This window comes from Malus domestica, chromosome 16, assembly GCF_042453785.1.
Source record: "Malus domestica chromosome 16, GDT2T_hap1".
Classification (NCBI taxonomy): Eukaryota; Viridiplantae; Streptophyta; class Magnoliopsida; order Rosales; family Rosaceae; genus Malus; species Malus domestica.
In genome coordinates this window covers 24,285,558-24,357,646 of record NC_091676.1, presented here as the reverse complement: position 1 = coordinate 24,357,646, position 72,089 = coordinate 24,285,558, and the positions used below count along the sequence as shown (strand labels likewise).

The 72,089-nt window shown below is 38.0% G+C and overlaps 2 protein-coding genes and 1 non-coding gene across 3 annotated transcripts; 1 reads left to right on the top strand and 2 right to left on the bottom strand.

Annotated features, from left to right (window-relative positions):
- The first annotated feature begins 14,318 nt into the window (after positions 1–14,318).
- LOC103404072 (auxin response factor 19-like) lies at positions 14,319–21,269 on the top strand. Its single transcript, XM_008342926.4, has 14 exons — positions 14,319–14,872; positions 15,233–15,351; positions 15,816–15,914; positions 16,013–16,069; positions 16,218–16,373; positions 16,581–16,665; positions 16,762–16,852; positions 16,982–17,146; positions 17,295–17,417; positions 17,661–17,736; positions 17,841–17,979; positions 18,329–20,163; positions 20,268–20,458; positions 20,719–21,269. The coding sequence occupies exons 1-14, from the start codon at positions 14,809–14,811 to the stop codon at positions 20,855–20,857; spliced, it is 3,339 nt and encodes a 1,112-aa protein (XP_008341148.2). The 5' UTR covers positions 14,319–14,808; the 3' UTR covers positions 20,858–21,269.
- Positions 21,270–40,735: 19,466 nt separating this feature from the next.
- On the bottom strand, positions 40,736–45,895 carry LOC103404071 (proteasome subunit beta type-6-like). The gene is made up of 8 exons (XM_008342925.4): positions 45,624–45,895; positions 45,357–45,433; positions 44,487–44,542; positions 43,947–44,019; positions 43,624–43,735; positions 43,142–43,215; positions 41,570–41,644; positions 40,736–41,095 (listed from the first exon to the last, which is right to left on the bottom strand). The coding sequence occupies exons 1-8, from the start codon at positions 45,736–45,738 to the stop codon at positions 40,958–40,960; spliced, it is 720 nt and encodes a 239-aa protein (XP_008341147.2). The 5' UTR covers positions 45,739–45,895; the 3' UTR covers positions 40,736–40,957.
- Positions 45,896–45,928: 33 nt separating this feature from the next.
- TRNAP-AGG (transfer RNA proline (anticodon AGG)) lies at positions 45,929–46,000 on the bottom strand. Its single transcript has one exon. It is a non-coding gene; the product is annotated as a tRNA-Pro (tRNA).
- Between the last annotated feature and the right edge of the window lie 26,089 nt (positions 46,001–72,089).

The following is a 72,089-nucleotide window of genomic DNA, read 5'->3' as shown; positions in this document are numbered from 1 at the left end:
ATCTCGGTCCAGACCAGGTTCTGTCAGAACTTCAAAATTAAGCAAGTTCGTTCGAGAGCAATCCTAAGATGGGTGACCTACTGAGAAATTCTCATGTAAGTTTCCATAAACAAAACCGTGAGGACGTGGTCCGGGCCCAAAGCGGACAATATCGTGCTATGGCGGAGTTGAGCCCATGATGTGGTGGGGGCCCGGGCCAGGATGTGACATACTAGCATATGTGCACACACAAAGTGTGAGAAAAAATTTTATTTTTGTTTTTGAAATAAAAGGAGAGAGGAAGAGAGTGATAGAGAATGTGGAAGTGGAAAATTTTTAATTTTTAATTTTTTTTAATTAGAGATATATTAGAATTACGTGTAAGTGAGACTTTGAAAAAAAAAAACAGTAAAATTTGGTTGTGTGAAATTACATTTTTGCTCTATATTTTTTATTCATGTTTTGTTTTAATTAGAGGGTTAAACTGGTAATTTCATAGGATTTTGGTTGACAATCAGTGTTTTATTAATTAGTAGAGATACAAAGAGAAATCCAATTAGATTGATATTTAGTATTCAACAATTTGTTTGAGTGTATGATGCAAAACGTAAAATGCAAACAATCTGCATCTTGGCACGTCGAATTGTGAGTAGCTGTACATTAATAAAGACAATACTTAATTCAACGTATAATTGATATTAATATTCTGAATAAATTACACGTCAAAATATTTGACAAGAGAACAATATTACGTATGTCACGTATTCTAAACTTTTTGCAATGGTTTTCAGAAACTAGCTAGCAAGGGAACTAAGCACATTCTGTTAATCATATTCCTATACTAGGGTTTAGGATAGAAAAACTATCACTAATTTGTTGTGTATATACGATGTGGTTGTTGATGTGCGGTAGGGTGGGCATATTAGTGGTTTACCGACTAATTCATTCGAAATTGGTTAACTTGGGTTGGGTTTTGATTGTATTTGTCACTCATACTCACATTAAGAATAAAAAAACGAAAATGAATTCCAACCCATGGAACCCGCTCAACCCAACCTGCCTAAGAATGGTTTGAGTGAGTTGGTTTGCCCATTTTCTTGAATGAAATGAGTTTCAACAATATCAATCCGAATCTATTGGATTGGCCAACGAATTGAGGTGCAACCCAACGAACTCACATGATGGCCACTCCTAAAATGTGAAGTTACTAGTTAACTCGCTCAAGTTATAGTGTGCTAGATTTTAGATTTGAACTTTAGAGTTTAATATTTATGATAATACATGTGTTGTAATTCTAATAAATTAGTCAAACCATCTTTGAAAGATTCAATCTCTCATAGTGAAATTTAGCGGATTTATTTGAACCACATTATAGCTGGTCTATTATGATGTTTAGCCACTGTTTTAAAAATCTCCACCTAGCGCCGCCTAGGCCCCACCTAGCGCCGCCTAGGCCCCACCTAGGCGCTAGGCAGCTGGTCACCACCTCAATTAATGTCTAGGCGTTTGAAAATTAAGAAAGGGCACCTAGACCTGTTGAGGCGCCCGTCTTGACCGCATAGACACTCGCCTAGACTCATCTAGACACCTGCTTAGACTGCAACTCACTTAGATAGAAAATAAATAACTTTCCTTTTGCATTTTAATTGTTTCCAATAAATTATAAGAGACTTATTGAATACTTAAATAAACACACATTATATGTTTGCTCCCCATGTTTTCATTATGTTCCAATACTTCATAATACATATGTCATTCTATTTTCTATTTTATGATGAAATTATATATATTTTAAGTATAAACATACACTTATTTACACGAAATACAAAAGATTTACTTAAATCCGCTTAGGCCCCCCTAGGCTCCGCCTACACATTATATGTTTGCTCCCCATGTTTTCATTATGTTCCAATACTTCTGTTTGGACCTGATATTACATCTTCGGCCTGTACAATCAAGGCCGTTGAATAGGCGTAGCTCATAACCGTTGGATGAAAAGAAGTGAAGATAATTTTGTAATTATTGAAGGATAATATTGTGATTGTTATCATAATTATCTTTTAATAGAATGTTTAGGCCCAAAATAGGAGTTTGGGCCGAGTATAGAATCATTCTCGGCCCGGAAATGCCTTGCGACAAGGGTGCTATGGATTGTTCAGTACGTGGGCCTCCAAACCTAGGTCGGCTAGGTCATGACGTAAGACAGGTCGAGTTTCTAGTGCAATAAGGAGTCTCAGCAGGATTAATAACCCGAAAGCGAATCTGGTTCAATAAGGGACTAGGTTCACAGTCATAATGAAAGTAGGATTGGTCGAGTCAGTGTTTGATCAGGAGAAGAAGTCCTAGTCCGAATAAGGTTTTAACTCGACCTTGGGGGATCCGTTGCTATAAATAAAAGAGGCTTTGCATCATTCAAGCCCCTACAATTCAACACACAAAACTGCCCTGCACAAACTCTCTCAACAACTTTGAGATTTTTTTATTTTCTCTTTTCGCTGACACATCTTCTGTTGGCATCAACAACACTGTGGAAGCAACCGGTGATATCTTAAGTCGGCATAGATAGCTCTGTCATCGTAGAATCAGTCGGTCTCGCAGTATCTTCCGTTGGCATCAACAGCACTGCGGCGAGGACGGTTGGTTACCTATCCAAGTCTCGGTCGAGAAGGATTTCGGGATCCTTATTGATTGAGGTCATCTCATTAGCCTCCTCGGCAAAGTGAGGTGTTACAGTATATCGAGCTCGGCGCATTGCACGCCGAGTTATTTTATGATTGGATATTCCCAAGTGGGATTTAGAGTTCGGCATTCGGACGGCCGAACCACGTTCACTATTAAAACTTACATTTGCTTTGAGTATTTGTGCCCTTACACTTTGGTGTCGATTCGGCGTAAGTTTACTCTGACGAATAACATCACTGTGACTGAATCCGACGACGACGACGACTCGTGAACTTCGTAAGAATAATAACCTTGTCTTCAGGTTCGAGAACCCAAGAGGCCGAGACGCGTTCCTTCCTCGGTCGCAATCGCAAGACGCAGGAGTCAGCCGCGCACCTAACGTAACATCAACAAATTTACTCCTCGGCCGAGGTCGGCCGACGAGTTGGCACGCCCCGCATTCACCGAATGACGTAGTTAGCTTATAGATTACTCGGTCTGCGCGCCACGTAGGTTTGGTAGTTTTTAGGGTCAACATTTTGGCACGCCCAGTGGGACCTAGTGCTAAAACTACGAAGTTCACATGATCTATCTTGATCAGGCTTCATGGGAAGAGTGTCATCTCTTATTAAAGAAGCAAAAACAACTCCTCGAGAGTTTGGGAAGAATTTCTGAAAGGCAAGAGGCCGAGGGGCAAATTTCCGCTCCGGCCACAACCAATATTTGGCCTAAGAAAATTGTTAATTTGGCCGAAGAACAAAGGCCACCTATTTTTTCGGTCGAGATGGAAAGTGTGGTAGGCCTAGAAGAAAATGATCAAGTTTCTGAGCCACAAATTGACTCAGAAAATGATTCGTCAGAGGAATGTTCCAATGCTGAACAAGGCCGATGCACGGCTTTAGACGAAAAAACCACATCAATTGATATGGTAATTGGAGACATAGGCCTAGCCGAAAAAACCACTCCAATTGATATGATTATTGGCGATAAAGCCGATATGGAGAAATCTCATTCGGCTAAATTGTTTGAGTTAAAAGCTGAAATTGGCGAAATTATTATGCCCGGGGGGCATAGTAAATGTTCAATACATTCGGCAGCCGATGATAAAAAATATTTCGCCAAGTCAAAAGTATTTGGAGATGATTGTTTATTCGGCCTAGAGCAAAATCAATTTCAAAATTTTGTTATTGCAAGATCTTGGCTTGGAATAAAGCATCGTTGGCCTCCTCCTGACCATGGTTCGGCTACTTTTATTTCCATTTAGAAAAAATAAAAAGAATAAATTATTTTCTTAATCATCTGGCTAATTAAGCCGATGCATAAGAAAATACGGGGGGCAACAAATCCAAATATATATATATATTAGTTGGTCGAAGAAGCAATCTAGCCTTATATATATTAGTTGGCCGAGAAGAAAAAAAAAATTTCGGCTTTAGCCTCGGCCTAGGCCCCATTACAAAACAAAGCCTCGGCCGAAACAGATATACATATATATAAGCAGCTTTTTGGCCGAATTGAAAAAAAATTTAGTCGAGAAGAAGTTGGCCGAGGATGGCTTGTCACGGTATTGCCTAGTTGATTTGGTTTTTCTTTTTGGGTTTTGTGCGCCTCAACTGAGAAGGACAATAGGACCACGTGCCTCTTCATGCTTTTGACCTCAACTCACCTTATATATATATATATATATATATATATATATATATGTATGTATATAGTTAGCTTGCATGAAAAGGTGTTTTAGTGTATTGTGTGCTGTCATAGATTGATGCCGAGGCTGTTGATTCTCCACGTTGCTCTGTATGTTGGGTATTCGGCACAGGGCCCAATCATCTAGTATATGGTTGCTTTTCTTCCTTGGCAAGTGGTTTACTCGGCAAGGTTGTATTTAGAACAACTTTCTGCCGAGTGATTTTTTATGCGACGGTGGATGCTCATTTCTCTTCGACCATATATTTCTTGACTAGTTAATTTCCTTAACTATTCAGCTTACGAGCCGAAAATCAAGGAAATTGGGGGGCAATGTTTGGACCCGAAATTACATCTTCGGCATGTACAATCAAGGCCGTTGAATAGGCGTAGCTAATAACCGTTGGATGAAAAGAAGTGAAGATAATTTTGTAATTATTGAAGGATAATATTGTGATTGTTATCATAATTATCTTTTAATAGAATGTTTAGGCCCAAAATAGGAGTTTGGGCCGAGTATAGAATCATTCTCGGCCCGGAAAGGCCTTGCGACAAGGGTGCTATGGATTGTTCAGTACGTGGGCCTCCAAACCTAGGTTGGCTAGGTCATGACGTAAGACAGGTCGAGTTTCTAGTGCAATAAGGAGTCTCAGCAGGATTAATAACCCGAAAGCGAATTCGGTTCAATAAGGGACTAGGTTCACAGTCATAATGAAAGTAGGATTGGTCGAGTCAGTGTTTGATCAGGAGAAGAAGTCCTAGTCCGAATAAGGTTTTAACTCGACCTTGGGGGATCCGTTGCTATAAATAAAAGAGGCTGTGCATCATTCAAGCCTCTACAATTCAACATACAAAATTGCCCTGCACAAACTCTCTCAACAACTTTGAGATTTTTTTATTTTCTCTTTTCGCTGACACATCTTCCGTTGGCATCAACAGCACTGTGGAAGCAACCGGTGATATCTTAAGTCGGCATAGATAGCTCTGTCATCGTAGAATCAGTCGGTCTCGCAGTATCTTCCGTTGGCATCAACAGCACTGCGGCGAGGACGGTTGGTTACCTATCCAAGTCTCGGTCGAGAAAGATTTCGGGATCCTTATTGATTGAGGTCATCTCATTAGCCTCATCGGCGAGTGAGGTGTTAAAGTATATCGAGCTCGGCGCATTGCACGCCGAGTTATTTTATGATTGGATATTTCCAAGTGGGATTTAGAGTTCGGCATTCGGACGGCTGAACCACGTTCACCATTAAAACTTACATTTGCTTTGAGTATTTGTGCCCTTACACTTTGGTGTCGATTCGGCGTGAGTTTACTCTAACGAATAACATCACTGTGACTGAATCTGACGACGACGACTCGTGAACTTCGTAAGAATAGTAACCTTGTCTTCAGGTTCGAGAACCCAAGAGGCCGAGACGCGTTCCTTCCTCGGTCGCAATCGCAAGACGCAGGAGTCAGCCGCGCACCCAACGCAACATCAACAAATTTACTCCTCGGCCGAGCTCGGCCGACGAGTTGGCACACCCCGCATTCACCGAAGGACGTAGTTAGCTTATAGATTACTCGGCCTGCGCGCCACGTAGGTTTGGTAGTTTTTAGGGTCAACAACTTCATAATACATATGTCATTCTATTTTCTATTTTATGATGAAATTATATATATTTTAAGTATAAACATACACTTATTTACACGAAATACAATAGATTTACTTAAATCCGCTTAGGCCCCCCTAGGCTCCGCCTAGCCACCTAGGCGCTAGGCCCTAACCCACCGCCCGACTAGCGCCTAACGTCTTTTAAACCTTGTGTTTAGCCCACTTGTAAGTTCCCTCTTACATTAACTTCGATCGATATGATGGAAAATCACTCTTCATGCATCAAATTCATTTTAATATTAGTTTAAGATAAACAATCACATTTAAATGGTTGTAATGAAATTGCAAGTGTAAGTGGTGAATTGTCCTAGTGGATAGGGTCTTCTTCTTTCATCATTGCGTCTTGAGTTTAAATTCCCCTCCCTCTTCTTGATGTTGGACTTAGTTCAAACTAGTTGTATGATGCTGAATTTTTTTATTTTTTTCTTCTACTTATACATTTGGCACTAGTATAGTTTCTTAACACACAAGATATATAATGATCTCTAAAAAGTTTGAAATGTTTGGCATATTTTCTCTTTGGAGTATATTTTTCGTTGTGATAATTCGTCCATGTTGCTGATGATCCTTCTAAGATGATTTTTTCATCGTTAAATTTGCTTTCGTTTTTTTTTTTTCTTTTTAGGGTGAATTTCTTCAATGTTTATTAAACAAACTAGAACATTTAAAAGTTTCTTTTGGGTGAGAAGGGAATATATATAAGCGAAAATAGACTAACATCCATCAATCATTGGTGCAATGGTGTTGCGTTGGCCACTTGTTTGTCATTCCATAACCCTATTCATTCTGTGGCCATGATTGATATGATGACAACATATCTACGGTATTAGGATGATCATGGAACCACCATTACATTTTATAAGGAATTATATTATATAGAATCTTTAATTTTAAAGTTTTTTTCGTCTCTTAAATAACGAGAAAAATCATCACAACTAATCATCACCACAATCACTTGTAGGAAATTATAGGTCGTCGAGATGCCACTCCGACTCCGGCTAAGGTTTTCTGACGAAGCTTGCAGTTCATGATATATATGGATTAGGCTTAAAGCCAAACCAGCAGACCCTACCACCCACCTCTCCAGGAAACATGCATGCATGGTATATGGACCCACACCATGACCCAAATCGCATTTGCTTGTTGGAATTAAGAAAATAAATAAAAATTAGGGACACTTTGGATGCAGTCCCTAACTATCAATATTCTTTGATTGAAACCTTGTTAGTTTTTAGTTTTTGATTGAGGTCCCTGACATTAATCTAATAATGTAAGTTACTATATTTTTTAAATTAAAAATAAAAAATTGAAATTTGTAATTGTTTATATTAATGAGATTTTAAATAAAACCCATAATTTATGGGATTAAAAATAATAAAATATAAATTATACTCTCTATTATATTGTGTGTGTGTGTGTGCATATATGTATGAGTACATTAACCAAAATTAACAAAAAAAAGTTATTGTACCAAAACATGGATACATTCTCAAATCAACGAAAAAGAATGTATCCATATAAGTTTAAACATGGATTAAAAAATTTAAAAGGATTTTATATTAAAAAAAAAAAGGGTACATTTTAAATATAACAAATTGAGAATGGGTACATTTAAGTTAAAAAAATTGAAAAATTATATGAATGGGTACATTTAAGATTAAAAAATTGAGAATCTTTTTATATATATTTAAAAAAAACTAATAGGTACAAACTTAATTTAATTTAATTTAGTATTATTTTGGAAATGTTTGAATTGAAAATTAATTAGAAGTTTAATAGTGGTGTGAGTATTAAACCCTAAATTAATTACTAATTTTTATATTAAAAAATTATATAATAAACATGTAAATTCATTATCACATTAATGCTAGGGACTTGAATCAAAATTTGAGAACTAATAAGGTCTTAGTCAATGAACAATAAGAATTAGGGACCGGATACTAATTTTTCCTAAAAATTAACAAATTAACAAATAACTATTATTTTTTTTAGTATATCGGTATTTTTATACTATGAAGAGGGAAAGTTCGACTAAGCCATACAATTGATAGCCTAATTTGGTATTCAATTCTCCATCCATGAGATTCAAGCTTAAAACCTCTTATTTCTAAGCGAAAATGAATATCACTAGACTGTAATACTGAGTGACACAAATAACTATTACTTGAATTCATTTATTGTAATATTTCCCCGGGAAAAAAAAGAGAAGTAATTGCAATATAACTATTTCTTTGAGCGATATTATAGCTATATAGTTGAGTAGGTTAAATTAGTCAAGTGAACATTTAAATTTGTAGTGTAGTGTCTCCACTCTTTATATAAGCTTATTTAAGGGTTTTTTTAATTCTCTGATTAAGACTTTAATTTCACGTCTCCATTATATCTGTAGGAGCATCAACGACATGTCACTTATATGTATACGTTTGTATCTGTTATATATATTGAGTTCTTTTCTATTAAGGGATATCTCGAATAACTTTATTTGAAAGAGTGTTTCACGCGCTAGTTGAGCCTCTGATCTGCGTAGATCAGTCACGAGCAACATCGGTTGTCATATATGACAATCTCAGAGTTTTCATTAATCACGGCTTATAGAAACCAGGCTATCTACATTTTTTGACCCTGTTTGCATAGCCTCATGCACAGATTTACGTTCAATAATTCTAAGGTTTTTCATTTCGACACATCTTTTGTTAGGAGTAGATGCTTGCCCTTTGTTGACTTTGGGTTGGGAGAAGAGGGTGTTTCCATCGCGAAGGATAAAGACACTAAGACAACATTTTTGGGTATTTCTTGTCCTTAATGCGTCTAATTGCGACAAAAAAAAAAAAAAAAAAAAACCAACAAACAAACAAACAGACGATTACAGTGACTTCCAGAAAACACTAAAACGGCCACCATCAAATTCAATTTCCAAAAACACATAGCATCACCAAAAAAGCTTCAATGCAAGCGACCTTTCTAATTTCTGTAGTGGAGAAAAAGAAAACCATAAAGGTGAGGTGCTACAAATTTTTATTTACAAAATAGGAAGCAAATCACAAGAAGATGTTCAACCAGACGTCATGTTTGGTTCAAATTCGTCATTGATAAGAATCGAACCTAAGATCTCTTACTTACAAGTGAAGAGAAATATCATTAGATCGTATTACTAAATGACTAGACATCCTGTTACTTAGTATAGTTGATTAGAGCAAGGTTTTTTTTCAGAACCCTCCTAGTTTAGAACGGACACGGCTTTATCCATCTGCACGTGGCAGATCTCATTCAACCATCTCCCCAATTATGCAATTCGTTTTTACTTTTCATAAAGAAAATCAATCGAATAAAATATATCAATTAAGAAATTAATAAAATTAAAATGATGGGGTAATTAAACTCATATTGTGTGTACTATTTGAACCAAAATTAATATCTGAAAATAGGCTAAATTTCTTTTTGTTAGAGGAAAAGCATGAGGGCAATGAACTGCATGCTAATTTCTTGAGCTGTCAAATGATAGAAAATTTAATTTTACAATTGATGCTCTAATAAAAAATTCTTACCTAACTAAAAAAAATGGGATGAGAAAATAATTTAGACTAGCTTTGCGACTTCATTAAGTAGTTATCAGGACAAGTAAAATACTTGTTACTTCAAGTAGTTGTTAGGACAAGTAGAGGAAAATGTTTGCAAATTTAATAAAATATGTTTTTTGTTTTTTTTACAAATTTGTATTGGTGGCGTTCGTACGTTTGTACTTGTGTATAGTATTGGGTTGTCTGTAGAGGTGTAAATGAGTTGAATCAAGCCGAATATATACCATTTTCATTTGGGTTGTTACAGTTTTGTCGAGTTTTTTTGTCTAATTTTTTGTTTGTTTGAACCTTTGGTTTGGCTTGCCTTGTTTCTTTTTATTCTATTCTTTTATTTTTCAAATACAAAATGATATTTGTGGGATCATGATTTTTCCAAATAAGGTGATATGAATATTGCTACCTCAGAAGTCCAATCATGGACTCATCAGCTCCAAGTGGAGTTGGATCAAACGGAGTAGCGGTGCTACAATTACCTTGTTCCAGGGCAATGGGTGAAGTTCAAACAACTTTGCTAGAATGACCATGCTTGTTCCGTAAGACAAGGGATCTGATCCGGTATGAAATCAGCCAAATCTCAATATGTCTTGGAGTTCCTACAATTTAGAAATTGACATGCGCCGCAAATAATCACAACTCCTAAGAGAATGCAATATCTACTTCTATATATCCTCTAGGATTTTCCCAGTTTAGAATAACGATTCTATCCTAAAAGAGTATCTCTCCCGACAAGTATAAATACACCTGTCTATAGTTCGTCTCTGATAACGTAATCTCTGCACTATAATTCCCTTGCCCACTACTTAAGTCTTAGACTTACTTACTAACTTGACTGTCAGAGTGCCTTTGGCTGGCACACCTCCCCCCCCCCCCCCCCCAAACGGGCAAAAAAAAAAGTCTAAGGCTTGCTAATGATTGTTTGCATTCTATCCTAAAAGAGTATCTCTCCTGACAAGTATAAATACACCCGTCTATAGTTCGTCTCTAGTAACGTAATCTCTGCATCATAATTCTCTTGCCCACTACTTAAGTCTTAGACTTACTTACTAACTTGACCATCGAAGTGTCTTTGGCTGGCACACCTCCCCCCCCCCCCCCCCCCGTCTAAGGCTTGCTCATGATTGTTTGCTCCCCTAAATGCCCATCACTGGCCCTTCTCCTTTCAGGGTTAGGATTTTTTGAGTGGTTTCAGTCAATTTATATATTTTTGAATATGAATATAGAAGAGAGGACAGGCTCATTACATTTTTTTTACAGGTTACTCGAATTTGTGTTTTCTCCACCACCAACGACAGTGCGCGAATTTGGTTCCAACAACATTACTACTTTAATTTATACTAGGCGGGGAGCGAATTTGAATCCAAAATGTAGTAGGTCGAAGAGAAAGATCCTAATCAACAAGGCAATTTACCACTTGCAGCTATCTCGTTTCTTATACTAGCCAAGCTTCAGCTGTATTAACCAGTTTAAAGTTGGTATTCAAAACTTACATTAAATTCAGGCTATATAAGTCTAAAAATCAATAACTAAAGAATTAATAGCAAAAAAAAATAAAAGTAATGCTATCTAGATACCCATTTTTACTTCTCACACACCCTTAATAATTTTTGTTTCTTGATCTTCTTCATTTGATTTGATCCGACGACAAGAAATTGAGAAGAGTGTGTGAGAGGTAAAAATGGGTGTGTGGGCATCACTACCCAAAAAATTTGGTATTCACCATTTAAAAAGTATTTTAAACTTTAAATTTAAAACACAAAAACCTTTCTGTTTAAGACTTTTGGGGTGCGTTTGTTGCACCGAACTATCTCGGACTAGACTAGCTTCAAAGACTAAGTTGGATTGGCTTGGCATGGACTAAGCAATACTAGAATTGTGAAATGTTTGGTGCTGTGTTGGATTAGCTTAGATTAAATTTTTATTATTTATTTTTAATTATAAAAACTTACATTTTTTTTGTCCGATTCTCTCTCCTTTCTATCGCTTATTTCCTTTCATTTCTTGCAAATTCAAAACTTCCAAGATTTGCAGTTAGCAACCTAGAAACCAAATCAAAACCAAACTTCAAAACTCTAAGACTCACTCAAACCCTTGGAGTAAGTCTCAAAATTTGGCTTCGAAACCCACCCCATTTCTCTTGAACCTTTGGCCCAAAATTTGGTTTCGGGTTAAAAGTTAAAACTCAAAATTGGGGCAAATTTTGGCCAGCGTTTGAGTTTGGGTTATTAGTTTTGCCCACTTCTGCGAATGGAGGACCAGAGTTGAAGGCCAAACGCCAAATTTTCACTCGAGTATATAATGGAACGCGCACATGCGCTGTAGGTGGAAACCCCACCCATGTGAGCTTGTTGTCCGCTTGTCCATTCAATTAATGAGTTTTGTTTAATCCAAGGGCAAACATTCAAATGGGTTGTTGGATCCAACGGTCCACATTTAAGTGTTTTAATGTTTTGTTTTAAGTTTATTCAATCCAAACGGCTGGAATCTAATATGATTCATGTGTTTTGTGTTTTATAAATCTCTATCATGCATTTCATATTCTTTCATAGAATTTAACCCATAAAGGTTGGAGCATAAAAGCTATTTCTGTGTTGAAACCTAAATTTTCTGGGTTAAAAATTATAGGTTTTAACCTAAGGTTTAGAGATGGTCTAATACCCACAAAACTCAGATACTCATCAGACGGGTCATCAATATCCATACTTTCCACATCGAGAATCACTTGGGTCTCCGAATTCAAACCTCTAGACCTATGTTCTTCAACAATTGAGTCGCCCATAACTGCCTCTTTGTCAATTAGGGTTTTGGAGTTCAGGAAATTTAAACATTAGGGCTCAATTCGATTTGGGAATTTGCGGACGAATAGAAAAGTGGATGGAGAGGTAAAGCTAGGGCTTGGGAGGAAGGGTCAAGGGTGTATAAGATAAGGTCATCGAAGGTGATGCTGAGGGAGTCGTAAGGCGATGGCATGTGGAGCTCGTTGAAACGGTTGAAGGAGAGGTGGACAAGGGGAGGGTGTGGAGGAGATTAGTTGGGAGACAGTTGTTTGAGGTGGTAGAGAGAGCAAAGATCAGGGACCTTCACTTGAATGGTGTTTTTAGTTTCCATCGATCACACTCTCTAGTGAAGGAGTTAGTCCAAGCTAATCTCATTAAACTTAGTCCTAGCACAGAACAAACACAATACTACAATAATAACTAGTCTAGTCCATTCCAGTGAAAGACAATGAGCTCAAAAACACCCTTTATGAATGAGTTGTTGAAAAACTTTACAAGCTGAATATAGTATATCTCAAGTCTGACTTGTTTCTATCATGACCTGATAGGACGAGCCAAATCCAAGCCTCGAAATCGAACTGATTTATAACCCTATTTATATGATGGATCTTACATCAATATATGGTGAAATCGTCCATTTTTCACTTGTGTGTGTTACAAATTTTATTTTGTTTTGGTTGTGTAAATAAGTTTAATTTAGTTTTCTAGGTTTTTTAGACAATGAACAAAAATTTATAATTAAAACCAGAAATTTAACACAGCCAACCAGTAAACATGATGTTGAAAATGACAAGAACAGGGGAAACACAAAGAAGCAACATACTGTAACTTTCATCATGTGGTGCACAAGAAAGTGACGGGGATGGTCAACAAAATAGTCAATTACTGAATCATGTTTGGTTTTGTGTAGCCTTATGCTTTAATTGGTTTGTTTACTTGTAGTGGGCTAGTTGATATTGTGAATGGGTCAAAAGGGTACATTTGGGAACAAAAATAATAATTGTAAGAACAAATTGTAAGAACAATTTAAGATGTGGAGTGATTTTAGAAGCATGAAAACAAAGCAAAATCCTTGACAAACCAAAAGCTCTTATGAACTGGTTTAGACAAGTAAGACTCCGGTAGGCAATTTTTAACCGAAATGGTTAAATATAGTCTCGTTTAGAATTATAACCCTTCAAAAAATTATTTTTATATAAACAATGTCAGACCATATTTATATACCATCTCAAATCGAATAGACTAAACACAGGCCCCTCTATAATATTAGTTTTTAAGTTTATATACTAAATTTATTTGTTAACTTAATTAAACTATCGTTTGATATTTTCAAATTAGGGGTTAAATTTGAATCGTATATTACAAGTAAAGAGTTGGGGTCCCAAAAAAAGGCTAAGAGAAGGACTACATTTAGTAGAGACCCCAAGTCTTTCTTGTTGTTGTTGATGTATGTTGTCAAAATGTGAATGAATGACTCGTTAAAGTAAAAAAGCCAAATAGCCTTTTATGTCATTGGCTTTTTTTTTTTTTTTAATTTACTTAAGTCGAATTAATTTATTGACAACATTCACATCATTTAATTTATAAAATTTAATTTAGAAATTTGATATCCCTAACATTATCCTTTGTGTTTAAATCTTTTCAATATAAAACTTGAGTTAAAATTTAAGAAGTGGTGATAATTGTTGTAAATTGTAAGACTAAGTTCAAAACTAACGAAAAGGGATCGTCTTCGAATTCATTTCTTCTAATCCACTAAATTTGGGGATCCAGACTGTTGAAATTTGATCCAATAGTTATAAATAGGAGTCCACTTTAAAAGTTATAATAACTTTAGCCGTTGAATCAAATTTTAACCATCCGGATCTTCAAACTTGATGGATTAGGAGGAAGGGATCCGGAGAGAATCCCTTTCCAAAACTAACTATGGTTGTGAAGAGAAAACCAGAATTAAACCCCAAATTCATAAGGTCAACTAAGAGCCAAAGTCCCATGTTACCTTTTAGTCAGTGCCATTTTCAAGGAGGAGAGAGAGAGAGGAGGAAGAGAGAGAGAGAGAGAGAGAGAGAGGAGGAGGAGAGAGAAGAGAGAAGTGTCTGGTCTGGGTGGTGTAGGGGAAGATAGGGGGCAAAGCTTCAGCATTTGGTCTCTCTTAATCTCAGCAAACCCTCCTTTTTTTCTGCCCCTCTGTTCCCTCCTTTTACTTCGCCGGAAAAGCCCCTAACCTTTCCCGGGAAAGCTACAAACTTTTTCCGGGCAAGTTTTTATTTTTCCATTTTTTCAATTTGTTTGGGAGCTGCAGATTCTGCCGAGCTGATCTGAGCTCCGCTGATAGAGAACTTGATCCGAGTGCGTCCTCCGGGGGCTGAGGCGAGTTCGGAAAGCAGCTCCAATTTCTCGCCGGGGAGATGAGCAAGTGATATTTTCTGCGATTTATACAATTTCGAAAGAACCCAAGTCCCCGGACCAAACAATGAAGCCGCCGGCGAACGGCGCCGGAGCTTCCGATGCCAGCTGCGCATCCAATTCATGCCAAGGTCGGTACTTTTTCTCTCTAGAAACACTCAATCGATTTACTCTCTCTCTCTCTCTAAAGATGATGTTCAAAAAGCAGCGGATGGATCGGTCGATCGATACAATTGTTGTCGGTTTTTTTTTTTTGTCTGTTTCCGACATCGTTTTGTTCGTTACAATTTTTTTTTTGTACGGACTCGATAACTAACTGCCGCTGCTCGGCGGTTAGTTCTGAGATTCCCAGGAATCTGGATTCTTTCTCGTTCAGTTGGTCTTTAATTTTCTTTCCCCTCGATTGCGTTTTCTCGGGAAACAAACGGAAAAAAAACGGGGTTTTGTGCTGTGTGGGGTTTCTGACGAATGGGTGGCTGACACGTGTGCAGGGGCAGCGAATGTAAAGAGCATAAACCCGGAGCTATGGCAAGCGTGCGCCGGGCCGCTGGTGAACTTGCCGCCGGCCGGGACGCACGTGGTGTACTTCCCTCAAGGCCACAGCGAACAGGTGGGTGTTTTTGGTTGCGGATGTTGCTATCATGCGCCGCATCAGCATTTATCATTCACATTCTGCTTTGCCTATTTTATGAATGCTCATCAAGGTTTTTGAGTTCATTTATTAAGCGCCTCTTTCTGTTAATAGCAATATATATATATATCTATACACACACACACACACACATACATACATACAATATGTATATATATTTGAAAAGCATAGAGATATTGTGCCTACTACTAATTTGTTTTCCGAATATAGCAATTGGTGTTGATGGTTTTCAAGAATTTAGGATTTACAGAAAGAAATTTTGGGTGTCTGTCAACAATTACACTGATAGCTCAAGAATTTATTTATATTTAAGTATTACATTTGTTATTTTTGTTTTTTTGAGAATTTCCTCGGTCTTTTCTGTTTCTTGTTCGATTTGGAGGTGGTCTGTGCTGATTTGTGTAAGAAATTTCGGATTTCAGGTTGCGGCATCTATAAAAAAGGATGTGGATGGTCAAATACCAAACTACCCGAACCTTCCATCCAAGCTACTATGTCTCCTTCACAATGTCACCTTGCATGTATGGCTGATTTCATCTGCTTTAAGTATTACTTTGTAAACAGATTTATAGTCGTGATCATTTCTAATTGATTTTCTCACTTATGTTTGATTCACTAGGCGGACCCCGAAACAGACGAAGTTTATGCTCAGATGACGCTTCAGCCTGTGTCGTCAGTAAGTACCATCTTCAAAATGACCGGAAGATCATTACGTTGTGATAGCACTATGGACATCCCCTTGTGTCACTTTTAAGTGATATTCCATTGTTCTTTAAAAGGTAAAAATTTCTGAAACCTGAACTCATCGACTTCTTCTTGTGCAGTTTGACAAGGATGCATTATTGAGATCAGATCTCGCGCTCAAGACAAATAAGCCCCAACCAGAGTTTTTCTGCAAAACATTGACAGCAAGTGATACAAGCACTCATGGAGGTTTCTCAGTGCCCCGCCGTGCAGCGGAAAAGATTTTCCCTCCTCTCGTAAGCAGTTTTACATCATTTCCAAGGTTTACCACACTTTTATTTTTATTATTAGGGGGAGGGGAAGGGAGCGGCTTCGAAACTATTACAATAATTTAGGTGAGGGCTGAGTTTCAAACCCAGGACGCATCAGCAGAAACGCAAAACCCTGTCCACCAGGATATTGGACCACATGCAAAATTTAATAGTGTTTCTGCTTCTACATAGGATTTCTCCATGCAACCACCTGCTCAAGAGCTTGTCGCCAGGGATTTGCATGATGCTGTTTGGACCTTCCGCCATATCTATCGAGGTATGACATCTTTCTAGTCATTTGAATGTCACATCTATGGATCAATAAGGTGCCATCTATTTCTAAACATCTAATGTGATTTCTTGTTTGATTCAGGGCAACCAAAACGTCACTTACTTACAACGGGATGGAGCCTATTTATTAGTGGGAAGAGGCTTTTCGCTGGTGATTCTGTTTTATTCATTAGGTAATTACTATGAATTGAAAATTCGAGGAGTTTCTGTTTCAGAGTTTTGTTTTTTCTTCCCTCTTTTGGACACGAAAATATATAGTGCACAAACAACTTCATATGATGATCCACAATTTTCATGATCAGGGATGAAAAGCAGCAGCTTCTTTTGGGAATTAGACGAGCTAACAGGCAACCCACCAACCTATCATCTTCGGTATTATCAAGTGACAGTATGCATATTGGAATTCTAGCAGCTGCAGCTCATGCTGCTGCTAATAATAGCCCCTTCACGGTGTTCTACAATCCTAGGTATATCTTTCATTTATTTATTCTAAAATATCTTGATTCAACAACTATAGAATCGTAATTGTGGGAGTGAATCACCCTGCTATTACTCTTTAAATGAATTCAATATATTTATCTGAAATTTTACTGGATTTTACTTTTCTATAAGCAGGGCTAGTCCATCAGAGTTTGTTATCCCTTTAGCCAAGTACTACAAGGCAGCATGTGGCAACCAACTATCACTAGGCATGCGCTTTCGTATGATGTTCGAAACTGAAGAGTCAGGGACAAGAAGGTAGTTGTATACTTGTATTTCAGTATATCTACCGTGACGAAATCCAGGAATCCCAGCATCAGTGATCTAGAAATAATGAACAAATAGATGTTACAAATTAGAAATGCTGATGATTTGGTCTAGGGAATGCAATTCTGTATAGCACATTATTTAAAGTAATGGAGTCATCAAGTGTGCTGGATTTTGACAGATAAAAACCTTATGGTAGTTTAGGGATTGAACATAAGAAGTTTTATTGTGCAGGTACATGGGTACCATTACAGGAATTAGTGATCTTGATCCTGTTAGATGGAAGAACTCGCAATGGCGTAATTTGCAGGTAAATGTTATGGCAACTTCTCGTTGCATCTCTTCCCTTGTTACTTCCGGTCATCTTGTCGGTCATGTAAAATAACCCCTAATGCCTCACATTTCTTTGAATAGGTTGGTTGGGATGAGTCAACTGCTGGGGAAAGGCGTAATCGGGTCTCAGTTTGGGAAATCGAGCCTGTTACTGCTCCATTTTTCATTTGTCCACCACCATTCTTCAGATCGAATCGTCCCAGGCAACCAGGAATGCCAGGTAAATGATATAATATAGCAAACGATAAATTAAACTAGTTCTTTGTCGTAAAATGATCAACGTTTGACCTTTGGATTTCAAAGGTAACGATAAATTAAACTAGTTCTTTGTCGTAAAATGATCAACGTTTGACCTTTGGATTTCAAAGGTATCTTTGCTGTGATGTTTTGTATGTTAAAGCAAACATGCTAACTGATGATTTGAATCCTTTGGAGGCTTCATTATTCTTTTACTTGCATGTTTTATACTCTATTTATGAGTCGGTTGACGAACCATTAGAAACGTCACCACATTTTGGATTTGAAATTTTGGAGAAAAGACGTCAACAACTTTGATTTTTCTTTCGCAGATGAGGACTCTGATATGGATAGTCTTTTCAAGAGAACAATGCCTTGGCTTGGTGATGAAATGTCCATGAAGGACCCTCAGGTTCTACCTGGCCTTAGCTTAGTCCAGTGGATGAACTTGCAGCAAAATTCGTCCCTGGGCAACTCCATGCAGCCAAATTATTTGCATTCTTATTCTGGTTCGGCTATGCAAAACCTTAATGGAGCAGATCTTTCTCAGCAGTTGGGCTTGTTGGCTCCTCAAATACCTCAGATGAACAATTTACAATTTAATGGCCAGAGGCTACCTCAGCAAGTGCAACAGCTTGATCAACTCCCAAAGCTGTCATCCTCAACGAGCCCGTTAGCATCCATGATGCAATGTCAGCAACAGTTGGGTGATAATTCTCAACAACCCCGACAAAATTCGGTTAATCAAACTCTGCCCTCGAGCCAAGTTCAGTCCCAGCTTTTGCAACCTCCGACACTTGTCCATAATAACGGTGGTATTCTTCAGCAGCAATCGTCTAGTCAAAACCATCTTCAAAGAAACCTCCCTCAGAACTTGCAGCAGCATCAACAACAATTTGCGGCCCAAAATCAACAGCAGAGTTTTATTCAGTCTCAACCGCCTGATCAAATGAACCAACAGTTGCAACATCTTTCCGATAATCAGCTTCAGTTTCAACTGTTTCAAAAGCTTCAACAGCAACAGCAGTCACTTTTAGCGCAGCAGGCACTGCAACAGCCTGGTCAACTAGTCCAACTCCAGGACCAGCAGAGGCAAATGTTTGATGTGTCCCAGAGCTTCTCGAGGCCTTCTCCCACCCAAATGCTAGATATGCCTCAAATGGCACAAACCTCGCATCCTCAGTCAAGAACAATGCCACAGCAGATGACAAAGAATAATAACAGCCAAGCTAATAGTCGGTTTTCTCATTCACCTCAGCAGCCAAAGCTTCAACAGCAGCAACCTGGTGTGCTGCCTGAAATGTCCGGGCATATGGGACATCTTCCAAACCCAACAACCAATCAGTTCTCTACAGCTGCCAGCAATATGATGACTGGAGTTGCCGGAGCCGGGCAGTCAGGGATTACAGATGAGGTTCCATCTTGTTCAACTTCACCATCCACAAACAACGGACCTAGCGTAATTCAACCATTGATGAACAACAAAGCCCATCGGAACTCATCAATAGGGGAGGACATGGCTCTGTCTGCCACCGCAATATTAAGTTCCGGTGCCATAAACACAATGCCATGGCATGGTAACTTAATGAAAGATTTCCAACATAAGTCTGAAGTTAAGCCTTCAGTGAACATTGCTCGGAATCAAAGTCAAGGAATCCTTACCCCGCAAGCATACATGAGTGGTGCAGCTGCCCACACAGATTACTTGGACACATCATCTTCAACAACTTCGGTTGGCCTCTCGCAGAACGATGTCCATTTACAGCAGAATAACGCACCATTGCCTTTCCATCCACAATCAACGTTATTCAGGGATGCCAGTCAAGAAGTGGAAGTTCTGGCAGATCAGAGAAACGATGTTCTGTATGGTTCCAACATTGATGTCCAATTGGGGATACCCTTGAATCCTGATCCTATGTTGGCAAAAGGTGTGGTGGGGTTAGCAAAGGATTTTTCAAATAATATCTCTTCGGGTGGCATACTTGGCAACTACGAAAATTCAAAAGGTGCTCAGCCGGAGCTTTCATCTTCAATGGTTTCCCAGTCCTTTGGAGTTCCAGATATGACATTCAATTCGATTGACTCAGCAATAAATGATAGCGGCTTCCTGGACAGCGGCCCATGGGCTCCGGCTCCGCCACTTCAGCGGATGAGGACATACACCAAGGTTTGATATTTTAAATTGAAAAATAAAAAGGAATTGTAGTACTATCTATTTGAAGTATTTCGGATAATGTCTTTCGCTCTAAGTTGGTTGGTGTTTATGTATAGGTGTACAAACGAGGAGCTGTTGGGAGGTCCATAGACATGACACGCTATACAAATTATGATGAGCTTAAACAAGATCTGGCTCGACGGTTTGGTATAGAGGGACAGTTAGAGGACCGTGGGAGGGTAGGCTGGAAACTTGTGTATGTAGATCATGAGAAAGATGTTCTGCTAGTTGGAGATGACCCTTGGGAGTAAGTCTTTTAAGTCTCATTTCTGCTTGAGATTTGAAATACATCATGCGCATACACACATCAAAACATCATTTTCCTGTTTGTATAATCGTATACCATAAAGTTCAACATTTAATTGTACCAATTACGATGGCCTGTTTTTGTCCCTCAAAAGTCGAAGGTGTTTTGCATTAAAGATCCATTAACATTGTGGGCCAAAAGAATAGGATCTTGATTTGTCATTTTACTTGTTTCTAAACTGGTTGTTTCGCCTATTCCAGGGAATTTGTGAACTGTGTTCGCTGCATCAAGATCCTTTCCCCGCAAGAAGTCCAGCAGATGAGTTTGGATGGAGATTTTGGTGGCAATGCTGTGCTTCCAAATCAAGCTTGCAGCAGCTCGGATGGCGGGAAGGCCTAATGTAGCGTACCAAAATCTGACAATTTTTCTCCTTCGTAGGAGCTTTAGATGTTTGTAGGTAAATCGTTCATGGTAATCAGCATGGTATAAAGACCAAAGTTTGATCTTTCCGGTGACTTACCCGCTAGCACTTGCTGGAGCAAGCAATTTGAGAAGAAGTCTTTAGTAGTTAAGGTTGGCGTCTAACTTTCTGGCACAGCTCTTACATAAGCACTGGAGAGGATGATGTTTCTTGCAGTCCTAGTTGGTCCGGCTTCTGTTCGAGGGAGGGCAAATTTGTGGCCCAGTGAACAACCTAGTACGGCATATTTATATTTGCGGATGCAACGATTATATCCCAAGTCAATTTTAACATTCATTCTCCCACTCAGGTACATTGTAAAAATCAGCATCAAGAATTTTTTATCATGCAGCTGTGAGTGTGTAAATGTGCAGAAAAGAAGTTTCTAAAATTTCATTTCTGAAATAAATTTCACAACATTTTAAATGTCTTTAACCGAGTGCATGCAGATTGAACAAGAACAATGCTAGGTAGACTAGGAGTTTGTTTTGATGTGTTTTTAAAATAACTGAAAGCGTTTTTGGTGAAAATATTTTTGGAACAAATTCTTAGTAAAAACACAAGTAAATTTTAAAAAAACACTCAAAGTGATTCCTGAAAGAAGCACATAACTTGTAGAAATCTCTGCCAAATCCGATATTACAAGGGATCTTTTAAGGGTATGGTGCATCAAACCAGTACAAACAGAGGCCACAGAAAAACAAATATATGAAATAGTAAAAGCCATCCACCATCTACAATACAAGTGAGCTAGCTGAACGATGCATGTAGGGCGTGGAATATAGAAAAACATCCTTCTATTCCTCCTCATAAGCTTAATTTGTGCACTGAACAACAGTACAGTAACTCCTCTGTGAAACAACAAAGTCCTGCCTATTGGTTGGATTCCCTGATTAAAACCAAATTGAGGACCAAATCTATTTGGGTAATATGGCTCAGTCTAAAGATAACTGTCAACCCTCACAGGAATAGGGATGGGCAAAATACCCATGAGTTTGGGTAACCGTGGTTATCCGCCCATTTAAAGTTGACGGTTACGGTTATGGGTAACCGTTTAGACAAATAAACGGTTATGGGTATAACCGTTTATCTGTGAAATTTAAATGGGTGGTTATGGGTATTATTCGCGGTTATAACGGGTATCCATCGGTTATGGGTATTACCCGCAATTATAACGGGTATCCATTTACCCATTTAATTTAATATATGTAAAATTAAAAACCCTCAGAGAACTCACAAGTTGTTCAGCTGTCCCTGACCTTGAGCTTTGTTCAGAACTCACAATTTGTTTTGGGTATACTGGATTTAGTTGGGTAACTTCATTTCTGAACACTATTAGTTGAGGTTTGATTAATTTGTGAGAAATTTTGGTTCTGTGTTAAATTTTGGCTTTTCACAAGTTGTAGCAGAAAAATATCGTTCGTAAATATTTCAATTATTAGAATTGTATGAGGACTTAAATGATTAAAATAGGGAAATTCATGCTAAAATGTACCTATAATGGTGTTTAATTGTCAGAAAACGAAAATTATGACAAATTTTTCTTTTGTAATTTTCAAATTGTTAAAAAAAAACATGTAGACGGGTGAAAAATGGGTAAATGAGTAAAAAAAGATAAATGGGTTCAAAAACGGGTAAATAGTTATGTTTATGGTTAAATGGGTAAATGATTATGGTTAAATGGGTACACGGTTATGGGTATGGATAACCGTTTATAAACGGTTATGGTTATGGGTATAACCATTTATGCAATTACCCAACGGGTAAGCGGTTATGCGGGTATTGATATAAATGATTATGAATAAATAACCGCGGTTACCCGTCCGTCATAACCGTTGCCTATCCCTACACAGGAAGCTTTGCAGAGCGTGTATAGATCAACATTTCAAACTTGTCATGAGGCGATTGGTCATCATCAACAAAATCCACTCTTCGATTTAGGCTGTTAGACAATAATGAATGGAATTGTGATCTTAAACATCGAGGTCTCGCCGATTTTTGTCATGGCGTGCTGGAATGGACAGAAGTCATTTTGCATGATTTTAAAGACGTGTTGCTTAAAGTTGATATGTTTGGTGCGATTGTTGTTTCTCGTTATGCATATGATTATTCTCTGGAAATCTGGAAAGCCTTTCTCTTCATTAATTCAAATATGACTTAATCATATTTTTCCCTCCAGTATGTTTTACTTCATGCGAATGTAAAACCTTAAGAAGTCTAACCATGTATATAGCTCGTTTACCAAGTTCAGCTGCAATCGGTAGTTTGATGAACTCATATATATGAATTCATGAATGACGAAATCACATGAATTCTCACATTCTCCCACATGAGTGAGAACAAACTGTTCAACATGATTGCGACCACTTAGTAAATGTGATCACTGAGCCATAAGCACTAAAAGACTTCAACAGTTAACCACAATGTGATTATTGCATAACCTAAGAAAAACATGATACTAAATAATGTATCAGAATTCTAAGATCACTTAACAATATATAACATGATGTAATACTGTCATAGAGTAACATTATATTGGGATCCAAACAGTGTATTGAAACACTCCCACATTTTGGTCCTGAGATATCATGATTATCTCATTTGCACAGCTTTTGCAAATATTCATCAACTACTTATTCATTGACACTGCCCTTGTTTGTTGTTTCTTACTTCTCCATGAAACTGCCCCTCCTGCAAACATGAAGATGTAACCACTACTTGACATTCTATCATCCACACAACCTCTAAGGTCAGTATCTGTGTAACCAATTAATTCCAGATTATCCACATAGTTGTAACACAACACATGATCTTGTGTTTTTTTCAAGTACCTAAGAACCTTCTTTCCTGCATTCCAGTGAGCCACTTCAGGATTCGATTGAAACCTTCCTAAAACACTTAATGCAAATGCTAGATCAGGTCTTGTACACACATGTGCATACATTAAACTGCCAACTAATGATACATAAGGCTTGTCTTTCATCAACTGAATATCATGATCTGTTATGAGACATTATTTCAAAGTAAGCTTATCACCTTTTCCAATTGGTAACTCTCCATCATTGCAATGCTCCATATTAAACCTTTTCAACAGCTTCTTGACATAAGCTTTCTGTGACAATCCCAAAGTTCTTTGTGGTCTATTTCTCATGATCTCAATTCCCAAAACATAGTGAGCTTGTCCCATATCCTTCATATCGAAATAGCTAGATAAAAGCTTCTTTGTTTCATTCAACAACTCAACATTAGTACTAGCAAGTAAGATGTCATCCACATAGAGAACCAGAAAAATAAAGTTTGATTTCACAATTCTCATATAGATGCAATTATCAATCTTATTTTCTGTGAAACCAGAAGCTATGTCAACCTAATCGAACTTCTTGTACCACTGTCTTGAAACTTGTTTCAAACCATAGATCGATTTGTTCAATTTGCAGACTCAATGTTCCTTTCCCCTTTCAACGAATCCATTTGGTTGCTTCATATAAATGTTGTCATCCAGTTCACCATTTAGAAAGGCAGTTTTTTACATCCATTTGATGTAATTCAAGATTGAAGTGAGCAGTGAGTGCCATGATAACTCAAAAAGAGTCTTTGGTAGACACTGGGGAAAATGTTTCATTGTAATCCACTCATTCTCTTTGAGTGAATCATTTTGCCACTAAGCGAGCCTTATGTCTCTCCACATGTCCCTGAGAGTCACATTTGTTTTGAAAATCCACTTAGAGCCTATGGACTTCAAGTTTTTTGCATTATCAACTAAAGTCCATACCCCATTTTTATGCATCGAAGCCAATTCATCATCCATTGCAGCTCTCCATAAATTGGAGTTCACACATTCCATAGCCTCTTGATAAGTGACATGATCGTTTTCATTACCAACATCATAATCCATTTCCTGCAAATAGACCATGTAGTCATTTGGAATAGTTGATTTTCTTGTTCTTGTGGATCTTCTTTGAACATGTTATGAAGCATTCATGCTAGAGGTAGGTTGAGATGCCAAGGAACCTTCTTGAATTGTAGCTGGTGGGGTTTTAATAGAGTGTGTAGGTTCCTGCAAATTAGAACTGACTCCCATATTTCCACTGTCATGCACTACAAGTTGAAATTGTATGTGAACCAATTGGAGCAAGTGCCAAGGGTAGCAACAAGGACTGAGTGATCTCAGGAGCATCACCAATTATCGATTCATCTTTATTATTTTCTTCAAAAACATAAGATCTTTTGCCTGACACACAAGGTTCTTCATAATTCTCAATGAATTTGGCATTGTGACTTTCTGCAATTCTTGTATGATGATGAGGACAATAAAATCAAAAACCCTTAGACCTTTCTGCTTATCCAATGAAATAGCAACTGGTTGTTTTGGAGTCCAGTTTTCTTTCAGTTGGATTGTAAAGTCTGGCTTCACATTGGCATCCCCAGGTGTGAAAATGTGCCATGCTTGGTTTTCTTCCAGTCCAAGCTTCAAAAGGAGTGACAGTCAAGGCTTTTGTAGGCACCCTATTCAATATATAATTTTCATTTTTTATGGCTTCTCCCCATAAAAACTCAGGCAAATGAGATCGAGACATCATACTCCTCACCATGTTTTTCAAGGTCCTATATCTTCTTTCTACAACACCATTCTGAGATGGTGTTCCTGGGGTTGTGTACTGAGGTAGAATGCAAAGGGACCCTTGTTTTGTCCACTTTCAATATACTTTCCATAGAACTCACCTCCACGATCTGATCTTACCACCTTAATTTGTTTTCCCAATTGTTTTCAACTTCAATTTTGAAAATTTTAAAGCAATTTAAAACTTGTGACTTTTCTGAGATTAAAAACAAATAAGTGTATCTCGAGTAATCATCAATAAAGTGGACGAAGTCGGAGTTTCCACATATGGTTTTTGTTGGAAATGGACCACATACATCTGTGTGAATAATCTGTAACAGATCATTACTTCGTGTGGCTTCGGTTTTGTTCCTAACATTGGTAGTTTTGCCTTTGTAGCAATCTATACATTCCTCAAAATCATTAAAGTTGATGCTTGACAGTATGCCATTCTTCACTAATCTCATCATTCTCTCTCTTTTAATATATGTCCCAGCCTTATATGCACAACATAGAAGAGTTGTCATTAAAATAAACACGTTTAGAGACAAAATGTTCAAGATTGAGACAAGTTTCATAATAAGTGCATTTAATCTGCCAAAGATCTCCATTTGGGAATGCATATCCAATAGGATTGTCAAATTGGTTCTTAGTGAAAAACTGAATTTGATCAATGTCTCAAATATATGAAAAACCATCCTTAACAAATTGAGTAACAGAAAACAAGTTCCTTCTTATGGAAGGGACATAGAGTACATTATTTAGAGTTAAAACATAACCAGATGACAACTTTAACATAATTCTACCAATAGCTTCAACTACCACTTTATTTCCATTTTCGACAAACACATTGTAGACCTCTTTACTTGTCCCCTTTTGGTTTTGAAATCCCTGCAATGAATTGGTAATGTGGATTGAACAACCAGTGTCAAACCACTATGAGTTTTGAGGAATGAAAACTGTTTATACCATATTTAGGGCCTCGTATTTAGATCTCGTACAAATACTCGGGGGACTTAAATGTAATTATGTGATAAAGGAAGGGGCAAATATGTAATAAGTGAGGAGTCCTTATTCTATAAAAGGACCCCTCACCCTCACAATTAGAGGAGGCCATTTCTGGAGCCTTCTCACCCTTCTCACCCCCTCTCAAAGCTCTCACTCTCAGAGCTCTCTCTCCCTCACTTCTCAGAGAAATACAATACAATCAGTGTGGACGTAGCCCAAACCTTAGGGTGAACCACGATACATCTTGTGTTATTTACATTTCTGCAGATTCACAGTCAGATTTACGTTGTACCAAGACCTCCGGCTTTGTGCATCAACATTTGGCGCCGTCTGTGGGAATCGACACGAAAAGTTATGTTGGTTCTCGACCTCGACTCGGTCGAGTTACTGCCGAGTCTAACAGAGTTGGACCCTCGGATTACGACCCTCTCCAACCTTTCAGAACCTCATCGAAGACACCATCGTCGAATCGATCTCCGGCTGGGACACCCTCTCCGGTCTCTAGGACCCATTTCATTCTCTCTCTCTCATGCAATCTTTGTGAATTAAAGGGGAGTAAAAGATGAGTAGTTGATCGAGTTGCACTATATACGTCGGCAACCTACGTGGAGATATTCGTATGAGAGAAGTTGAAGATTTGTTCCTGAATTATGGGCCTATTGTTGACAGTGATCTCAAAATCCTTCCAAGACCACCAGGTTATGCTTCTGTTGAGGATGAAGATCCTCATGGTGCTGATGATGCAATTTATGGCCGGGATGGGTACGACTTTGATGGGTTTCATTTACAAGTTAAACTAGCATATGGCGCACGACACTCCTCGTCACATCGTTCCAGCAGTTACAGTCGTAGTAGCAGCAGCCGTGGTACTTCTCGGCGCTCTGACTATCGTGGGCTAGTCACTGGATTGCCTCATGCTGCTTCGTGGCAGGATCTGAAAGTGCCTGGACCGCAGGTCAGATTCTGAGGGTGAATCGGGTCTGGACTGCGAGTCTGGGGAAGTGGTTTTTTATTGGGATTGGTCGTCGTGGAAGAGCGTGCCTCAGAGGTACAAGCTCATTGGGTCTACCTCGCTTACGTTTATTATTTGCAATATGGATATGGTAAACTTGAGTATTGCTATAATTCCAATGTCCCACCAATTTGGATGGAGTTCATCCGAGGCGGGATTGGTTCAATCCTTGTTCTTTTGGGGGTATGCATTGAGTCAGTTGCCTGGCAGCTGGCTTGCCAAGATATTTGAGGGGAGAAAAGTTCTTGAGTTTGGAGTATTAACTTGGTCTTTGGCTACAGAACTTGTACCTCTTATTGCTGGATTTACACCTGGTTTAGTTTTGTCAAGAATTTTGGTAGGAATTGGAGAAGCCGATTCCCCATCCGCTACAACGGACCTTATTGCCCCGATAAAGTAGGATACCAATAAAGGAGCATCTTTGAGCTTCTCAGCCGTTAGATCCATAACCAAGCCGACTAGCTTCACCATTCTTGCTTTCCTGCTTCAAGGAGCATTTTCTTTATAGGGTGGTAGCCATGTGAAATCACTTTCTGAAGGCCCAGAGGATATGTCTACTTGAGTTATGAAATGGGGTGGGAAACAAAAGCAGAAAGTAGAGCGAGAAGATAGCTTCAAAGACGACCCCAAACCAGATTTGGAGGGGTTATGTGCTCACAAAGAAGAAAAGCAAAAGCACTGACATAAGCAATACTATTGGCAGATTTAGATCAAAATCCACTGCGCCTACGCAGAAAAAGAAAAAGAAAGGGAAAGGAGAAAGCAAAAGGGAAGCACATGGGAACACTGCAAAAGCAAGAAATAAACACCCCACCAGAATAATGTAAGTTATTTTTATTATCTTTCAGAGACATCTGTATAAACCCCATCAGAGGGTAAAAAAAAACAAAAAAAAAAACGGCAAAGCCCAAAACAAATGGGCTAGCATATTGTGGAGGGCGAAAGCCCATAAGCCCGAAATAGCACCAATCAGGTCATTAAAAGTACGCCAAGTACTCCACAATTATTCGGCAACCCGCCGCTATTACCACCAACCAGATGATCAAAAGTACATCCAGTGCTACAAAAAAATTATTCGGCAGCCTGCCGCTATTACCACCAACCAGGTGATCAAAAGTACGCCTAGTACTCCCAAATTATTCGGCAACCCGCCACTATTACCACCAACCAGGTGATCAAAAGTAAGCCCAGTACTCCAAAATTATTCGGCAACCTACCGCTATTACCACTAACCAAGTGATGAAATGTACAACCCGTACTCTAATATCATTTGGCAACTAGCCATTCATGCCACCAACCAGGTGATCAAAAGTACGCCCAGTACTCCAAATTATACATGAGCATTACTCATGTCATTCATACATAAACACTCATGACAATCACACATAAACAGTCATGACCATCATTCATGTCAACATTCATGAGCATCACTCATGTTAACATTCATGAGCATCATTCATGACAACATCCATGAGCATCACTCATGTCAATCAACATAAACATTCATGAGCATCACTCATGTCAATCAGCTTCAAAATCTTCATTTACAGAGCTCTAGCTTCAAAAGCATCATTTACAAAGCTCTAGCTTCAAAGTTTCACTTACAAAGCTTCACCTACAAAGCTTCAATGCAGGGTATACAAATACCACATCCAAACAACCGCCACTTCGGCCCATACATGGATTCAATTTGAAGTCTCCAACCAACAGACTTTATTGACCGAAGACTTGAGGGACTATATTATGTACCATATATTGGGCCTCAACTGGGCTTCATGAAAAATACTTAGGGGACTTAGCCCATTATCTATGTACTGAGGAGCGAGCCCTTATTCTATAAAAGGGACTCCCTCACTTTCATTAGAGAGCACTCATGAAAAATACTTGGGGGACTTAACCCATCACTTATGTATTGAGGAGCGAGCTCTTATTTTATAAAAATGACTCCCTCACCTTCGTTAGAGAGTAACGCCGCCAGCTGAGCAACCACCTCGCTGCGAGCATCACTCCTAACGCATCCATTATGTATTGAGGAGCAAACCCTTATTCTATAAAAAGGACTCCCTCACCACTATTAGAGAGTATCGCCGCCTACTGAGCAACTGCCTCGCCGCAAGCATCAACTCTAGCCCATCATTTATGTATTGAGGAACAAGCCCTTATTCTATAAAAAAGACCCCCTCACCTTCAAGCGCCAAAAGCCGAGCCAACCAAGGCAACATAAGCCACAAGCCGAGCAGCCTCGCAACATGTGCTACTTATAGTTGAGCATCATTTCACTTTGAGCGCCGCCTCATATCAAGTATCAGTTCAAGACGACATCTAGTTACTTCGGCTCACACATGGACTGAATTTCAAGTCTCCAGCCAAAAGACTCTCTTGACTGAAGACTTGGGGGACTACTGTTTATACCATATTTAGGGCCTCGTATTTAGATCTCGTACAAATACTCGGGGGACTTAAATGTAATTATGTGATAAAGGAAGGGGCAAATATGTAATAAGTGAGGAGTCCTTATTCTATAAAAGGACCCATCACCCTCACAATTAGGGGAGGCCATTTCTGGAGCATTCTCACCCCTCTCACCCCATCTCAAAGTTCTCACTCTCAGAGCTCTCTCTCCCTCACTTCTCAGAGAAATACAATACAATCAGTGTGGACGTAGCTCAAACCTCGGGGTGAACCACGATACATCTTGTGTTATTTACATTTCTGCAGATTCACGGTCGGATTTACGTTGTACCAAGACCTCCGGTTTTATGCATCAACAAAAACCATATTAGTTTCAATAGTGACAAAAACATTAAATTCAGTTTTACCTTTCTTGATCAACCAAGCCTTAAAACCAGGATAGCGTTTCCTCAAATGCTCAGTGGATTGACAGTAAAAACATTTTTTTAAGATGGATTGGATTCGCTTGCAGACCAGTGGAAGTTGAAGCACCATTGTTCTTGATAGTAACTGAGGTGGTTTTTAAGGATTTCTTTGGACCAAAATCTGCAGCTGCTTGATTTTTGAACCCTAAGTGCTTCTTGTTACCTTTGTAGTTGTCATTTTTGAATGCAGAAGCCCCCATTTTCCCTTTTGCTTTCCCAGAATTGACAAGATTTGCCAACACTCCATTCGCTCAGCCTTAGACTTCTTCATCCTTTCTTCCTCTTGACAGCAAATGGAAACGAGTTCATTAATGGTCCAAGTCTCTTTCTATGTGTTTTAGTTCACTTTGATCTGATCATAATCACCAGATAAGGAATATAGGGCCATGTGCACCAAAAATTGATCTGTTATCCCTATCTTCAATGCATTGAGTTTGTTGGAGATGTTCACCAATTTCAGCAAGTGTTCACGAACACTGATCAATCCATCATGCTTAATGTTAATTAGTGCAGTAAGATATGCACCTATTTCAGCTTTATTGGACCTCTTGAATTTCTCTTCAATCCTAGCCATGTAATCCTTGTCTAAGTCACAACTAGGTATTCCCCCTCGAATATGTTCCTCCATAGCATTTTGCATAATGAGGAGAGACATTTGATTAGCTCTCTCCCATTTTGCAAAGGTCTCTCTTTCTTGTGCAATACTTGAATCAGTTAGTGCAGCATGCTGAGGAGTTTTGAAAGCTACACTGAATTCCAACATTCCTAGATTCATCTCAATTTGGTGCTTCCATGTGTTGAAATTGTTACCATTCAACTTCTCAATATTCACAAGATTGAGCATATTGAAAACTGCATAAATTATTTGTCATTTGTGAATTCATAAGTTTGTGATCAAGAAATAACACATAAGTTTCTTGTCACACCAGAGTCACATAATTAGTATCACCTTTGGGCAAGATACCATCTATACATAATACAAATTCTTAAGTCTTTGCACAGCCAAGGATAAAAACACATGATCTCTTGTAAAACAACACCTTTAGGCAAGAAAATTTTACAAAACTATCATGTTCATCATCACTCACTATACATCAGTTTATAAGAAATCCCAGTAAACAATTTCTTTATAAATATCTTTACTTGCTTGACTTGTAAACTGCTTTATTAAGTGTTCATTTTTGATACTTGAATCATAAGATTAGTTCATACACTTGGTGTAACCAACTAACAAATCGTAATGTATCAACACTTAATACTTTATTCGAATTCAATTTGCAGAAATTATAGATTGTATTAGTCATCTGAATAACAATGAATTTAAATGCCTCAATATAAACATGACCGATATACTATGATCTTTTGAAAACTGTAATTGTAAAGTCAGAGGAAAACAACAAATATTTGCACAAGTTGAATTCAATTTTCTTCACAATCATGAGTGTAGTACTTGGATTAACCTGGCTCTGATACCGCATGTTAGAATTAATATAATTTAGGATCCAATCAATCAAGTTACTAAACTACATGTAAATCAACACAAATGGCATATTCGACAAACTCTAATATTTACTGCAATAAATATCACATGTTGGATAATAAGGTTTGCATTTGTAGAATCCACCGCTTGAGCGGCAGAACTCAGTTATGCCACCGCTTGAGTGGCAGAACTCAGTCATACCACCGCTTGAGTAGCAGAGCCCAGTTATACCAAATCTATGCATGGACTGATATGCATGAATAAGCATGTAAACCTGAACTTGAAGCCATGATCTGCAATAGGATGTATCTTCCCTTCTCTTGTACGACTACAATGGATGTATCAGGTTTCAAATGGGGCAACCTTACTTAATTGTGAATCATCCATATTTATACCAAGAAGAGGGACCAATCCCACTCTATTTCTGATAACTGCCTTATCCCATTAATAATGCAGTTATCTTCAGTTATTATTAAGCCAACTGTTCTTCATTAATTCAAATATGACTTAATCATATTTTTCCCTCCAGTATGTTTTACTTCATTCGAATGTAAAACCTTAAGAAGTCTAACCATATATATAGCTCATTTACCAAGTTTAGCTGCAATCGGCAGTTTGATGAACTCACATATATGAATTCATGAATGATGAAATCACATGAATTCTTACAATGGAGCCCCTTATCTAATACGTTGCATGATGGTAATGGTGAGATAGGGATATCATTGTATGACATGAAGACCATTGGGGGATTGCCTATTCTAGGTGTCCCATATGAAGACTTCATTCCTCCGAACAAGGATATTGGCCGTTGCGGAAAATATTCGGCAACAATTCAAAAACTTTTGAATATTTATTCTCAACTTTGTGCGCTTTATAGGTAACAAGGTGTATTCTGGGACCAGTGGCTTGCACATTTTTACCGTGACAAGATAATTTACGGAGGTTGCCCTTAGAGATCGGATGAGGGTTGGCTAGTTGCTTTTTTGACCTACTTCCTTAGTAGGTTCGCGATGTCTTCCAAAGGTTCGCAGGTTAAACCCGAGTTGTTTTGGCTAGCTTGATGGCACAAGGGATAAAGGTTTCTCTTGCACCAACCGTATTGGGTTACTTCTATCATGGTCTTGGGCAGCTTGTTGACCATGGTATTAATGTTCACTTAACCTCTGTTTTTTCCCAGTTCTGACCTTGGAATGTGATCAATGTTGATTTCTTGGAATTGTGACACCAAATGTTTTGCTTTTTCATGATACAACGTCAAATTTTTGTTTTTTACAGTATACTGACCGATCATTTGTTTGACAATTAATTGTGAATCGCCATATGCTTGCAAACAATCGACATGCATTTCAAGTACGATTTCAAGACCAATAATGAGCGCTCGTACACTGCCACATTATTTGAGTATTAACCCTCCAAATAGTATGATGAACACAAAACCAAGCTCCGCTCCACTTTTCTTTGATGCTCCATCGAAGTAAAGTTGCCATGAAGAATTATCTGTTGAAAATACTTCTTTGTCTAGCACATAACTTGATAACTCTATGTCGTCTAGAACAAGATGAGCGGCTAAGAAATCAGGTAGTGCTTGTCCTTTTATTGCCTTTTGAGAGACATACTTGATTTCAAATTTTGATAGTATGAGAGACCATTTTGCGAGACGGCCAGATGGTACCAATATCGACATCAAGTATCTGAGTAGGTCTGCTTTGGATATCAAAGTAATGCTATGCGAAAGCAAAAAATGTCGTAGCTTCTGTATAGCGAAAACTAAAGCCAAGGAAACCTTTTCTATAGGGTGTGATTTTGCTCTGCCCCTACAAGCGTTTGACTTAAATAGTAAAGTGCATTTTCTTTTCCTTCTTCATTATTTTGAGCAAGCATTGTCTCCAATAAGTGTTCGAGTGAAAGGTACTCTTTGATACTACTAAGAGTATTTTGAAACGCGTCATCCAACACAAAAGGCACATATTTTTTTTTATCAGCCTTGTGAACAGTTAAGATTTGAGATGGACCTTCTTATGTATGCCAATCTTCCTTGTAATCCACGTAGTTCTCGCAAGTTTAGGGGAAGAGGCATTTCCATGATCGCCTTGATTTTGAAAAGATCAACTTTGATTCCTTGGAACCTTACAACGAAGCCTAGAAGTTTCCCTGATGTCACTCTAAATGCGCATTTTAAAGGATTCTATCTTAAATTGATGTTTTCGGAGTCTATCGAAAACTTTTCTTAAGTCATTCACGTGATGCTCTCTTTTTCTTGTTTGACAACAAATCATCCACATAACATTTGATAGTGTTGTGTAGCATATCAGTGAAGATGATTGTGATGGCTCTTTGGTATGTGGCTCCACCGTTCTTGAGTCCAAAAGACGTTATGGTGTGACAGTAGACTCCCTTTTGACTGCGGAACGCCATATGTTCTTCATCTTCGAACACCATTTTGATTTGATTGTACCTTGAAAATCCATCCATGAAGGATAAAGCACCTAGCATCTACCAATAACTCGGTAATTGGAAGTGGAAATTTGTCTTTTGGATATGCGTTATTAAGATCTTTGAAATATATGTAGACACAAATTTGTCCATTTTTCTTCTTAATTGGTACAATGCTTGCTAGCCATGTAGGATATTGGACTTCTTTAATAAATTGAACGCTTAGTAGTTTGTCAATTTCAGCTTTAATTTTCAATTCCAACTCTGGTCGAAAGCGATGTGGAGCCTGCTTAACATAACGCCTATCTTTGACACAGCTAATCTGGGGACCCATGCGAACATATCTCGGTACTCTTGAAGAAGACGCTTGTAGTTTTATGATTCTTCTTGCATCAATAAAGCACTTACATATATGGGCTTAGGATCGTCATTTATGCCGAGATTAATTTCTTGGAGTTCACCAAAAGTAGCTTGCCCCCTGTCTTCCATTTGAGATGGTGCTGGTTTAGCATTGTCGATAAACTCAGTTAATTCGTCACCACTCTCTTATTTCTCTTCTTCAATGGTAACACAATTCACTTGAGCAATGTCACAATCTTTTTCTGTGCTCGCTTCCTCCTCCAATTCATAAATTTCACCTTTTGGAAGTGGAAGTGCACTATTGAGAAACCTTAAACTTGTGCAAGTATGACCATATCCATTTTTCTTTTTTTTACGGAAAAAAGGGTGGGAAACCGTGTAACATTACTAACAAGATCAATTGGCTCATCATCATATTCTTCGCTTCTTTCTTTGCTAGCTATCATGCTAACTTGAGAAAAATCTTGTACTTCTTCTTTCACATCCGCACTCTTGTCTTGATTTAGTGCCCATCTTTTGTTGTCTTTTGACTCCCCACCTTTTGTTTCGATGGGATTTCTTAGGTTAAGGCTAGTGATTTTTCCGAGCTGTTGGAAGACGGAAACTTGAGATGGCTAGATACTTGACTCTTCTTCAGTTAAAATTGCTTTTTCGAGATCAGTAAAACCTTACAACTCATAATTTTCAAACTTCAAGGCAGATGTTTTAGGTATACCATTTTCATGATGTACTATGACATTGATGTCACCCTTTTTAGCTTTGCACTTCCTTGCTTTATCTTTAGTTGAACTTTTGATGATGAGTCAAGGACTCAATTCTCTTGAATGAAATGATGCGGCCACGTTGACCATCATTCCTTTACAAATTAGTTGAGGACACTAAATTGCCCTCAGGAATTGACTGGTTGATTCTACGAAGAGGATTTGTGTAGTTGGTTGTGAGCGTCTCAAACGTATTTTGGATTTGCACCATTGCTTTCTTGTCCGGTTCTCTTTGATATTTCAGTGAATAACTGAGAACTGCCTTCTAGGATCTCGAAGTTTTGGAACATAGTGTGACTTTAATTTTTCTGTTTCTGAAAATAGTGATTCTTTTTGCACCTCTTCAGTCTTTGTTGGTTGTGAAAACGTGGCATTTGATGGTTTGTAGAATTTCGCATTTGCATAATTCACAATTCACCTATTCACCTCTGAATGGATCAGTGTCTACTGAAACCTTCTTGACTTCGCCATTCAATAAAAACTCGAAGCACTGATGGAGTGGAAGGAACACGCCATATGTATGAAGCCACGGGCTCCCCAATAGAACCTTGTAGGACTTGTATGCATCAATCATGTGGAAAAGAGCGTTTGACTACAGCTCCCCTATCTCCATTTGTATGATATAGTTCCTATTGTTTTTTGCTCCACTTGATTGAAGCCTTGGATGGTTAGCATTGATGGTGATAGTTGATGGACATTCATCCCCATTGTACGAAGTGTTTGTAGAGGCAAAAGGTTTACTGCTATTCCACAATCAAGCAAAATCCGATTGATTGACGTACTTCTAACCAGTCCACTAACGTACAGGGGTCGATTGTGGTATTCATCCCCAAGCATAAGGTCACCCTCATCGAATATAATACTTGCAAGGTAGCAAGCACAATATTTTGGTAATGTTGTAGCCTTCTCTGCTAATTCAAAGCTTGTTTTGAATACTTCAAGACTTTTTAGAGCCATAATGAGTGCTTCCCTAAGCTCTTTTGACATTTGCAAGGCATCATACACACTAAGGAGAGCTGAAATACGTTTAAGATGACCCACAATGTCCATTTGCCATTTTGGGATTGCGGTACGTCTCTTGCGTGTTTCTTTGCTATTGTAGTCGAGATTGGTACTTCTACTGCGGGCTCTATTGTATTAGTGATTGGAACCTGTTTTCCACTTGTTTTATCAGAGTGGTTAACCGAATTAACTACTTCATTATTCTTTTTCTTGTTAGCCGATTGGATCCACTTACCTGAACGAAGAGTTATTTCAACTACCTCATTATCGTCGTAAATTTCACACGACGTCACGCAAAGTTAGCAAGTTCTTCTTCTCCTTCCTTCGCCATATTTTTTAAAATGTTTGGATGCAGGTAGTCGACAAGGGTTATTGGCACTCTAAAAAGATTTTTGTACTCATCTTCTTGGGAGACGTTAGGCTTCTTCTTGGTTCTCTTCTTCTTCCTTCCATTCTTCGGGGTTAGTCCACTCTAGGATTTGTCATTTTTTCTTTATTCCTTTCTTTCCTGCAGGTGAGCATCATACGCCTCCAAACCCTTACTTCACTCTCTCTTCCAAAAAGAAAGTCATCTCAAAGTCCTCGGTTATCTTCTGGGGGGCTTTGGTTCAAAGTTGGGAATTTTTTTACTGGGACCACTTTGGAGCAGCTGCAGTAACTTCCACCAACAAGTGACTTCGACAGAGGTCTCGCACATGAATCATCTATGAAATCCTCTTTATTGGAACCATTTGAGAGGCAGGCTCGAATATGGTGATCTGGGAATGCATTCGGCTTCTTGATGTGGTGGTCGTCAACCTTATTCTTTTTTATTTTTTTTATTTTTTAAGCTGATCTCACGATCAGTGCTTCAATGTTTGATAGTTTTTCAGGCATGGTTTGATCAGCGGAAGATGGAGTTCCAACAAACGACTTGAATAAAAAAAACATTTCTGTATATAATAGAGACCGCCACTTCTTCTTGGCCTCAGTTTTGATCGTGCTCTCTCTCCCAAACTTCTAATTTACACGAATCTCACAAGCATTGATCCTCCAAATCGCAATAGCCCCTAAACCGTCCATGGCCGACAAGAAAATCGCCTACGATTCCAAGCTTTGCTCCCTCCTCGACGAGTATGGTTAGGTCCTCATCGTCACCGCTGGGGTCGTCGCCTCCAAGCAGCTCTAGTGTTGGATTTGGCATTAAATCAACTTAAGCCTAAACAAAAACAAGAATCAGGAAAGGTTTCTATATTCTAGGGCATTTTGTATAAAACCCCGTCATCTATTAGTATAAATGGATGGCTTTGGGAGAGGTTTTATATGAGAGTTTGAGAGGTAGAAGTTTGTATAGGTGAGAGCACTTTGAGTTTGTGAGTTCTCTTGCATTCATTGGAATTCAAAAAAACTTCCATTGTTAGAGAGGTACTCCTGTATTGGAGGAACCCTAATTCGTATGTAGTGTATTTGTTTATTGCTTGATTGTTTGGTTTAGTTTACAACATCCAGAACATACGCAAGGGGTTGCGCGTTCTGATGGGAAAGAACACAATGATGAAGCGCTCCGTCAGGATCCATGCGGAAAGGACAAGCGACAGTGCCTACCTCAACCTCGCCCCCCTCCTTCCCCACCAAGATTAATAAGGCCCAGAGGTTCTTGATCTGACTGAGGATGACTCATGACCATCACTTCATTGGCTTTGGCCGTCTCATATCCCACCCTTCAAGAACGTGTTGGCAGTTTTTATTGCCACCGAGTACCTTCCCATAAGCAGAGAAGGTCAAGGAATATCTCTGAGGACCCAAGCAAGTTCGCTGTTGCTGCTGCTTCTTCAAGAGGTGCTCCAGCCGCTGCTAAGGAGAAAGAGAAGAAGCTCGAGCATGAAGAAGTGCCGCTGTATGATTGTACGTTGCCGCTGAAACCACATGTGGGGAAGGAGTCTCTGATGGACTTGGCTACTCGAGTGAGCGAGCAAGTTTACAGAAAGAAGGGAGTTATTACGGACATGAAGTCTTTCGGTGCCGTTCAGTTGGGTTATGGTACTAAGGAGCTTGACGGAATGTAATATCAGGGCCAACTAATGACCACGCCCACATAAAGAGTTGGAAAAAGAAAAGGAAGAAGCGTAGGAAAAATAAAAGCAATCTACGAAAACAGTCATCAACAAATCAAGATTAGAAAAAATAAAACGTAATGCAATCTCACCACTTTTCTCGAACTTCCAAATCCAAGAGAGAGCACTGCCAAATGATGCCTGCAACGAAACAATCAAGAAAAAATAAGTTGCAAATTCAAATCAAACCAAAGAAAACGAGAAACAAAGGCAGCCTTACTTGGCTTTGTTTCGAATTCTTTTCTCCCAGAAAAGCACGTTTGAAAGAGACGGAGAAGTTTATGAATTAGTCAGAAGAGGCTCCACGTTTGGAAGAGAAAAGAAGATAACTGAAATAATTAAAAAGAATTTGAAACCTATCAATTCCAACAGCTTTCAAAGACATGGTTAAGGGATGGTTTGGGAGTGAGGTGCTTAAAAAAAAAGCACCCATGAAAAAAAGCTGTGAGGGTTTTAGGTGTTTGGTAAACTGAAAAAAAAAGGCTTATTTTGGAAGCTGCTGTGAGAATAAGCTGAAATCAAAGGAAAAAGCTGAAGCTGCTATTTGCAGTTTTGGAAAACTGGCTTTTTTTCAAAGCACACGGAGCTACAGTGCACCTTTAATGAAAAGACCCACTATCAGACTGCTTTTTTTTCCAAAAGCACTTTTACAAAAAAGTTTACCAAACATTCTGCTGATTTATTTCACAGCCGCTTATTCTCACAGCACAGCCGCTTATTCTCACAACAGCTTTTTTTCAAAGCACAGCAATATCAAACCAGCCCTAAGAAGGACTCCTAGAGGAAATCCAAATAGTTGCATTACAAGATTTACCAACGATATTTCTTACTTTTAGCCGACGTGTGTAGGAAAAATCCTACAAAAGATATACCAAATTAAGATAAGATTTAGCACAATTCATCTCTCAACAAAAAGAGTGTGAGTATGCCAGACGGGATCAAATTTTCTGCACTCAAAACGAGTATGGCGTCTCTGTGATCCTAATTAATGGCTGACATGTATGTATAAACTTAATTTTTCTTAATTTTATTGTCATAAATTTAATATATATCAAACAACAATTGAAGTGAGGCTAATTGTTGATTCAGAAGATTTGATCTCATACCGCCTCCACAAAGAGAAAAGTGTCCGGTAAAGCAGGCAAAAGAAGCGCATGACTTTCTTTCAAATTCAAATTTCATGTTAACCATAAAGCATATAGTGATACCAGCATCAAGTTAAGCTCTGATCTTCTTGTGGACCAGGGCATGTTCAAGATTGTTAAGCACAAATACATCAATTGGTCGTCTTCTCTCGACGCCACAGGTGACTTCAAGTCCAAATCTCTCAAATGGTGCAAAACCACTAAATATCAAACCAAGACCAAATAAATTTCAAATTCGCAATGAACGTCAGTTCCGTCAAGTACCGTTTGGTACGTGGGATGGGATGGAACGTAGTAGGAAGAGGCATTCCGTTCCACGTTTGGTGCGCCTAAAACGGGTGGAACGCGTTGTTCCACGGGACAAATTTTGGGTGAATTTTTGTTCCGCCTCACCCCTTTGAACGACTCATTCCACATCCGTGGAACACAAAATTATAATCTCTCCGTCTCCTTCTTCCTCCTTGTTTCCATCCAAGGGCATCTTTGCTCCCTCTCCGTTCCGTCCCATCCCGTCCCATTCCGTTCCGTCCCATCTCGTATGCATATCAAACGATACTTTATGAAAACAAGGAGGAAGAATGAGACGGAGAGGTTATAATTTTGTGTTCCACAGATGTGGAACGAGTCGTTTCAAGGAGGTGAGGTGGAAAGAAAATTCATCCAAAACTCGTCTCGTGGAATAGCGCATTCCACCCATTTTAGACGCACCAAACATGGGATGCAACAACTCGTCCCACTTCGTTCTGTCCCGTCCCATGTACCAAACGGTACCTTAAGGATACGTAAGCAGTCTAATACCACATTCTAAACTTGACCACAAAACAAGAATACCAAATCAAATCCTTGGGTTTTATGAACCAAATTGACTCCAAACACTCATCCAATAAACCAAATACCTTTTTTTATTTTTTTTTGAGTGATCATTCACTCAAAATTTCAAATCCATTCCGAGAACTACAAGTAGTTTGATCCCTAAAAAATGGTACATAAGCAATGCAACCGCAAAGTCAAACAAACACCCAAATTCCCAAGTTACAATTCATATTAGAATAAAAGGGTTTCCTTTTTAACAAAGGATTGTGATTAATAGATGCATAGTTTAGAATGGGTCAAACTCAAATTAATAAAACCCTCCTCGAAAAATGAATGAGGGTGAAACTGTGTCGAGTAAATCAGTTGTTATACTTGTACAATTTTTGCTCAACAGAGAGTGTATCATTCATGGTATCTGTGGGAATTACCCAGTCTTAAGGGAGACGACAGTCTTCAACTTATCATCATGTCTGGACCAGATGAAGATGATGACAATATATCCAGCATAGAATTCTGGGGTTCCAGCTCCTCGTGCCAGAGCGGAAGGGCGTCTCCGGGATAATAGTTTCTTGTCACCCGTTCTGAATTTATCTGCAATCAAAGCATACAACACCAGAAAAGATGAGGAAAGATAGAAAAACAACTAAAATAATGAAAAACAACTAAAATAATGAAAAACAAACCGATACATACTCAGCAACTTCGGGAACAAAAAAACCAGAAGGTTCGAGTTCAATCCTCACAGAACTCAATTAACGTTACTGGAAGGTTTGAGTTCAACACAGAGGCACGAGTATGTGCTAAATAAGTAAATAGCTAGATGCAAGCATCACATACAACTTCATTTCAACTCACAAGAGAACCATGTCACTGCGGTAACAAGCCTTACACTAATGGCTTTGTATTTCCAGAAATCAGTATCTTGAACTAATAAGACAGGCTGGAGATAGAAATCAGAAGCCCGAAAGAAAACGGCTGCTGGTACATCAGTGTGGAACTAGGAGATTTCTATTCCCAATACCATCAAGTAATTGCAGACTAGAGTATAATAAAAGAAAAACTCACAATGACAGTTCGAACGACACCACCACTAGCACCATCTCGAGCAATAGCAAGGGAAACTGCTTTCACCACCAATTGCTGTAGTAAATTAATAGCAGTTGCTTTAAGTTAAAAAATTCAAGTATTATCTCATCAAGAAAGAAATTAATTTCTCTGGACAAGGTGGATGCAATCACAGAACTATACACCAGTACAGATGGACATTTTGGGGATCTGGAAATATAGCAGTTACAGATGAATATTTTGGAGATGCGGAAGTATAACCAAACTTTTGAATGGAAAAGGCAGAAAATAAAATATTGGGACCAAACTATTATTTTGGCACTCCAAAATTCTAATTGTGCACTCCTCATAAGAGCATTTTTCTTTCTAAATATAGAAATTTTGGAGTGCGAATGTCAGTTCCCTATTGGAATACATTCTTATCTTGATATCGATACTCATTAAGAACATAATATCATAAATATTTTAAACATTTCTAGATTTCATAATTATTCAAAGATAAGAACTATGTAAACTATCAATCATTTCTAGATGTCATAATTATTCAAAGACAAGAATTATGTAAACTTAAACCATTATTTTCAACAATAAGACTGAGATAACATTCAGCCAGAACCAAAAGGAATTTGAGCAAGTCTATGTAATATAACTTTGAGAAAGAATTACAGAGATTAAACAACAATAAGAAGAACAGTTCATATTGCATTTCTTAGTATTAACTATTAAGCAATCATCAAGTAATCCAACATTTAGCAATAGACACAAGCAATCACACGCATATAACCTGCAAAACATAAGCAAAATAAGATTCCAGGAAAAACGAAATGTGAGTGTTAAGTAGTTTAAGTCCTATAAATCCACTCAAAAGCCAACTTAACAAGTGATCCCTTCAATTACATTGTAAGTGTGTTCCTTCAAAGGTTCTGCTACTTCTATCAGGCCACAAACACCACAGACTACAGCATAGGCTCCACCTTCCAAACAAATTGTTAAATTTACAGAAAAACTTGCCATGCAACCCCAAAATCATCTGTCAACAGACCTTGGCATAACCCATATAACTACAAACTAAGAACACAAACTCATAGCGCTCAAGCTACTGGACAATGCATATGAAATGTGAACCACAGACTCTTCTATCATCTTGCGCTTACATCTTCAGCCACAAGGCACAAAATCATCCCATGTAACATCAAATAATAATTTATAGTCAAAATCTTCCCTTGAGCAGTGGCCACCCTAAAGAGCCATTCGCAAGCACACTGAGTCCAAATTTCCTTCCAAGAAAATAAACCTATGTTCCATCCAAAATACCAAAAGTAGCACTATTAAGGAAACCACTTACCACCACACAAGGACCATCCACCCCACCTTCCCCCTATTACCCTAACTAAAACACCATACAACAAATTAAACATAGTACACAATACTAATAAGCAATTTTGGATCTCATTATCTCTCATTGTCACAATGATGAAGGAATCAAACCTGGGCACATTACTAATAAGTAATATCAAGGAAGCCAGCATTGAAGCAGTACCAAAAGATGTCAGTAACATAAAGACTACATACCTCAGCTTCCTCTTTGGTCATTCCTTCCTTCCACTCTTGATCAAAGAAACCATACAGATAAGTGGAGCCGGATCCTGGATGACACAAGGATCTTGAGAACTTAAAGTCACTAGTTTATGGTAATTCAATAGCATTAAGTGGCAAAAAAATTGTTACATGTGCATTTACTCAACTATAAAATTCAAGTAGAGTTGAAAGTTAAATTAAAATTACACCTTAGGATGATACCTTGTCAGAAAGAATTGCTACGAACACTAAAATATAACCTTATTATGCTCAATGAGAAAGTAGCCTACGAACAAGAGTAACATAGAAATTAACCAACTCATAAGCAAATGCAGAAAACTTACATATGAAATAAAGGAGAAAAATTTTATTTCAGGGAAAACCATTCCAACCATGACAAGGAAACCAAGAAGAGTAAAATAGAAAACAAAATAGAAGATCTTTATGAAGAACATAGGAGAGTTATAAAAACACACCTCCAATAGCAAAAGGCTGCTCTAAAATTGTCCCTCCGAGTGGCACTCCATATATTTTACCTCCTTCATACTTGTCCCAACCACCAATAATCAAGCCAGTTTGTAGCATATTCTACCAAAAAGAATACATAAGGAATATGAAATATACTAGCAAATGACTACATAGGCAGAATCATGACTTAATGATGAAATCACTAACAATATCTTAAAGGAAAAAAGTTACAACTGATATCGTTAAAGTTTTATATTACAAAAACTTTAACAATATCAGTTGTAACTTGATGCATGGGTTGTGTAAAGAAAAATGAATACCAGAGACAAACCTTGTTATTGTATGAGAACAACCTGATCAGGTTTGCAGCAACCTTGACTGTTGCAGGCTGGCCCAGCTGTATCCTACACAAAAGAGAAACTTTTGACTGATAATTCCAATAGAAATTTAAAATTCCTACCGCGAGTTTCAAATGTTTACAACTTCAACCTCTAAATCATAACTTTGTAAAGTACTTACCAGGTTACATGATTTCTAACGTGTCTTATAGTTTTAAGCAAGAAAATGCAATGTCAAACAAAGAAAATGCATTCTGCAAACCCAAAAAACATATGATGCCACAAAATGAAGTCCAAGATGACGAAATATCTTGATCATCATAAGTTGGGTGCAACAAAATTCTTCCCAAAAGTACTTTAGCCTGCTTGGAATCATGTCTTTAAGATTTATTGCCAAAATTCAGCATGTCAACATTATACAGTTGAAAGCCACTGAAAACACTACGAAAATAAGAATAAAAAAACTGCACAATTCCAACTACAAAAGGGAAGACAAAAAACAGTTGTTAAAAACCAGAGGCTCTGTCACTTACGTGTGCTGATGAAGAAAGTGACGCACGTAATCAGACACAATTTGAGAATCAGCAGCCTGCGAACAGAATATTAGACAGATTAATGACAGAATAGAGCAACTACAAAGTCTGTTACCAGCCACCCAAAAAAAGGCCTTGTTACTTAGCTATCAAACAATGTTCCTGAGAGATTGAATGATTCAAAAACAAATCAAGCAGGAGTAAAGAGAGATAAAGAATGAAATAGGTAGAAGTGGTTAGGAAGCTGCGTCCACAAAGGATTCTGTGGATGATCTTAGGTCTAGATACGACTAGGAAACATAAGAGAATTCATGGGGTTGATTGCGCTTAGTTTCTTATGACAATCCATGTAACCAACCCCAAATACAGTTTAAGGGTGTGTGAAGTCAAGATATTCTTTTTACTATAACAAAGCCCAAAAGATCTAACCAGCCACCAACCAAGCCCTCAGTTCGCCTAAAAGCCTGAAAAACGTAAGCTTCTACTTCTACACAAGCAAGAGTTAAGAGATCTAAGCAGATGACATCAAGATGACTTTATCTTACTTAACCCTAAGAATTTTTGTTGTTAGGAAATTGTAAAAGCAAACTAGTTTTCGTTTACAGATAATTAAGATAGTTCAACTATTTTACTACCAAAAATGAACAAAGTACACTAATAATACAAGATAATATTTTAGCAAGAAAGAAAACAAAACTAACTAATTGATCAAATTTCTTCTTTCTCTTGCCTAAAGCCAACAGCTTGAACGGCGGAACGCGATTTAATCCTCCCACATGTATGCAAACAACAGAAATCGCAAGCATTTACAAAATAAATAAAATAAAAAATCTGTTTAGCAAACAGAAAAAGGGAAGCAGAGAGAGAGACCGATCCGGAGCGACACAAGTAGACATTGTCAGTGAGCTGAGTGATCTTATCGGATGCTCGGTTCGCAACATAAACACCTAATAATCATCAACAAAAATTAACCAAATTCCACCGAAAATCAAACACAAAATGGAAAATTAAATTAAATTAAAAAAAAAAACATCTCTCTAGGGGAATTCCAAAGTTATGTAAAATTCCGCAGAGCTCAATGGCAGAGAGAGAGAGAGAGAGAGAGAGAGAGAGAGAGAGAGAGGGACGATATTTTACCGGTGCTGGTTCGGGAATCGGCGCCGAGGACGACGCCGCCATTGTAGGTGACGCCGATAATGGTGGTGCCCATGGAGTGAGGGGCATTAAGGTCATTCTGTATGGACTGATCCATCCTTCAGGAAAATCGGAACGCCCAGTCGAGAACGGAAGAGAGTAATAAAATAGCTAGCAGAGAGGGAGAGCTCAAGAACAAGTAGTGGGAGAGACCAAATACTACTCCTGCTTTGCTTTCTTGCACAGGAGGAAAATGGGGAAAAAAACAAAAAATTAAATAAATAAAAGAAAAAAAAAGTACAAATTTGGGGGCATTCCGAGAATTGAACTCGGGACCTCTCGCACCCTAAGCGAGAATCATACCACTAGACCAAATGCCCTTCGCTGCTGCTCTCTAGAAACGTTATATATATACCTATATATGATACTAATATATAATTATAAAAATATATTCACACAACATGTGTTAACGCTCAAAACTTGCAGGAGAAACCCAAACGAAACCAGGGTGGACACTCACAGGTTCTAAACGAAACAATCAAACATACTGAACCCATGGTGGGCTTGGAATATGAACTGTAAAATATTGGGCTAAACATGAACACAAAGATATATAGTAGTTCACCCATAAATGAAGCTACATCCACTTTAGTCTGTCTATATATTTGTTGAGATTACATACAAAGTGGCTAAAACCCTCAGTTGGCCTAGTGAAGCAGCAAATGCCCCCATTTCACCCTAACTATGCCAACCCCCTCCCCCATTTGCCTTACTACCCTTAAATGGGCAAATAATCCCCTTTATAATGTGTGGTCTCAATGAGAAGGTGACGTGGCCTCCCCCTATCCACCCAATAAATAACTAGTCTATTAAATATCTTATCTTGGTCAACGTGCCTTCATTTAATGATAGTCTAGCTGGAAGGCTTCTCAGGAAACTATCATATGTAGAGTATTCTCCCGATGGTCATGTCGAGCGCTGCTTTGGTTTGTTATTCAATTATACAATGATGAAGTGATAGTTGTACATTCAGGTGTGCATCGCTCTCTAAATGATGGGAGCCATGCGACCTGCTCAGGCTCGGTTATCCAATTCTATCTGATCGCTTATCGTTTCCTTCACCTTTACATCCCGTCATAAACTTTGACATTGACTGGTGATTGTCACGTGTCTTGAGTTGACGGTTTGAGTTAGCTATATCCTTGAGCCTTGTGCTATAAAGTTGTCAGTCTGTCCACGAGCTCATGTTGGTCGGAAAGTACTTTATGCAACCTAATGGAGCCGAGCTAGTGGCGGTCGGCTATAGCACTCGACGAGATCCCTTTCTCTCTCCATGGGCTTTTGGGGTCTTCCTTCCTCTTTGGGCCCTGGTCTTCTCATTTCCTGGGCCTTAGCCGGGCCATCTCTTGGGCATGTATTGTTCATAGGGATCGAAAAAAGACTCCGCCTTCTCCAAGTCTCATCTCTCTCGAATATTATCCCTGTAAATCCTCATGAATGGGGTTTATCTTTGTAAGGAATCGCGAGCAAAAACCAAAGGTGAAAATGTCAAGTGAACACAGCAGATCTGAGGTCTGATTGACAAGTTGGGGATTTGGGTTTGAATAAGGGGAAAAAAAAAAGGAAAACCAATGAAAAGGGCTTGAAAACTTTGAGTTTTAATGATAAGGACAAAATAAAGGGTAAAGTGAATAGTAGCATGTTTGACTTTTTAGTGTAAAAATGTGGTTTTTCGTTAAAGTGAACAGTACCGTGGGCTTTTCATTAAAACTCCCTTAAAAAAAAGGGGAATTTGGGGATTAATTTTCAATAGAGGGTTTTAATATGAGGAAATTAGTAGGGTGGGTAGGGGATTAATTTGATTAGTTTTGTTTCAGGGTCTGCTTTGTTTCAAATCACAACTTCTCTCTCCTTTCGTGAAGCATTTGCTTTGTTTCCCCAACTGATTTTGATGATGTAATTGCCGAGTCTGATCATGTGGTAAGAATCACGAATACCTCCTACTAGATATCTTCAAAATGGAGAGGCAGCTACAGGGGGAAAATTCGGAATTGGAGAAGCTTATGGCCAAAGAGAGGGTGGCAGAGCATTCCTAGAGCGGTGAACGGGACAGTCTGATTAAGCAATTATGATGTGAGGAGAAAAGGGTCGACCAACTTTCAGTGCGGATGACCCAACTTGAGTCTACGTAGCTGCTGAAAGCCAAGGACAATGCTAAGTGGGTACTTGCACTTCACATTCGCTCCCCTTAAAATTCAAAATTCAGTTCACATTGCCTTAATCAATTAATTCCATTCAAAGGCCATTGGATATTTGGATATGTTGACGTGGATTAAAAAATGCATATGTAAAATAAATAAATAAATAAAAATGCAAGATTCAAAGCAGCATGAGTATGCAACTCAGGCTGCTTTGAACTTCTCCCTTTCACTCTTTCTCTAATGGCGCGTTTACGTAACCATAATGAAAATATGAGGAATTGAATTGAGGAAGAGTTAGAATGAGGAGAAGTCAAAATTCGTTTCCTATTGAAGCTGTTTACTTAAATGTTCTAGAATCGGAATAGAAATGACACTAATTTTATAAAGCTGTTTACTAAATCAACACAATCGGAATATAAACCAATATGATTACTAAAATGCCCTTTGTCCCAAATCAAATATTTTATATACTTTTTTTTTAATAAAATTTGATATAATATATAATAATAAGAAAAAATTAAATTGTTTTTTTATTTCATAGACACACTAAAATGCTTTTGTTTTTTTTTTTTTATAAATTTAAGTATTTACTTTAATATTTAAATTTTCTCGCTCAAATTGTAGTTTCTTCTCTTCGGCATATGCATGGAGTTGTGCATAATGTGAATGAGCATGAAGTTTTACATAATGTGAATGAGGGTATAAGATGAAGAAAAAATGCATTCCTGAATCCCTTACCATCCTGGAATTCAAATACCTCTCTATCTAGGGAATCTCACTCCTCCAATTTCAGGAATTGCATTCATTGTTTCAGGTGGGCTCCACTGCAATATTGATTCCCAAGTATTTAGTAAACACCGGAGTAATCCGTAATTGGAAATCAATTCCCTTTTTTTATTCTCATTACCCTTACGTAAACGCGCTCTAAGATTGATTTGCTATTCGTAGAATTGACAAATTCCATTATGTGGGTCTGATTTGGGTGCACCAGCCTAATCAATTTATTTTTTATTTTTTTAGATCTCCGCAACTCAAGCACAACAACCCAAAAATATTCTAATCGTTAATTTCTTCTTTAAACTTAATATTTTTTACTATTGAATGTTAACACATAGTGGTGATTTATAATCAAATTCATAGCAGAGATTTATAATCAAATTCATCTCCGCTACGTGTAAACATTCAACATTTCATAGTGGAGATTTATAAAATAATTATTTTTGAGTTTTGGGGCAAAGTGTGATCAAAATCAAGTTCCAAGGGCAAAGTATGATCAAATTCGAGTTCCAAGGAGCAAAGTGGGATCAAAATCGAGTTCTAGGAGGTGTAACTAAAAATAAGCCTATGGTATTACACTTTTACCCACCCACATCAACAACTTTAACGACTATTTGACAGAAGAAAAGAAAACATTGTAAAGTTGAACAAATTTTAAGTTTCAGAGATTAAAATGGTGACTTTTGAGTTACAGCGTGCAAAGTGAGATCAAAATCGAGTTCCGAGGGATGTAGCTAAAAGTAAGCCTTCCTATTTCAATAGTTCTCCATACTCGTCCGCCATTTTCATCATGAGAATGATGTAGGAGTTTGATTCCTATATAATTGATATCACACTCAATTTTATGGTGCATTATGGAAGGCCTAAAGCTCGTTTTGTTTGTGATAATTCAATTGAGTATAGGATCATATGATAAAAGAGATAGATGACATAAACTGTTACGATTCTAAAACCTCATGGTACAATGTCATAGAACTAAAACTTTGTAACCCATTTAAAAATAACCTGAAATGTGAAATGTGTGCTACTTAATACTACAATCTGATGATAATCCTCTTCACTCATACATGTCTTAAGTTCCAATCTCGTGAATGATGAGTTCGATACCAATTTTTACCCTTTAATGTCAATTTACTGATGTATAATAAAAATGTAGATGTAAAAAGTAATTAGCCTTGTAAAATCTTTGATTTATTGTTCATTTATTTATTTTGTCACGTTGAGCAATTCTCAAAACATTATACATATACAAAAACTCGGTTTGCTTGGCACTGTTTTTCACTGTTCGTGAACAGTGAAATGGCAGAAATGCCCTTTGTTTCTTCTTACTCCCACGTTTTGTCGTTTGCTTGGTACAACAAAATTCTAGTTTTTCCCATCTTAGCCACGCGTCACTCATCGTTTAACCCTCTATTTTTTGTTCCTTTTTCCCAATCTTTCTTTCAGCTTCTGGTTCTTTCTCTCAACCATGGCTCCATTTTAGGCCTCGAGTTCACAAAATCTGGAGAGCTTTCTTTCTCGACTACAAATGAAGGTGGCCGAGGACGAGAGCCCGTGGTTGACTGCCTCCAAAATACCCGACAAATCCGCTCTGAGTCAGCTAGCAGCCGAGAACGACTCAATACCGCCACCGTCACCAGCTCATCGGCTCCACGCATTCTTAGGTATTGTTCTTTTTACTTTTCTGGGTTTTTATTTTTAGAGGCTTTTTACCTTTTTTTCTAATGAGAATGCAGGTTTTGGATTTAGCATTTGATTTTCTCTTATGGGATTTTGAATTTATTGTGTGGAAATTTGATTTGAAGTTGTATTTTTTTGGGTCAATTTTGAATTACAATTTGAAGTTAGAATTTTTCTAGGTTAATGTGAATAGGGACGATGAGCCTAGAACTGCATTAGTTGCTTTACTCAATGGAACATACAATTAGTGGAGAGTAATTCATATTATAAATTTATATATCTAGATAATTGATGTTTCCTTTTTTTAGTTGTAGTTTTGGTTTAATTTGTAATTTTTATGGTGCTTAAGAATCCATAGCTTCTGAGGTTTGATTATTTTCTATTTTTAACTTATCCTTAGGTAAGCAATTTTGATGAAATTATGTTTTTGCTCCGCTTTTCGGTATTTTCAAGGAATTGAAGTTGAATATGGAGAAGGTTTTGACACATTTAGATTTGTTGGACTCTCAAGTTTGATGTGGCAATGAATTTAATGAGTTATATGTATATTAGTTAAATTGCGTTTTATGTTCTATCAAATTTAATGTACTAATTAGACTTTTTGTTGCTATAACTTACTACTGTTAATTTTACTTCGAGTAGGATTTTTTGAACGACAAACTGCAAGAAGGTCTTCTTAAACGAAAAACAATATGACATGAAGCCTGATGATCTAATTGCGCATTGAGTTTTTGGGTGAGGGATTTCGAGTTTCCACCAAGTCTCTTTCTTATTTTTAGCTTTTGAGTTGCAGGTAATACTCTATGGTCAATGTGATCCTATATCAATTTAATTAATTATATTCTTAGATCATGTAGGAAGACTAGCCAAGTAGCAATGATGCTGCTTTTTAAGTTGTCTATTCCTCTTATTTGGATTTGATGTGAGATATCCATGACTGCTTGTTCAACCCAAAATGTGAAATCTCGTTCCCGGATTTCATTATTTGAAATTACATATTCTTAGTTTCGACGCTTTTATATTTATGACGTATTTGATCCCTATGTATTTTATTTTTCCACTTATCTTTATATATTTGGATAGTACTCGTCGAGACGAACGCGTGGGCGCAAACGAAATGTAATTTGGAGTTAAAACGAAAATTCTACGAACCTTTAAACGTCAAGGGCATTTTGGTAAATTGACAATTAAACACATGTGAAATTTGTTGTCTGCCATGTGGGACCCACTGATTGGTCCCCATTTTTCTGGATTCTTCTTTCCTCTTCTTCTTCTTTCTCCCCTTACTCTCCCTCTGATTCACTGTTCTTCACCAAGACACACCATCATCTGCCACCATTTCTTTTCCAGCAAATTGGACCTTGCAAACATTCTCATTGTGTTCACCATCATCCTAGGAACCTGTTTCATGTGTTGGATACATGAGTTTACCTCGAGATCAAACAAATCAAGAACCCCGTGACCTTCCAGATCATTTTCCCACCAAACTACGGTGAGTTAGCTATTGTGCAAGTTTGCCCAGAAATTTCGGCTAGTTACCAGTTTTTCCACGGACAGCCATATTTCAAGCCATTTTTCGGCCACCTCCGGCCACCATTTGGACTTCAAGCAGGAGACGTTAGTGCATGACGTCTTGATTCTTGTGCTAGGGTGCGTTAGCGTGGACTCCAGGTAAGTGACTTTAATATATGTGATATTGGTGATTACCCTGTTTTTGTAATTGTAATCCTGTGTGGATATGACTTGGTTTTATAAATATGTTTTCTATTGAATTGTTATTTTTAATACTTAGCCATCAATTTATGTTTATGAAATGAGATTTGACGTGTATATTTGAAATATGATTTGATTTGTATGATTGGCATGTTGTGATGAAATGTGAGGGCTAGTAGTGGACTGTTAACCCATTGTGATGAGAATTTATTGATTCGATATTGTTTCATTTCCCGCTTCGTTGATTTATTCTAAATTTAATACTTGTGCTTTGTTTCACTTCGTTACGCCTTTGTAAATTGAGTAACTTGTGTCTTGTCTCGTTTCTTTGAGTCGTTGTACATTATGGTTATTGGCCTTCCCGCTCAGTTCTGTTGAATGATCCGGAATTGGGTTTCCGTTGGGGTTCCATTGAGTGGTCCGGTTCCCTGCTCCATCTGGATTTTGTTGAGTTGTCTGAAATCCCTCGTACTCTACGACTCCGTTGAGTGGTCCGTTGCCGGGGATTAGCAACTTTGCTAATCCTTTTATTTTTGTTTTTGTTTATGTTTATATTGGTGTTTGTGTATTTTACTTTTGATATTTGATTTATTTTTCTTTCTTTGATTTTAGGTTCAAATGGAGCCGAGGGAAATTTAAAGGAAAGAAGCGTTCGGCTAAAGACGTTAAATCAAGCGCTTCTTGGGAGGCAACCCAAGCATTCAACGAAGGGAGACTTTGGAATCACTAACCCAATCAGCTTTGCATTCTTCCACCCTTATCTTTACTGCTTTCATTTTGTTTTGTTTAGTTAGTTGTGTTATTTGGTTGATTTCTGTGAGTTTGTGTTATTTAGTTTAAGTGTGGGGGAAGGTTAACCAAAGTCTCTTTACATTAATTTACATATATATAAAAAATAAAAAAAAAAAAAAAAGATAAAATTTAAAATTAATGAAAAAAAAAATACATAAAAAAAAAAAATTTAAAAAAAAAAAAAAAAAAAAAAGTACAAATATTTTACAATGATGTAAACTAATAGTATTCATTGGTCGGGTGGTGCTTCAGTAGTAGGCGGGGCTTCAGCAGTCGGCGGGGCCACAGAAGGAGGAGGCGGCAGAGGTTGATCAGCTGGAGCTTCACTACGCGGTGCCGCCCCAGAAGACGAAGGAAGATGCGGTTGGAACAAACCCACAAACCTCCGATGATCAAGTAAAATTTGACCATCGGTGTCCTGCATCTGGTCAATCTTCATCTTCATGCTGGTGGCATAGCTGTGTGCGAGCTTGTGCAATTCTTTATTCTCATGCTTGAGCCCTTTAATCTCTTGTTTGAGACTCTGTATTTCAGCCACCAACGACTCAACATGACGGGTTCGAGCATATAGGCGTTGGGCTATGTTGGACACAGAACCCGCACACTGCACGCTAAGAGCCAGAGACTCCTTAACCGCCAATTCATCAGACCGTCTAGCGAGCAGTCTGTTATCTCTGGGAGTGACAAGGTTCCGGGCCACCACCGCAGCGGTCATGTCATTTTTCATCACCGAATCCCCAACGGTAAGAGGACCGGTAGGGGATATGAAATATGGGCGCCATATGTTGTCTGGTGAAGGCGGAGCTGCCTCTTCACCAATGTTCAAGTCAAAACGACGATCGGAAGGGCCAGACATTTTTCAGAGGTGGTGAAGAAAGAAGAGAGTCGGAATGATCAAGATTAAACAAGTGCAAGAAGGGAGTGTTTACAAGAGGGAGCTCAAGTGTGTTGTGGAACAAAATTAACGCCTCTATAAAATGAAGAAATCAAAGAGGCGCTCCTCAGAAATCGATGAAGCGTCCTCTCGCAAATCGAAGAGTCGGGGCTCATTTCTCAAACGCCTGATTCTTTTCTCAAAAGAGGAGTTTCCTTTCTCAAAAGCCGGATTCTTTTCTCAAAAGAGGCGTTTCATTTCTTAAAAGTTGGGCTTGCTCAGAAACCACGAGCCGAACCCCGGATTTCGCAAGATCAATTGTCCAGACGTGTTGTCACTCGTCACATGCAACCGGTAGCTTTGCAGAAATCACGGGCAGTTTGTCGAAGCACCAATTCAGAAATCAAAGAGGGAAATTCAACAGTCAAAGACACACTAGCTTTCTCAAAAGCTGGGCTTCAACCCACGGGCAAATCTTCTTTTCCTGATTTATCTGCACGTGTCACATGCTACCTCTACAATCGACGATGCTCAGAGCTCGATGCGCCGATTCCAGATATCAATGAAGAATCTGCTTTGCGGAAATCACGAATAGCTGGTAAAAAAAAAATTTATGGTGAAGTGGGAAAGCACGTTGCACTGTTCTTCTACTCGTGTCGGTAACCCTGGGTTAATTGAACAGTACCTCTACCAGCCATTAAGAAAATTCTTTAAATGTTAAACTTCATTGCAAAGTAGCCTCACTCAAAACTTCTTCATCTCCGAGAATGCATTCCAAAAGAATCCTCCTAAGTTACTCAGTGTTCCTCATTCCTTGGGATACTCTTGCGAACAACCCATTCAAAGCAAAAGTATTTCATATCATAAAGGTTGAAAGTAATAGTATCTCATATCATGCTTTCTCCATGTCCTTCTCCTTGTCTTTGTTTTCCGACAAGGAGAAAGAGAGCAATCAGCCAGCATTTGGTATCAATCTTCCGATCTGGAGCCAACTGCCTGGAACCCCTTCCTGATTGCTTACCTAGCCTTGCTCTCGAGTACTCATCTTCTTCATCTTATGCTTCCGTTTTGTCTACCACATCTACTTGGGGGACAAGTAAGGGAGGTGAAAATGAGACCTCGAAGCATGTGGAGACAACGTGCTGATTCATCCTCAGCTAGGGACAAGGAGAAAGAAAGCAAGAGGTGGGCACTTGGAAAGATTGAAGAAAGAATCAGACCAAAACAGCTACCTTGTGCCTGCCCGCCATGCAGAGGAAACAAGCAGAGAAGAATGTAGCTCGTACAATCAAACCAGCACAAGGAGTCCGAGTTGAAGAACTCGAGAAGCTTCAACAACATTTGGAGGGCACCTTCGCCAAAGAGCAAAGCCTCGCAGTACAATAGCATAAAATCATCACTTGCAAGTGAAAAGCTAAGTGTCACCCTGTTCAAGAGGAAAGCTGTGGAAAGTCAACAAGCACGACCAATGATTACTTATTAGTTTTATTCATTATCTTTTATCGTAATTTTCAATTTTTCGTTTGCAATTTTTTTTTTAATTAATTTTCTTGCGTACTTAACTGAATTATTTCTTTTCTTTGCAGGAACTTTTGGTTATTTCCACCCTTGAAGTTGATTGCAGAATTTTAGCTTGGGGGTCATCGCTTGATTTTACTGCAAATTAGGGAAGTTTTCAGTCCAATTGCGTTATTTTGTTTCTTATTATTTATTTATTTTATTTTATTTTTTATTTGCATTATAGTGTTTTCAATGTCAAGTTTAAGTGTGGGGGTAGAAATCTCTAGAATTTCATTTGTTTCTGTGTTGTTGCTTTTTGTTTTCTTTAAAAAAAAAAATTATAAAAAAAAATTATAAAAAAAAAAAAAAATCGGAAATTTTAAAAAATCCAAAAATATTGTCTTGTTTCCCTTATTGTTTTGAATTAGATTTTTGTTAGCTTCCCGACCCAATGATATAATTGGATCAAATTTGAACCATGATCATCAAGAACTTAGTTAACATGTGTTTTGTGAAATTCCTAATTCTCTTGTTAGTTTTGTACATGTTTGATCATCTTTGAAAAACCAAATGCACATAGCCTTGTTAATGTGAAACTAAAGTATGACTTAAAGCTTCATATGTGAATTTAGTGACCATATACATCCTATGTGAGTTTTTGAGCCTATTGAAAGTGTGTGCATTTTTCATACACTCCTATTCTTTCATGTGTGATGAACTTATGTGAGATACATCTCTAGAACTTGCGTAACGATCTTTCGAAATGTTTGTCATTGATTGCATGAACTTGGAAATGATAGAGGCATTAGGTTTACCACCATGGCCCAAATAACCATGTTTCCCAAAGAAAAATGATATCATTAGATTGCCAATTTGAGCCGTGTATGTTGAGCCTTTTATTTCTTATCACCAGATATGTCTACCCTTATACCTGAAGCATTTTTCCTTACCCTTTCCAAGCAAGCTAGTGAGCAATGTGAGATTGTCTTATGAGAAATGTTTGTGAAGTACTTTGAAGGTGTTTGGCAAAAGAATAAGTGTGGGGGTATTTCATGTTTGTATTAAAAAAAAAAAAAAAAAAAAAAGAACAAAAGAAAAGAAAAAGAAGGATTGTATACAAAGAAAATAAAAAGTTTTTTTTAGTTTCAGTTTAAGGGTGTGGTTGGAGGTTCTAGAAGAATTGTTGGAGAGCTTGAGTTCTTATAAATCTAAAGAAAAGAATTGCTTGCAATATAGCTTGGAATTTGTGTTTTCCTATTCTTTCGTTTCAATAACCCTATCCCTAAGCCTCATTACATCCAATAAAAGTCCTCTTGATTTAAGTTTTGCAATTATGACTGTGGAGAAGTGATCTTTATGCAAGCTTATGGTAGAAATTTCACATTTGATTCTTTGAGCGAAACACATTAAAACTAAACACATGTGTGATTGAGTGCATATCCAGTGAGAAGGTCGCTAGTTTGCATATGATGATTTTAAAAATAAAAACTTGAAATTGCATTAGCATGACTATCTCACACACTACACTTCAAGGATGATTCAAAGATTACTACTAATATTTGAATAAGGAAGATGAACTTGGATTAGTTTGTTGGTGTTAGCTATGGTTCTTGATGATTTGTTTTCTCGAATGAAATTCTATGAAGGTCACATAGGGGGAAACTAATGTTTTTCATGTTAGTTCTTTCTCATGTTTTCTTTGTTTTGCTCGAGGACTAGCAAAAGCTAAGTATGGGGGTATTTGATCGGATCATATTTATATATATTTTTACTTCAAATTCACTCGTCTTTTCTTAGTTAGTTCCTTATATTTTTGAGTTATTTACGTTATTTTTGTGTTTATAGGATTTGTTTATGCAAAGAAAATAAAAATGGCACAAATGAGTTTTAAATAATAAATTCGTCGAAAATTGCTTTAGCCGTTCTCATTCTGTCATGGGTTATTGGTAGAATTCTGTCACGGATTATAGGTTATGGAAGTTAGGCTAAATTTATTAGGTATGCATTAGAAATTATATGATATATCTAAGATTGAAGTGTTTTGCAGTTGGTGAGTAAAGAAAAGAAACAAAAAGAAATAAGCCTTTGCAGCTAGTGGGGAGACAGTGGGAAGGTAGTGGAACGGAAAGAATAGCAGAAAATAGGAGGGAGAGCGTCGGTGGGAGAGAGGAATAGCTGCTTTTGCAGCTGGAGGAAATGGGACGGTAGTGGAAAAATGGGAAGGAATAAAATAAAAAATGAAAGTGGGAGGTCAGCGGGAAGATAAGAAGGGGAGAAGACAGGACGCAAGGAGGGGGTCTGGGAGCGGGAGAAAGGGGCTGCCCTTTGGGCAGCTCGCAAAGAAGAGGCGCTGCCTTTGGCAGCGAGAGAGGCCCAAGGCGCGACATGGTGAGAAGGACAGGGTCAGCACGCAGAAACGAAGAAAAAGCAGGAGAGACTGACACGGACAGCGGGGAGAGAGGTAGAGAGACTGGCGCATGTGAAAGACTGACGCGAGGAGCAGGGACGGTTTTGCAGCGTGAAAAGCAGCAAGGCTGCCAGAGACGGAAAGAAGACAAGGAGGACGCCAGTGAAGAAAGCAGCAAGATGCCCACTCTCTCTTTCGGTTTAATTTTTCCAAACTTCTCTTTTATTTTTGTTTTAATAATGTGTAAATAAACTTATTTTGGCTAGAGGTTAATTCAAAGCCATGAATATATTTGTAATATGAATTGATTACCTTCAGTTGTGATTTATAAGTTGTGAATTCAATTTACTTATCCGTTCGTATAAAAACTGATTTGTGTATGTTGGTTGAGAGTGCACGCTTAATTTTCATGCATGAATTTGACGCTAGAATATAAGGGAGTTTCACCTAATCGTTATGAACTTATATTCACAAGTAGTGAAGGTTGCTAGTCACAATCACGTTAAGTAAATTCTTGGCATAAGTTTCATGCAAATCATAGTAACGAGTGTCTCGTCAATGCTTATGTTTTTCATAGAACTTAATGATTCTTGTTTGTATCTCTATTATGCAACTCATGTAGGGAACTTGTAGGGAATGTTTTGGGTTGTCGTATGCAATCATCCAACGCAATAACTTGTGGAAAAACTGAGGGTTAATTAGTGCAATTCACGGTTAATTTGGGGCATTGAGTATTAATAGCTTATCGAAAAGCAACTGAAAATCAATTCATGTTCAAGTGTGTCATGTGTGAAGAATGGATCTCTAGCTAATCCATCAACCATATATTTAGTTTTACTTTTTATCTCAATCACAACCAAAACCAATACCCCCCATTTATTTTCTTGTATCAAAGTGTGCTTAAGTTTGTTTTGAACTCTTTGAGTCTAGTTTAGTGTTTTAAAGCCTACTTTTGTGTTTTTAAGTTTCTTCTTATATTTTTTAGTCAAGTGAGAGGTTATTAGCAAGCCCTCCTAATCCCCGGCCTAGAACGATACCCTACTTACATCTATACTACAATTGTCAAAAAGAGGGTTTAATTTGTGTGTCAAGTAATTCTCGCATCAGTACTCTACGACTCCGTTGAGTGGTCCGGAATCGTATCCAGCTTGGATTTCATTGAGTGGTCTGATATCCATTGTACTCCACAATTCCGTTGAGAGATCCGGAATCATATCCACTCGGATTCCGTTAAGAGGCCAGGAATCCCTTCTACTCCGCGATTCTGTTGAGTGGTTCAGAATCGTATCTTGGTTGGATTTCGTTAAGTGGTCCGGAATCCCGATTGATGTTATGGTTCCGTTGAGAGGTCTGGAACCCGATTAATTGCTTTGTTGATTCTTTGGATTGAGTTTGATTGAAATAACTTCAGAGATGTAGGTTTCGGCTGAACTGTGTCGCTCTAGCCCTTCTTTTCATTATGTTGTATGAGTTTTTGGTTGTGAGCCTTTGTGATTTGTTTCAGACGAGTAGTTGGATGTCTGGGTGACTCCTTCGGGATTTTCAGTGACGTGATTATAATTTTATAAAATATAATTTATATTTGACGTTTATAAACCGAATCGATGGTTGATTTTTAATATTATCACATACGTAGAATTATTGTCACTCACATGAGTTTTGCGGCTTATCCAGATTGTTGTTTGCCCGGTGCACCATTCCGATGGTGTTGGGGTGATTGTGCAGGTATTATTAGATACGAGAAGCTTTGGGGTAGCAGACAGAGTTCTGAGAGCTTGGAGTGTTAGGTTACCCTTATACTTTTCCTTAAACATATGTGATTATTGTTATTTTCAGTTTGTATTTCCTGGCATCCCCCTACAGTCTTCCGGCGCGTGTCGATCTTGGACGTATGTTGGAATCGAAGCGTGACACAAAATCTGGAATTGTTGTTTTTATGGTTATAAAGGGTGAAGATTAGAGGAATTTAAATGCTTTAGTTGAAGAAGGAAAACTGTACATATTCATGTATGACCCATATTGCTTCCTCTTTCTTTCACCTATTTGAGTTGTTGGGAGTTTGATCTCCAACATTACTAATATTCGTATCTTCTTAATTAATAGTTATTTAAAGCAATAATATTGGTATGTGTGTGTGTGTGTGTGTGTGTGTGTGTGTGTGTGTGTGTATGTATGTATAGAACTTTTAGAACCTAGAGTGATAGTGAACAACTGTTGTGAAGTGGCCCAACCAAACATTCATTCACAAATCTTGTTTATAGAAAATCCTGTCAGACTGTTCCTATTGCTTTCCCCTGCCTCTTTTCTCTAAAGAAGAAAAATGTGTTAAGACTAAAGCTAAGCATTTCAATGCTATTCTTATTGTATCCTAATATCACCAGTACCTCTACTTCCCTTTCAGCCCTTTCAGTTGTCATTGAATCGCATACTGTTTCGAGATTTATCTCTGAATCCTACCAATAGCTTAGTTGCTTGGATTTCTCAATAACCCCTTATGTGATGAACCATATGAAAAGAATCAATTTAAATCACATAATTGTGAGATAAACTTATCGAATATTGACTCTTTATCAATTGGTATTTTCTATAGGTGGCATGATGGGACAGTCACATCAGAGTTCCATCGTGCTTACAGTGGGCTACTCGCAGAGCCATGTTCACTATATGATATTCAAGGTTTGGTTTTCTAATGCAATTGCTATACACAATAACCACAAAATTGATTTAAAAATCTTTATTATTGGTTTTTTGCATTATTTGTTGGGAAATATCCATTGTCCTATGTGCTTATAATTTTTAATGCAAGGAAAACAAGCAAGTTGGGAAATATTTTTGAGTTCCTTAAAAAAAATTAAGATTACTGATTTATTTCCCTTATTTCAATGTTAATGCAGCTACGTAAAATCTACTTAACTAATGGAAAGGGCCTAGCGTTTGGCTGCGGTAAAGTTTTGATTCGTAAGTTCCTACTGTAACTCGTGTGAATATGTTGTAGAGTGGTTTTAGTGTGTGAATTTCATCTTTCAAGCATAATCTAAATTGCTTAAGTGCTTGAGTGCTTGAATGCTTCAATGTTTGAATTTGATCTTTCAAATTGTATCTGAATTGCAGTCCATTAGGGAAATTTTTACTAAAATGTAATGGATGCCTTTGGTTAATAATGCATATCTAGACCTTTAAATATGTTGATTCAAATGTTTGAACACAGTTGAAGCTCAATATGTTGTTTTTGCAGTTTGATTAGCAATTGTTAATTAGAGTTGCCTAATTTGTTTACTAAAAGTTTAGGGCCAATGAACAAATCTATTGAGTGATTCGTAAGGCCATCTCCAACCGAGGGCTGGCCAGAAGGCTCGTTTTAGCCCTCTGGTTGACACACCCCGACCAAAGATCAAGACGTGATGGCCGTCACGTGAGAGTGACGTAGCCATGTGCACAGTGCTGAAGCGATAAGGATAAGAAATATACGAATAAATAAAAACCGAAAACTACTATTGTGCACTAATAAGCAGAAAGTGCTAGGAGTGAGATACAAGAGTAAATACTCCTAATCAAAGCATAGAAAGTCTAGGTGCAGTTCATTAGGACAAATACTAGTTATACAGTACCAAAAGTTGTCCTACTAAATATATAATTTGTCAAAATCGCCGAGATCCTCAAATGCCACCAACAGCAAGTCTACCTAAAACCTGGAGGGGCGCAAAATAGAAAATGTGAGTGGGCAAAAACAAAGCTTTTCAAAAATCATTTCATTATCAAATGCTCTAACCCTTCGCCATAAAGCATGTATAATTTTCCCAGAAATAGAATATGATTATAAATATATATACATATATTCAAGTCATGCTTCACATCTCCATAAACATAAGAACTCAGGTGAAATAAATTCATGGTAAATAATATATTAGTCGGAACCCCTGCAGAAGTCTATAGGTCGAATTCATAGCTCATTAGTCAATCTAGCCAGAGTCACTGCAAGTGACCTATACGGCGCTACATTGCACACGGGTCGGAACCACTAGAAGAGTCTGTACGACAAGACTGGGTGTAATATAATTATGCTTAATACTCCGCTTTCATGATAGTTGTGCGATAAATCGCTAGTCACCTACGAGTCGGAACCACCTATAATGGTCTGTACGACAAGATTATGCACCTAAATTGGATCCAATGTGAGCATAGGGTGCGGGATGTGACATTATAAATAGGCATGGGTCATATCTCGAGCTAAATCACTAATATCCGGGTGCATGTTTATGAGCTCAATGTTTCTCAATTAATCACAACCGTTATTCACATTCATAATTCATAAACTCACATGGGCTTACATGAGCGTCCACAACACCACAATTATATATAATGCATCATATACTAATTCATATACTGAACATAAATTTATATGCATGGCATTTCAAGGCATACTTTCATTTAAACGCATTTTCTGGGAAAATATCAAGTATATAAGTATATACTAAAAACCAAAAGCCCACTCACTAGTATGTCGAAGGGTCGTAGCCCCCAAGTCGCCCTTAACTGCGCTCGTCCTCGGGATAAGTCTCCCCTATATGCGAAACAACAATAAAAATATTAATTTAAAGCACATAACCAATACTAGCTAATAACTTTTCATACATTGCTCAAATGGAATGTTTGAATATACCAACGTGATCTACACAACCTCACAAACATCCCCATATTTTTAGAAAAATTTTCCGACCCCTCACACGCCGGCTAAGGCACATGCCTAGCACACTGATGGCGACAGTTAATGCCATCAGGAATATTTCGTTAAAATCTAGGATATTCCGTCTAAAAACTAACGGCGTTACCTTATGCCGTTAGCATATTCTGTCAAAATTGAAGGAATATGCTTCTTCTTCCCCGATGAGTCACCAGATGCCGGCGACTGTTCGTCGATTTCTGGAAAAGTTTATAACCCTAATTTTTCTCTCATTTTAACACCAAACTTCAAGAAACTTGAACCATTTTGAAGATCTCACCAAGACGAACAAAACCATACCTGAGTCTAGCCCTGAAACCACCAGAAACCCGCAAGAAAAAGCCTCGATATTCCGGCAAATCTTAAAACCTGTCGTTCTCGATGATTTGACGTTTAATTTCTTCCAACAAACCACTCCGAGCTTTGTGAGAACCTCCTAAAGCTTCATGTGAGCTTGAAATCCCCAAAAACACATGATTTTACGATTGCATGAATAGTGACAAAAAAATCGAGTTAGGGTTTTCACGAGTTTTCGAAGAAGTTCTTACCTAAAAATGGTACCCTTTGAACCTCAACTCGTATGAACCCCAGGAACACAATGGTGCCCTTTGAACCCTCGATCTGTGCGTGTATGGTTGGTTTTGAAGTTCGTCTGTACGCTTTGTGTGGATTTTCTGAAAAATCCAAGAAGGAGGAGAGAGAAGGCACATGAGAGAGGGAGAGTTTGTGTGTGTGTGTGTGGTCCACGTGGATCACCAACCAAAACCAAAGAAAACACTTTGAGTCCTAAGTGTTCCAAAACTTACGAAAAATTTAGAATTTGTCCAAATAAATTAAACTTAAACCACACCACCACATAACTCAATTATATCTCAACGTCCAAAGGTAATTTAGTAAATTCCATGCCATCAATAATTTATTTCGGGACGGGATGTGACAATCTACCGTCCTTATAAAAATTTTGTCCTCGAAATTTATACCATCTTTACAATCCACTAATAATCATAAAATAGGTGTGGATACATCTCTCTCATCCGGTCATCTGTCTCCAAAGTAGCTTCTTCCACTGAATGATTTCTCCATAAGACCTTCACCAAACGCACTATCTTATTCCTCAGAACCTTATCTTTCCAATCCAAAATAGTCACTGGTTCCTCATCATAAGTCAAATCCGAATTAATTTCCAAAGGTTGAGGAGGAATCACATATGAAGGATCTGAGATATAATGTCGAAGCATCAAAACATGGAATATATTATGCACTTTAGACAATTCTGAAGGCAACTCAAGCCTATAAGCAACTTCACCAACTCTTTCAGTGATTAAATATGGCCCGATGTATCTAGGACTTAACTTGCCTTTCTTTCCAAACCGCACAACACCTCTCCATGGTGATAACTTCAAAAACACCCAATCACCTACTTTATACACCCGGTCAGTGGCATATTTGTCTGCTAAACTCTTCTGTCAATCCTGGGCCGCTTTCAGGTTAGACTTAATTACCTGAACATTTTGAGTAGTCTCGTCCACAATCTCAGGGCCCACTAAAACTTTTTCACCAACCTCTGAGCATCATAAAAGTGTACGACAAGATTTCCCGTAAAGTGCCTCAAATGGTGACATACCAATACTTGAATGGTAACTATTGTTGTAGGCGAACTCCATCAAATCCAAACAATCATGCCAACCATCGCCAAACTGTAGCACTGAAGATCTCAGCATATCTTTTAATGTCTGAATAGTCCTCTCAGATTGTCTGTCAGTCTGAGGATGATATGAAGTAATCTTGTACCAAGAACTTCCTGGAATGCTATCCATAACTTAGAAGTAAATCGAGGATCCCGGTCCAAGATAATATCAACTGGAACACCATGGTACTTCACAATCTTTGATATGAATAACTTAGCTAATCGGCTTAATGGATATTTTTCCTTCACTAGAATAAAGTGTGCTAACTTAGTAAGCCGATCAACTATCACCCAAATGTCGTCATAACCATTCTGTGTACGAGGAAGCTTGTATACAAAATCCATGGTAACATTTTCCCATTTCCACTGTGGAATGGGAAGTGGCTGCATCAACCCAAACGGCTTTTTCCTTTCAGCTTTAACTTGTTGGCAAATGACACACCTACTCACATATTCGGCAATTTCCTTTTTCATACCCGGCCAATAATAAAATCGGCGAATGGTATGATACATCTTGGTACCTTCTGGATGCATTGCATATGCCGAAATATGCGCTTCATCAAGGATTTCTTTCTTTAGCTCTGCATTATTCGACACATACATTATATTCTCATGCATAAGCATACCATCAGTTTCTCGAATTCTGAAATCTTTCTTCTTCCTCTGATTCCTTGCTTGAATTATTTCCTGGGTCTCTTCATCATTCATCTGGGCCTCGAGCACAAGATCAATTAAGATTGGCCTAACTTGAAAATTAGCAAGTAAGGCTTCCTCTCTGTCTTTCACTCCTAACTCCACTCCAGTGGACCTCAAATCCGCAAGAAGAGGAACATGACAATCATAGATGACATTAAGTCTAACTGGAGTCTTCCTACTAAGTGCATCTGCCACTGCATTTGCACAACCAATGTGATACTCAATCGTGCAATCATAATCACTAAGCAACTCAATCCATCTCTGTTGTTGAAGATTAAGGTCTTTCTGAGTGAAAAGATACTGAATACTCTTATGATTCGTGAAGATCTTACATTTCTCACCATAAAGATAATGTCTCCAAATATTCAAAGCAAAGATGATAGCCGCTAACTCCAGATCATGAGTAGGGTAATTCTTCTCATGAGGTTTCAACTGTCTCGAAGCATAAGCAATCACCCTACCATGTTGCATCAATACACAACCCAGACCATTCAAAGAAGCATCACTGTAGACTTCAAAATTACCGCTATCATCTGGAAGTGCTAAAACAAGTGCATGAGTGAGGTAATACTTCAATTGCCGAAAACTTTGCTCACAATTATCATCCCACTCAAACTTAACATCCTTCCTGGTCAATCTCGTCAATGGTAAAGCAATCACTGAAAAATCCTTAACAAATCGTCTATAATAGCCTGCAAGGCCAAGAAAACTCTGCATCTCAGTGACGGTTCGAGGTTGCTCCCAATTCTCCACAGCTGCCACTTTTTGAGAATCCATTCGGATACCTTGAGCTAATATAATATGTCCAAAAAATGCCACTTGATTTAACCAGAATTGGCATTTGCTTAACTTAACATATAACTGGTGTTCCTTCAAACTTTTCATTGCCAATTTAAGATGTCTAGCATGCTCTGCTCTAAACTTAGAGTATACCAAAATATCATCAATGAAGACAATGACGAACCTGTCCAAATATGGCTGGAATACTCGATTCATTAAATCTATGAAAGTTGTTGGTGCATTAGTTAACCCAAATGGCATCACAAGAAACTCATAATGACCATATTAAGTCCTAAATGCTGTCTTAGGGACATTTTCACTTCTAATCTTCAACTGGTAGTAACCAGACCTCAAGTCAATTTTAGAAAACACACAGGCACCTCGAAGTTGATCAAACAAATCATCTATATGAGGTAATGGATAACGGTTCTTAATTGTTACCCAATTCAATTGCCTGTAATCAATGCACAGCCTCAAGGTTCCGTCTCTCTTCCTCACAAATAAGACTGGAGCTCCCCAGGGTAAAGTACTAGGCTAAATAAAACCTTTATCCACTAATTCTTGCAACTGAACTTTCAATTCCCTTAATTCAGCAGGAGCCATTCTATAAGAAGTCAAAGATATAGGATCCGTACCTGGAAGCAATTCAATAGTGAACTCCACATCTCTATCTGGCGGTAATCCAGGCAAATCATCAGGGAACACATTCGGAAAATGCCTAACCACACGTACATCCTCCACACTACTAAGAGCATTATCATTCAATACCACATGAGCCAAATATCCCTGACAACCTTTCGACAACAATCTTTTGGCTTTCATGGCAGAAATAACACCATGTCTCACTCCGATAGGCTCTCCTACAAATGTAACTTCAGGTAATCCAGGACGATGAAATGTGGCTGTCTTTCCATAACAATCTATCTTGGCACGATTGTAGTGTAACTAATCAGTGCCCAAAATCACATCAAAATCAACAATGTCTAACGGAATAAGGTTAGCTGGCATAACAACATTCTCCACCATCACTGGACATCCTATATATACTTGATCAACATAACACCTCTCTCTTCTAGGCATAGGAAACTCTAAATCATATCCTAGAGATGTAGGATGAGGTTGAGTCACTTCGGCAAAAGTATGAGAAACAACAGAATGTGTAGCACCATAATCAATTAATACTCTAGCAAATGACCAAGAATATTTAACGTACCCATGATTAAATCAAGATTGTTCTGAGCATCTTGCAGTGTCATGTTATGGATACGTCCTTGATTATGCTGTCGTCCACCACGACCTCTGCTAGCATGAATACCTCATCCTTGTCTTGGTTGACCAGACTGCCTCGAAGATCCTGCACTGCTAGCAGCAATCTCTACCTGCTGGGGCTATCCCCCCTGGTATCACTGGGATCCACCTGCTGAATGTGGTTGATATGGCATAAAACCTCCCTGATACTAAGGGTAACCACCCTGATAATGAGGGTCATGTGAGTACTGATACTACCCTGTAGCATAAGGAGCAGCGTCGCCCTGATAATGATAAGCACCTCTACGACCAGTCTGAGCATAACCATTAGATCCTGAAGTTTGCTGGGTCAACGCAGGTGGTGGTAAGGAAGGCTGTTGAGGCCTCTGCTAATTCTGAGGGAAATATGCAGCCATATGCCCCATCTTTCCATAAGTATAGCATGAACTGCTGCCTCTCCTACACTCTCCAAAATGCCTATTATTACACATACGGCATAAAGGAGCACCTGAACCACCAAAGTCCTTCTGCCTCTGAAATCTCGGGCCTCCAGAAAATCTACCACCTCTCCTCTGCATATTAGAGCACAAGCCTCCACTAGAAGAGCTAAAACTGACACCACTTCTCTTAAAATTCTAGGCCTTACGAGGTCCCTGAGATGATTGACCTTTACCTTTATCATCTCGCATCTGGTTCACATTCTTTTCTTCTTCATCTTCACTTTCACTGGGCATGTTCTCTGAGTCCTCAATTCGCAGTAAAATCTCATAAAACTCTTGGTAAGTGGCATAGGGAGTTGATGTCGCTATAGAACGTCATTTCTTCTTAGTATGCAACCTAAAGCGATGAAGCATCTCGACCGGATTAGTAGCAACCTCCGGATCATATCGAGACAAATCAGTGAACCTCCTGTAATACTCATTCGCTAACATCTTTCCTTGTTTCAGATGCGTAAACTTTTGTTTCTTGCGATCAATGTACTCAGGGGGAATAAACCTTTTCCGAAACAACTGTTTAAACACTTCCCAATCGGCTACTACCTCTGGTGGCATCTGATTGGACTCCTGTCTCCACTAAGATGCAGGCTTCGGACCTAGAAACTAGGTAGTCGTCTCGATCCACCTATCAGGAGGAAGATTCCTCTAACTCTGCATCACAAGAAAAGTCTTCTCGACATAATTAAGCCACGTGTCCGCTCCCTCATGTCCTTCATTTCCCAAGAAATGATTCAGCTTCAGATTATACACAGTCTTAAGAGGTGTCATTTGAGGAAAACGGAGTGAAGACTGAATGGCATTAGCTATAGCTTCCCCTAATTGAGCAATATCAGGGAAACTAGGCTCAGCTAAGTGATGTGGCTTTCTACGAGGTGACATAGTTCTAACAGAAGACATCATAATGATTAGATCATTCACAAGATATACATGAATGCTAAACCTAGGCTCTGATACTAAACTAACACACCCCGACCAAAGATCAAGGCGTGCTGGCCGTCATGTGAGGGTGATGTAGCCATGTGCACAGTGCGGAAACGATAAGGATAAGAAATATACGAATAAATAAAAAAAAACTACTAATGTTCACTAATAAGCAGAAAGTGCTAGGAATGAGATACAAGAGTAAATACTCCTAATCAAAGCATAGAAAGTCTAGGTGCAGTCCAATAGGACAAGTACTAGTTATACAATACCAAAAGATGTCCTACTAAATATATAATTTGTCAGAACCACCGAGATCCTCAAATGCCACCAATAGCAAGACTACCTAAAACCTGGAGGGGTGCAAAACAGAAAATGTGAGTGGGCAAAAACAAAGCTTTTCAAAAACATTATCAAATGCTCTAACCTCTTGCCATAAAACATGTATAATTTTCCCAGAAATAAAATGTGATTATAAATATATATAGATATATTCAAGTCATGCTTCACATCTCCATAAACATAAGTATGCCATGCCAAATATAAAACATAATAAGTAACTCAGATGAAATAAATTCATGGTAAATAATATATTAGCCGGAACCCCTACAGAAGTCTATACAGCCAAATTCATAGCTCATTAGTCAATTTAGCCGGAGTCACTACAAGTGACCTATACGGTGCTACACTGTCCACGAGTCGGAACCACTAGAAGGGTCTGTACGACAAAACTGGGTGTAATATAATTATGCTCAATACTCCGCTCTCATGATAGCTGTGCGATAAATCGCTAGTCACATATGAGTCGAAACCACCTATAATGGTCTATACAACAAGACTATGCACCTAAATTGGATCCAATGTGAGCATAGGGTGCGGGAGGTGACATTATAAATAGGCTTGGGCCATATCTCTGGCTAAATCACTAACACCGGGGTGCATGTTTATGAGCTCAAACGCGCCACCTGGGCCATATCTCTAGAAAAAAATTTCGACCCCTCATGCGCCGGCCAAGGCACGGCTAAACGCCCCGCCCACGTGCGGGCACGTGCCTGGCACACTGATGGTGGCAGTTAATGCCGTCAGGAATATTCCGTTAAAATCTAGGATATTTTGTCTAAAAACTAACGGCGTTACCGTACGCCGTCGACTATAGGAATATGCTTCTTCTTCCCCGACGAGTCACCGGACGCGGGAGACTGTTTGCCGGTTTCTGGAAAAGTTTCTAACCCTAATTTCTCTCTCATTTTAACACCAAACTTCAAAAAACTTGAACCATTTTGAAGATCTCACCAAGACGAACAAAACCATACCTGAGTCGAGCTCTGAAACCACCAGAAACCTGCTGGAAAAGGCCTCGATATTCCGGTAAATCTTAAAACCTGTCGTTCTTGATGATTTGATGTCCAATTTCTTCCAACGAACCACTCCGAGCTTTGTGAGAACCTCCTAAAGCTTCATGTGAGCTTGAAATCCCCTAAAACACACGATTTTACAGTTGCATAAAAAGTGACAAAAAAATCGAGTTAGGGTTTTCACGAGATTTCGAAGAAAGTTTTACCTAAAAATGGTACCATTCAACTCGTATGAACCTCAGGAACACAATGGTGTCGTTTGAACCCTCGATTTGTGCGTGTATGGTTGGTTTTGAAGTTCGTCCTTACGTTTTGTGCGGATTTTCTGAAAAATTTGAGAGGGAGGAGAGAGAGAAGGCACGAGAGAGAGGGAGAGTTTGTGTGTGTGTGTGTGTGTGGTCCACATGGGTCACCCACCAAACCAAAGAAAACACTTTGAGTCCTAAGTGTTCCAAAACTTAGGAAAATTTTAGAATTTGTCCAAATAAATTTAAACTAAAACAACACCACCACATAACTCAAATATATCTCAACATCCAAAGGTAATTTAGTAACTTCCACGCCATCGATAATTTATTTCGGGACGGGCTAAGACATTGGCCCTCCAAGATATTAATATTTTAATGAACAATACATGGCCATATTTGCCTCCGTCTCCAACCAAGGGCCAAAGGGCCAGAGGGCTCGTTTTAGCCATGTCACAAAAAACCGTCTCCAACCGAGGGCCAAAGGGCCATAGGGCCAAACATAATTTATTATTTAAAAACTACAACTTAAATGTTGTTTAAGTTTCATGTTGTTAAATGTTTTTTTATGTTGTATAATTTTTATGTTGTATAATTTTTATGTTGGTTAATGTTATTTAATGTTGTTTTATATTGTTTAATGTTGTTTCATGTTACTTAATTTAACTTAATGTTGTATAATGGCTTAGGAAGTTATAGGGAAAAAATAGAATTAAAAAAAATATGAAACATATTTTGTGAAATAGAAGTTATAGGAAAAAAATAGAATTTAAAATAAAATGAAACAAATTTTGTGAAATAGAAGTTATAGGAAAAAATGGAATTTAAAAAAAAATATGAAACAAATTTTGTAAAATAAAAATATAGGAAAAAAATAGAATTTAAAAAACGTATATGAAAAATAGAAGTTATAGGAAAAATTTTGTAAATAAAAAGTAATAATAAAACTGTAAAAAAAAAAATTCAAAGCATTCCTGTCGGTTTATTTCCATTTTTTTTGGCCAGCCCTTCAGTGCTTTCCGATTCCGTGGGGCCCTATCAGATTCCACAACTCTCTGGTCTAGCCCTCGGTTGGTCATTAGGGTGTTCAAGTTTTGCAAATAGGAAATTAGGGTGTTCAATTTTAAAACAGTTGAGGTGAGACTTACATAATGAAATAGTGGATTGGAAAGTTGTAATGAGATGTTAGTTTTCTTTTTAATGAAATAATTTGAAAGCATTTATGTATCTATTTTTCCGTATTATGTTTGGATAGGATCTGTGACATGCTACACACATACTTTAGGTAAGTTTGATATCGGCCATATTTTTTAGCTTTGTCAATGTATCTGTTTGTTTGTTTTTTTTTTTTTTTTTTTGGATTGGTGGTTTTCAATTTAGGGATGAATTTTGTGTTTAAATTTTTCTGTTGTAATTTTGGGGGATATGTGTTTAAAGTTTGCCTTTCTAATTTTGTGGGTTTTCTGTGTGCTTTTGGATATTGTGTGTGGGTATTTGTTTTGATTTAGTTTTCAATTTCAGGAAACGGTGGTGTGGGAATTTTGGATACAAATAGTTGTTCTTCCTTTTCTCATTTCAAAACATCATTGCTGCAGAAAGGAAGAATCTTTGATTAATCAGAAAAATCACGAGGTTCAATTATGATTCTGCTAAATTTATTTTGTAGTTATTCAATATCAGCTTTTTAAAAATACTGACCATTTCAATTTCAAATTCTATTTTGTATCCAGGTTCAACCAAAAAGTTTCTAAGATGCCAACAATGATTTCCTGGTAATTTAATTACATGTGCTTTATCATATGTTGGAAAATTACTTCATATCTTGCATATGATATATACATATACATGCATATATATATATATATATGTATACGTATATGTGTGTATATATATATATACACACACACACTTATATATGTATTTTCTTTTCAACTTTGGTTGCCTATTTTTCTTTTTTGTTTGAATTGTCAGAGGATGGAACTGGATATAAAAATGTTACTGGAAGTATCTTACATCAGCGTTAAAAGAATGAAACATCATAGTTGCAAATAGAACATCAACTTGAGGATGGAAAACATTAAAATAAATATTTCATCCATTAATTGACTGTAAATTTGCATTTTCAATGTATTATTAGGCTTGATGTCAATGAAAATGAAACTCAGGTGGTAGCTATTTAGAAAACACCGGGTAGTTTGAACACGTTTGGAATCATAAGAAAACTCGATTTCAGCCAGCTTCAAATCAAAGCATCAAATAAATTCTTCTTGCAGGTGATGATTAATGTTCCTACCTTCTTTAGTTGTATAAAAAGACTTGGTAGATAAGAATTTATTTTTACTTATGTGTTTCACTATTTCTTTGGTATATAGATAA

Excerpts from the sequence above, each read along its gene's own strand:
- LOC103404072 (XM_008342926.4), top strand. The coding sequence starts at position 14,809 with ATGAAGCCGCCGGCGAACGGCGCCGGAGCTTCCGATGCCAGCTGCGCA. Across the intron at positions 14,873-15,232 it reads CGCATCCAATTCATGCCAAG|GGGCAGCGAATGTAAAGAGC; the intron begins GTCGGTACTTTT and ends ACACGTGTGCAG. Across the intron at positions 15,352-15,815 it reads CTCAAGGCCACAGCGAACAG|GTTGCGGCATCTATAAAAAA; the intron begins GTGGGTGTTTTT and ends TTCGGATTTCAG.
- LOC103404071 (XM_008342925.4), bottom strand. The coding sequence starts at position 45,738 with ATGGATCAGTCCATACAGAATGACCTTAATGCCCCTCACTCCATGGGC. Across the intron at positions 44,543-45,356 it reads ACTTGTGTCGCTCCGGATCG|GCTGCTGATTCTCAAATTGT; the intron begins GTCTCTCTCTCT and ends TTCTGTTCGCAG. Across the intron at positions 41,096-41,569 it reads GTGTCGTTCGAACTGTCATT|ATAAATTCAGAACGGGTGAC; the intron begins GTGAGTTTTTCT and ends CTTTGATTGCAG.